We start from the raw sequence: 61856 nt of genomic DNA, 5'->3' as shown, positions 1-61856 counted from the left end.
AAAGAAAGAAAGAAAGAAAGAAAGAAAGAAAGAAAGAAAGAAAGAAAAGGAAAGAAAGAAACAAGAAAACCAGCAACAGCAGAGCCCTGGGGCCAAGTATGAGTCCTTTCAGAGCATGGGGCTCTGTGTGCCTGAAATGGTCACAAACCTGGCCCTGCATGCAAATAAGACTATCTTAGATCATCTAGTTACCTACATTGTTTATGACAGATGTGTGAGAGAGCTCAGCAGAGACAAGATGAGCAGTCTCAGACAACCCACAGAATCATGAGCTAAAATATTGGTTAGTTTCAGCCACTAGGTTTTGGGACAGTTGTAGCAGAAGCTACCTGACTTAAGCACCAGGGTCTAAAATATTATGAACTACAACATCAGAAGAAAACCTATAAATATATATTGAAATCTAATTAATAATATCCTCAATGAAGTATTTAAGGGGAAATGTACTGATTTCTTTTTTTTTTTAAGATTTATTTATCTGACAGAGAGATAGAGAGAGAGCACAAGTAGGCAGAGTAGCAGGCAGAGGGAGAGGGAGAAGCAGGGAGCCTGATGCGGGGCTCGATCCCAGGACCCCAGGATCATGACCTGAGCCAAAGGCAGCCACTTAACCGACTGAGCCACCCAGGCGCCCCAAAATGTACTGATTTCTATAAGTTACTTTGAAATTCACTAGAAAAATAGCAAGGATTCATGGATCAATACAGCATGGATAGATGGATACATGTGAAAAAACAAGTATACTGAAATGTTAATGGCTGAATCTAGGAGATGAGTATATCAATGTTCACTGTACAATTCTTCCAAACTGTCTTTATGTTTAAAAATTCTCAAAACAAAATCTTGAATAAGAAAGGATGCAAGAGCCAAACACTGATTGAAACACATATTAAATATATAAAACCCTGTGTAGTTACAATGATACTTAAAAAATGATTTAAGACTGGTCACCATTATTGATAACAAGGACACCAACTCCATGTTCTAAAAATTGGCCAGTAAAGGGAAGGAATTCCATATCTATCCTGCTTTTCCTATATGACTAATATTTATCCTCATTGATAAGGCAAAGTTTGTTTATTTACAGGATAATTCCAACTACTAAAAATGAGTGGGTGATAGAAACCCATCATTTTGCAAGTCCTAATGAACTAATTGATTCAGGCAAAGCTCCACTAATAAATGAAACCCTTAGATGAAAAGTTAATGGGGTACTTGACAGTGGAAGAATCAGACTGTTGCCACCAGAGCCCGCTGATCAGACTTCACATCACTGAGAGTGGGTCAAACACACATTAGGTGCCTTCTGATGTAATATCTCAAGGACACAGAACTACCTATGTATTAATTGTGCCAAATACAATTGAATCTGCATCCAATCAATCACTAAGGTTAACTTCCTGTTTACATGGAAGGGGACAGTGGAACAAGCTAAATAACATAAGGAAGTGAACATAAAAATTCAAAATGTGAAACATTCTGCATAACAATAAACCAAGGCATGACAAAGATGGGGGTGGGGACCACACTAGATGAGCAATATGTAAGAGAACTAATGATCAAATGTAGTGTGTGGGTTTGTTTGCTTCCTAACTCAAACAACCTACCTATAAAATGATATTTTTAATTAATTAATTTATTCTTTTTAAGCTGGATGTGGAGCCCAGCGTGGGGCTTGAACTCCTGACCCTGAGATCAAGACCAGAGCTGAAATCAAGACTTGGACACTTAACCAACTGAGCCACCCAGGCGCCCCTAAAACGGTATCTTTAAGCAGAGAAATTTTCATTTAGATTGAGTATTTGAGGATAACAAGGAATTGGTATATTTTGTTAAGTGTGATAACATTGTAACCATTAATAAAAATATCCATATTTGTAAGGGTAAAATGATAGAATGTCTGGGATTTGCTTGAAAGACTTTAAGAAAAAAGTTAATTCAAAAAAGGAAAAATGAAGTAAGTATAGCAAAATCTTGATACTTGTTGGCATATGGGGGAGTTGTTATAGTCCTTTTTTTAAATTTTATTTTATTATGTTAGTGTTATGTTCCTTTTGAAAAAAAATTTATTTATGTTTGAAAAACTTTTTCAAAATAAAAATAGTAGTCTTCTGAATATTCAGGTGAAAAACAGCATCACAAGAAATTTTTAAATATCCAAAATACAAGGAGAAAACTTCTGAAACTCAATCGTCACAGAAAGCTTTAACACATTACTCATAATTTGTGACAACAGATTAAAAACATAGTTAGATTTGACTCATTTTACTATCCTTTGGATGGATGGATATTTACAAAATAATGAAGGCAAAATTCGAATTGGACAAACAAAAGAGGGTTACTCTTATAAATGAGTAAAGTTGCTTCTTTCATTTTTAATCTTTTTTTTATTTTTTAAAGATTCTGTTTGTTTACCTGACAGAGAGACACAGTGAGAGAGGGAACACACGGGGGGGAGGAGGGAAGAGGGAGAAGCAGACTTCCTGCGGAGCATGGAGCCCGATGCGGGGCTCGATCCCAGGACCCTGGATCATGACCTGAGCGGAAGGCAGACGCTTAACAACTGAGCCACCCAGGTGCCCCAAGAAGTTGCTTCTTTTAAAGAAAATGTAATAAAATGTCTATAAAATATACTCAGGGTTGGTGATGTTAACAATGAGATGGTTTCACATATAAACCGGGGGAATTGTAAGTTAATCATTCATTTAACTACTATTGTCTTATGTATAAAATAGAGAAATGAGTACAAGATGTTTGGACCTCAACATTTTGACACTAAGTACATTTTGAAGATACTTGATAGAGGAGTGTTCAGAATAAACTCCATTAGTTCCACTTAATTCCTTGATCAGTTTCTATCCAGCAGTGCCGACCTATAGAACTTTCTAGATGATGGAAGTCTTCTATATCTGCACGACTTAATATGGTGGCCTCTAGCCACACAAAGCTACTGAGGACTTGGAATGTGGCTGTGGCAACTGAAAAAGTGAACTGTTCATCTAATTTTATTTGCAGGCATTATTTATTTAGGTGTAAATAGACACATGTGGCTCATTGCTACCAATTGGATAGCCGCTACCAACACAGTCAAATCATTGCCAGTTATTCAAATATTTATTTTTATTTTGCTAAAATAATTTTCACGGAGATGAACTATTTTCCATTAGTGTTTTAGAAAAAATGTTTGATTCATTAGGCTTTATTTGTTTGTTTCTACCAAATTTTACACATTATAGCTTCTACCACCGTGTGTGTTGTTTTCATTTTTGCATTCTTTCTCCCAAGTCCACTTTTCTCAAGTAAAAATGTTAAGATCTATATTTTACCAAGAAGATTTAATTCGTCAACTTTTATTCAAAAACAAAATTTACTTTTGTAGTTTTGTCTATTTTAGTGATAATTTTTAGACAGTCACTATGAATTGAATACAAGTTTACGAGTTTATAATTATTTCTTAGACACTAAGAAAATTGTGAAAATTTTTGTGATAGATATAAATAAGGAGATAAATAAAAAGACACAGAATCTGAGAAACAGATGCGCATAGGGTGAGGGGTGACAGAGAAAGACATGGTGACACAGAGTGACAGATACACAGAGGAAAAGCATGAGCTCTAGCATTCTAGGCCTCACATCTGCAAACAAGGTAGGAGAGGAAAGAGATCTCCTTGCAAGATATCCCAAAGAGCTGGCACTTCTTTCCAGAAGTCTTCTGGAAACCTATCCTTACTCCTCACTGGGTGACATGCAAAATCTCTGTAACCAGGAGATTGCCCTGATCTGACAGGCATTCCCTTTTTTTTTTTTTTTAAAGATATTTAATTTATCTGACAGAGAGAGAGAACACAAGAGAGGGAACACAAGCAGGGGGAGTGGGAGAGGGAGAAGCAGTCTTCCTGCCGAGCAGGGAGCCCGACGTGGGGCTCAATCCCAGGACCCTGGGATCATGACCTGAGCCGAAGGCAGACGCTTAATGGCTGAGCCACCCAGGCGCTCCCTGACAGGTATTCCTGAACCAATTTCGCCTGTAAGGATGAGGAGGTAATCTTCAGGCTCTTAAATTAATCAAAGCCCAGCCCTGGCATGGATGTGAATGCAATGGTTGCTCCATCTTGGGGTCATGAGTGCAACAGATGTTTGGAAGGTAAGGTGATAGGTAGGGTTGGCCTGGGACAGTCCCTGTGTATGCCCATTGCCCTAGTATAATGATTTATATATCCCTCCATTTCACTTTCAAAAGCAACTTGGTTTAGATGACAAATTATATGGCAATCCTATTAGGAAAAACCCACAAGGTCAATTGCACTTATTACTCTTTGTATAAACTGATACTAACTCTGAGAAAAGCAGTGTTACTTCCAGAAGTTACAATGAGAATGTGTGATTATCTCAATTTTCAATGAATCTTGGTATTTATATTGTTAAAGAATTAACATTTAAGGGAAGCCTGGGTGACTCAGTTGGTTAAGCGTCTGCCTTCGGCTCAGGTCATGATCCCAGGGTCCTGGCATCGAGGCCCGCATCGGGCTCATTGCTCGGTGGGGAGCCTGCTTCTCCCTCTCCCTCTGCCTGCCGCTCCCAGTGCTTGTGCTCTCTCTCTCTGACAAGTAAACAAATAAAATCTTAAACAAACAAACAAACAAACAAACATTTTAAAAAGTCAAGCATGGCTGGGATTATGGTCCAAGTAGATAGTCCTAGACCCACCTCTAATATTCACTAGCTTTGTGATCTTTGTTAGGTCTAGGGTTAAATTTCCTGAGCTCCAAAATGAAGCCACTGGACTACATCATTTTCTTTCAAGCTCTAACAACCTATTCTACTATAAATATCCATATGCCATCTGGGAGGCTGGCCAACATTTGTTCTATAGAATTAAAAAGTATAGCTTTTAGATTAGCACGTGCCAACACCAAGGAGGCAATGAGGCCCATGGGAGAGACCAGGCTGGCTTTAGCTACCAGCTCCCGTCCAGAAGCTCCAGGCTGGGGGCGAGTTTGTGTCAGGTTTGCCATCTATAAGTCCCAAGGCAGTCTACCATAGTGAGAAAGCCCCTAGGATTTAGGTTTTAGAATCAGTTTAATCTTAAACCTTAGCCTTTTGCTCGTCTGACAATGGCAAGGCTTTGCTTGCGTGCCTCAGTCTACCTCACAGCGTGGCTTAATTTCTATTGTGAGGCTCCAGTGCTCCTTCCAAGGGTAGAGTTTGACAGGGGTCTGGGTGGGATGGGCAGGGCACAGACTCCTGCCCACTGTCTCAGCCTCCTGCCCTCCTCTTCTCTGGCCTAGGGCTTTTTTATATGGTCCCTGGGGCAGGGCAGCCAACCTACTAAATAAATATGTGCCTTCCCCAATCATTTTCCCTGATTTAATTCTTTGCTCTCTCCCCCAAAGGCCAAGATTTTGAAAAAGCCTCTTTCCCTCTCTTTCTGCTTTTCCTTCCTTGAGAAAGTAAATAAAATGTTCTGGCTCCCCAAATCAGATAAAAACCAAAAGATACAGGAAGTATCACAGAAAAAAAAACATTAAATTTTTACAGCAATATATGCTATAAGATTTTAATTAGTAGTCTATATAAAACGTTCAACACTGTGCCTCGCGCATTGTACACACGCATCTGTAATTATGAGTATCTGCTCTACAACGTTATTTTAAAGGGTATTTAAAACATATGCAAAATGCTTGACATGTTCAATAAACATCACTCATATTGAAGAAAAATGATTTTGATCTTAATATAAAGACTAAAATTGTTTTTGAAGGAGGAAGTTAACTGGACATAATAATTCTTTAAAAGTTTTGAGAATTTGTCTCCTATTGCTCATTTTTATCTCCTATAAACCACATCCTATGCTAACCTCCAAAATGTACAATTAGATGTCCCCGGCCTTCATGTTCTGGAAGCTAGTATCAGCAAAAATAACCATTAAGCCTCCCAAATAATACCTGACTTATAACACCAGCCATTAAATCATCAATACACTGGACTGAATGGAATTATTTGCTTTACCTAAATCTAATGGCAGGAAAATGGGAAAAGCAAAAGCATAGATTAGGCTGTGGTGAGAACAGATTCAGAGACCTAGGCTTCTAGGCATATTCCAGAAAAGTATGAAAATGAACCAGGCTTCTCAGATTTCTTCCAGCTTCTGGGGCTACTTCAGTAAACAGAACATGTCTGAGGGAGGTGAAAGCCATTCTGGCTAACTCACAGGACACAATCTCTCTCCACTGCCAACGGTTTGAGTCAAGGGCACTGGGGTGGCCCTTGCAATGAATGTGTGGGACTAAGGGAGGAAAACCAAAGAACCTTCATGAAGGCTAGGAAATAAGATTGGAACACATAAAGAAAAATGCCATGTTGCTATGTAGAAAGACTATGCCGAATTCACTAAGTTTTACGGTTAACATCCCATGCAAAGTCTCAAAGAATACATAAGTAGACCTCTGTCTGTCTGTCCATCCATCATTTCATCACCAGTCTCCTCTTTTACTGTATAATGCCCATGAGCATAAACATGTTTGAGCTCTAGGTTTGCAGCACTCCTCTAGCTTTTACCTCATTTCTCTACTACCTTGCGGAGGAAAGCTTTTGGAAAGAACTCTCCAGGAACACTGCTTCCCTCCTCAGTCTACCTATTCTTCAGCCCATTTCAGTCTGGCTTCTGCCACCAACACTCAATGATACGGGTTTTGCCAGATCACAGAAGAGATTTGTCATGATCATGGGGCCTCTTCGATCCTCATTCCCCCCGCATTTGACAGAATGGGAACTCCCTCTTCTTGACATGCTTTCCTCTCTTGGGATCTGTGGCTGGACAACTTCCTGATTTCCTCTTCAGTTTAGGGTTCCCTCCTCTCTCTTGAGTACGTGCCCTGGGTAATCTCGTTCACTTCCATGCCTTAAATATATGGCTTTGGTAGAAACTGACGAATGTCTCCGGCCTTGCAGGACCTGGCGGGTTGTTATTTCTCTGAAGAGGCAATGCAGCTCACCTGCTGCCCCCTAGTGAGGCGGCTCGGGATGCCTGGTAAATTGTGGCGCTTGGCAGGGTTTGGTTTCCAGGCTGAAACTGTCAAGCTGATTCTGAGCTTCGGTAACAGGGTCCAGGAGACCAGATCACCTTGGCCTCCTAGCTTTCCTCCTGACCTGGCTCCAAACTGCATCCCTAACACTCCCTCGCAACTTCACGAACACGGAGAGGGGGAAGGCAAAGGGCGTCAACGGGTCAGGAGAGGAGTAGGGTGACACCAGGGCATGGCCCCTGCAGGATGTGTTTCCAAGCCGATATAAACAGCCCGGGGGCGCCAGAACATGCTCTCTGTTGCCCTCTGCTGTAGAGACGAGCGAAGCCAGCGGCTGGAAGAGACGACTCCCTTTAGAGAGGCAAGAGCTGAAACAGAATGCAATATAGGCCACAGGATGACACTGCTTCTCGCGGGCTGCAGTAAAGGCAGAACATCTATTTTTGTGTGTTTGCCAGGGAAAGAAGCACTCATCACAGACAGTAGAGTTCTTGAGCACAGATTTAGAAATTCTGACGGACTATCTTGTCCCTGAAACGTAACAACTGCATATCGGAGGGTGGGGGCTGGGACGGGAGAGTTCTGTAAAAGGAGTGTTAGTGATCCCCACACCGGGAATGTCTGAAAGTCCCCTATTTTTGTACTTCATAAAAGAAATCTTGAATTTACAAGTCATACCTCACAAATTATGAAAGAAAAAATGGTTCATATTTTTAATAGATTTATCACAATTTCTTTAAATGGGAGTCATCCATAGTACACCGAGGTATCAAAACTCAGTTTACCCACAAAAAATATATATATTACATAATGCAAAAGTCCTCACGTGGGTATCTGCCTGTTTCATCGGAGTTAAGGTTTTGAATAAAGGAATTTGAAGAGAGGAGAGCCAAGACTTGCCCTGTCTTGAAACGGTTCTGGCTGCTGTGTAGGGGACAGACCACAGGAGATCAAGGTGGCAGCAAGGACAGCAGTTAGTGGGAGACTTTGATATTCTAGACAAGATAATGGGGGCTCTGATGGGGGTGGAAGCAGTGCAGATAGTGGTGAGTGGTCAGATTCTAAGTATATTCTTAAATATAGAACCAGTGGGATTTGCAGATTTGCTCAGACTGAATGTGAGAGGGGAAGAGACAGAGAGATAGCAAAGCCGATGACTGAGGTGGGTTTTGGAACTGAGCCAACTAGGAGAATGGAGTTGCCATCAGCTGGAATGGAAAGTTCTAGGGAGTAGGGGAAGTAGAACTGGGAGAGAAGGAATTCGGAGTCCGGGATCCTGAGTTTAAGATATCTGCTAGACATTCGACTGGAGATGCCATGGAGCAACAGAGCACGAGTCTAGAGTTCAGGGAGAGGCCCATGCCAGAAACATTAGATTGGAAGGAGTCAACATACAGTGCTATTTAAGGCCATAAGTCTGGATGAGATCACCAAGGATGGAGCCTTGGGCACTCTAAAGGCTGGGGAGAAGAGGAGGAACAGTAAGGGAGTCCAGAGGACACTCAGGTAGGAGAAAGGCTGTGAAGCCAAGTGAAGGCGCTGGGAGGGGAGTGAAGCCTGCTGAGGTGGTGGTCAACAAACAGCTCCAGATGGTTGATTCCAAGTCTGAGAGATGGGGTGCGCACTGCCCTGTGGAGGGGGCAGGCACAAAGACTTGGACGGACTGTGAAGGCCCGAGAGGGTTTAATGAGGAGCCTGGTTTTGACCAGGGGAGTGGTACAATCACAAGTGTGCTTTAAACTACCTTGGGGCAGTGACACTTAGAAGCATATATACCAGGTAGTGTGATACAAGGTGTGGTGGCGGAGAAAGGATTTGTAACTTTCGTTTATATACTTTGCATTGTTTCATTAACTACAATCATGTATCACTTTTGTAATTTAAAAGCTATCCAAGAAAATTAATTAGAAATGTGGGAAGACTGGAAACTAATAATTGGAAAGTGCATAGTAACAACAATTCAGGAGAGAGATACGGGGTTAGAAGGAGGACGCCGGCAGGGAGATGGAATGAAGTCAGACACCAGATTTTCAGAACCTGGTGATCGGCTAGGACCTGGTTAAAGAGACAGGAAGATGGAGGGGAGTGCTATTATGCTGAGGTGACACGCACCTCACCAGTCTCTCACAACTACAACATAATGCGAACCCTCGTGGAGACTTACTCTCCAAAAGTGCCTGGTAAAATGTCTCCACATCTTGAGGGCAGGCGTCAGGCAGGGAGGGGGATCATTTCCAATGTTCAGAAAAATTAACAAATCAGTTACATGAGTCATTTAATTCAAACTCATGATGCTTTTTTTTTTCCTGATAGCAAAAACTGGTAGTATGAAGTAATAAAATGTATTCAAAGACGACTTTAAGGGGACAACCTCTTCAAAAAAAAAAAAGATACACTCTTTTAGGACACTGTTTCCTAGCAGAAACGAGACATCTGGTTTTGCTATCTAATTTGGGGATGTATTTTATGTAACATTTAGCTGTCCAAACAAGAAGTGACCCTGCCCACGTATGCTCCCTGGGTCTCCCTGCATGTAGAGCACGCTGCTAAATCAAAGGACAATGTATTAGCTAGGGACACACAATTCCAACACTCTGCTAAACAGGCAGCTGAGATGCTGAGTAGGCAGTGGACGATTCAGGGGTGGACGGAGATGGCTTCAGATTTCATGACTCACTGATTCTACCTGAAGTATATTTATCTTGAGTTTGACACACAGCACTTCTAAAGCTCGTCAAGAGTTTAACAAATAATTATCTGCAGAGGAGTGCCTTAGTGTGAATACCCAGATAACCAATTCCTCCAGAATCTCCATTTCATGCTTAGATAGGACCAAACCTTGAAGAATTATTTACTGGGATTCCAACACTTTGGAAGTTTTAAGGATTTGTTTTTACTGAATTGTACTTCAACACAGTATTGGTCTATACTGTACCTCATGAAATTGATTCATTTTCCTTCTAGGGATACTAACATGGATTACTCCATCACAGAATTGTCATTATGAAGTACCACAGAAGAGACGGCCCTCAGGTTTTAGTACCGAGATAGTTGTGTATTTCTGGAACATGTTTCTTACGTTGTGAAGATTTATCCATATAGGTTCTTTCAAGGGAAAGAAAACTTGAGTTGAATTCACTGTTTCCAATAAGTATTCAGGCTAATGTGGCATGCATTTTATTTAAATCTATCTCTAGGCTTTATATTATTTTACCTACTGATTTTCCATTTAACTGTAATTCCCTTAGCTCAGTGTGTGTGTTTTTTTTAAAAGATTTATTTATTTTAGAGAGAGAGTGGGTGTGCACAAGTGGGGGGAGGGGCAGAGGGAGAGACTCTTAGGCAGACTCCCCACTGAGCAGGGAGCCTGATGCAGGCTCCACCTCAGGACCCTGAGATCCTGACCTGCCCCGAAACCAAGAGTCGGACGCTCAACCGACTGTGCCACCCAGCTGCCCCTCTCAGTGTGTTTTAATAACTTATCTCACTTTTTTTTTTTTTTTGAATGAGGCAGGAAACACATAAAATAGTAAACTTCGGGTTCAGGATAGATACAAGAATGGGGCAGGGAGAGGGAAATTTGAAATGAATTACATTAAGTTAAAGAGACCATTTTTACAAAGAGATAAATATGATATAATGAAAAATAAAGGGATATATTAGAAAAAAATGCAGAAGACAACATTCTTAATACATGTTCTGTATACTAGTGAATCTACTCATAACTCCTTTTAAAAATCTCTCCCCAAACTATAAAATACAAATCTCATGAGCCGTCTAACGAATTCTGAATGTCATTTTGATTTAGTGTAAAATATGAACAACTATTTCGAAGGAAATTAACATCATACATCCCATATAAAGCGAATTCCACCAAAGGCAATTTTAATTTGCTAAAACAAAACAAAACTGAACAGAACAAACCTCCTCTTGCTGCCACAACCACCATCTTAAAAAATACCCAAAATTCAAATAACCCATTTCCAGGTGTTACTTAAATGAAAGTATCTGTGTATTTTTGTGTAAGAAAAACCACTGGCTGGCAAACAAACAAAATCAGAATCAAAACACGTAATTCTTGCTATGAATTTTAAATCATTTATTTTTCTGTACTGCAAATTTTATGTTTACTTAAAACCTTACAGTATAACAGAAAACAGACATATTAACACATTGTGCCTCTGTATAAACAAATATTTTCAGAGTTTACTCCTGGTATTTTCTTCAAATTACCCCACAAAACTCACTGCTTTGAGAGAACATTTTACACTAGATTGATGATTTAAAAACAAGCTCAAAACCAACATGAAAACAAAGAATTTTCCTCTCTTTCAGGACAAATGTTTTTTATGAAGGTATCCTCTTCAAACACCTTTGGTCTTAATTCTGGGTGAACCAGGATGGTCGCTTCCTGTCTCGTTCAATGATTCTCTTACCGCGATCTTGTTCAGACGGTGCCTCTCCTGTGTACAGCACCACAGTCTCCACGGACGGAGCCTTAAAAGGGCCCCCTTCTTGTTTCCCTATCTGTCTTCTGATTTCTGCAGTCTCCTTGCACACTTTCTCATAGCAATAGCCACAAAGGACGTGTTTCAGTTTCAGGTGACCACATTCAGGACAAACGTCAATATTGTTCTTTAAAAAAAACAACAGAAACATATTTTAACAAGAGGCGTAACAATGCACACGTAATCATGGACAGGAATAATGCTTGCATTTGAACTTTCTTGGACTGTTCATGTTGCATAAGGTCATATACCATCTAGTTCAACCTCACTTTACTTTTTTTTTTTAAAGTAGGCTCCATGCCCATTGCAGAGCCCAACTTGGGGCTTGAACTCACGGCCTGAGATGAGATCAAGAATTGGACACGCAACCGACTGAGCCACCCAGGCGCCCCTCAACGTCACTTTAAAAGGGAAACTGAGGACAAACAAGTTTGAGTTAACAGAAAAAGTGGGACTAGAACTCAGGTCTACCAACTGTGAACCTGGTACATTTTTACTTAAACACAGCAGCCATGTTAGATAAAATGATACTCTATTCCCCCACCTTCAAAGACTAAATATCTAATAAGGAGTCCTTCAACACAATGGGAGGATCCATACAGCCAGCATCTTAATAATGAGACCAAGGGAAAGGGAACTCACTTTTTTTTTTTTCGGTCTACCCCTGGGGAAAACAAGGTGACAAACTTTACAGTTGGCTCCCCTGATTTATCAGTGTAACTTAAATTCCTGTATGAAGCCTCTGGTGTACTAGAGCATATGGTGTAATAGCTGGTATATGGTATAACTTTTTCTTTTTTACGAATGAACACTGATTATTCCTTAATGTAAAACTCCCTTGTTACGCTACAATTTGAGAATGAGTTTTTACACACATCTACCCAACTTTCATAAGACAATTACAACCTCTGAAGAAATCCTTTCAATGTGCTCTAAAGGTAGATTTGAGGTGGAAAAGAACAATTTTAAGTAGGAGCAGCAAAGAAATTCCAAACACTTCATAAGATTAACATATAAACGTTTGTGAGGCAATGACAAAAAAGAATTGCATTTTCTGAAAGGAGTAAAGAACCTTGTAAATGACTTGCCTCACCAACTTCTCATCTTCCTTGCTACACTGGACATCGGATTGCATGTCTAACTGAAGGTGTGGGAACGATACAACTGGTGCTCTCTTCCTGATCAAAGCACCAGCATATTATACTATGTGTAGCTGGAAGCAGTTCAGTGAAGAAAATGAATCCACAGGGTGCTATTCTTTTCCCTCAGAATAAACGCAGTGAGGGAATTCATGGAACAGCTTACCCTCATTCTTCAAATTTTAAATTCTCTCAACCAGATTGTATATATTATTGTTTTAATGACATACTTTTCAGTTTCAGACTTTAAGTCCAGTTCCAAATGTGACTCAGTAATACTTTTTGGCTTGAGTTCTAAGGGCCTGGTTTAATACTGAATGTTGGAAGTTTATGAAGTCAATTCTTTGTTCTTGAGTTTCATCTGCAGGGGAATGTCATGGAGCAAACAGTAACTCAGATCATGGCTGTTAAAACCATAAGTTAACAAATCAAAGGTAATAAACACTGTAATTTTTGTTTACTAGATCGATGAAGAGTATTTCCATGGGGGCAGAGAGAAGGGGTGGAATGGGAGTGGAGATCTGGAATTGTCTGAGGACAGGAACACACCAGAAAGTTTCAAGAGAAGAGTTCAAGGATCAGACTGCCTAGGCTCACATCCTCCCTCTATCACTTAATATTTGTTTGTGACTACAGGCAAATTCTTTTTGCCTCATTTTTTTCAATCCTAAAAATGAGCAAAGCTGTATTTACTTTGAAGGGCTATTGTGAGGATTTGGTGAGATAATTCACATAAAGCACTTAGACACACCAGGGGCACTTAACAGATGTTAGCTATTTTTATTACCTACCTAAGGATTTTTTTTTCACAGTATTTTATTTGTCACAGTGAAGGATAGAATAAATATGTATGGGTTAGTACAACTTGAGATCTAATATACCTACTGCTTCTGACTTTAATTTTAGACTTTGCTATGATTAAGTTTACCCACATATGACTCCAAATCACCAGCTCCTAACAAAAGTCACATAGGTTATTCACAAACTAGTCCCCCGTCCAGACTCCAGACTCTCTCCTTGATTGTGGTCCTAATATTTAGGCTACAGGACAGTAGACACATAAACATACACAATGAGAATGCTATTATTTTATTTAGGCCAGAGGGAAGTACATGTATAAGCTCTAAGAATGATTTACCCATAGGCTACGTAAGTACCAAGAGGAGATGCAGTGGTGGATTTGAGAGAAAGCACACCCACAAAAATCAACATATTACCTTAACTTTAATAAGCTTCTGAGGGTTTCTTCTCCTACAGCGGTTAACTTCAATGCTGCGTCTGTTCTTAGGAGCTGCCATCCAAAAGATACTATCGGAAAGGCTGAAAACCTCCTTACTTCCATTGGTATCATTTGATGGTTTTGTAAATATAGCTGGACCTTGGACTGCTAATGCTGGTCCTACAAAAACAAAAGGTGGAAATACACCATGGATTTCTAGTTTCTAAATGACTCCTTACATATCATCCTCCTTAACAATCAACAGTGATTATGTCAAAAGACATATAAAATCTAGAATATTATACTCAAGAGACATTAAACAGAAGCTTTAGCTATTGAAATACACTAAAACTTATACATAAAGCAATTTTAAACAACATGAATAGAATTTTTTCTTAGAGGGACCTGCTGAAATGAATCAGTAAAATTCTACCAAGAGTTTCTCACCTTCTGAAATACACAACTCAGGGGTTTAGTAGTAAACATGAATAAATCACTCAAACTGTCCACATTCTGCTTGGTAGGTAGTTCCTATTTACTTTACCAGTAAATCTAAGCTTGAGATTCCCAAAATATATTTCCAACCTGCACTCAGATAACTGCCTCTTGGCACCTTTTTACTATATACCAACGGAGTTAGTTCCTTTGTCATACAGCCTGGTAGGCCCTTTAAGTCACTTAGTTCTTCATAATACTTGATTACTGTCCGTTCTCTAGAGAAAAGCACTAGCTCACCACTCATGATATTTACTTATATGACTACCAACGTTTCAGTTTTGCTTTATCCTTTCCCTGCTCTTCCTCAGACCTAGAATATGTCTTTTGGTTTTAGGAACTCTTAAAAAAACATACAAAGCTGTCTAACATTTAGCAACTGGTATTTCTTTTCAATATATCCGTTAAGAACTGCGAAGCACAGCTCAATGGTGACCAGCACAAGCTCTGGCCGGCCTGTGTGACCTTGGGACCTCCGTGAGCCTACTTCCTCGGCTGAAAAGCGGTGATACCTAACGGGATGGTGTGGAGATTTCCCAGGAAGCACACGCAGGCTTTGGCTTATCATGGGCTCTCCGTTCAGACTCCCTGGGTATTATGTTCGGTATACCTTAGAAATAAACGTGGACTGTAAATGACAAAATAATGACAATTTTAACATCCAAGATCCTTCTAACTAAAATCAGTTTCCGGGGAAAACAGAGGGATCAGCAGGATTCAACTGCAGAGCTCAAACACCACAAAGGAGGACACGCTGCTTCGGGGGGTGGGAGGACTAATACGGAAACAAGATCTAGATAGTGTCGACCCTGATCTAAGCTAAAAAGCTTGGTTACATTCTGTGTATGAATGGGACAATCAGTGGACTTTCTCTGTCTTTTGGGGTTGGGGAAGGCAAAACCAACCGCTTCCAGTTTCTAAGTAAGGCATTACCCCGGACAACGTCCCCTACGCGCCGCGGAGGATCAAAACGCGGGAGGAGCGCGAAATATAAGCTGTTGTCTACCAAGCTGCCCGGAGTCCCCTCATCCGATCTCTTTTCCACGGCGGCCTTCCTTACGTACCCCACGGAGGACTGGGAAAACCTGGTCCGCTCTGCCGAAGTTTCCGCTGTAGTAGTTCCCAACAGCTCCGGAGGAGTCCCCGGGCTGCCGGCCACGGTGGGACGACAAGCACCAGCATGGCCGACGCCATCTTCCTCGCCCGAAGACCACGCCCACCTCGCTGCTGCGTCCCGCCCCCACCTCGAGCATGCGCACAGACGCAGAGTCTGGCAAACCTGGCTGCTGGAACTACAACGCCCAGCATGTCCCTGGAGCGTCTCTGACTCTCCTCCAATCAGAGAGAGAGAAAGGAAATCGAGGTGAGGGGAAATGGAAAGAAACCGGCTCCAGTGCGCATGTGTGCGGATGTGCTTTGGCACTCCAGGTAAAGATGGCGGAGCGCGGTTACAGCTTTTCGCTGACTACATTCAGGTATGGAAGGGGCTCCCAAAGTCCTCCGCGGAGCGGAGGTTCTAGGAGTTCCCTCTGCCCCGTTTTTTCCGTCCTGGTCTCTGGCTTGATGTTTCCGGGGGGCCCAGTAGGAAGTAGAGATGGAAATGCGACTTTGCAAAGTCATTTTCTTGGCCCGCCCGCGGCCTGGGAGCAGCGGTGCTGGGAAGCAGCGGGAACTCGGGTTTGGGGATCCAGGGCGACCTTGGGGCTGCGGGAGGGTAAGGTCCTCAACTAGCGATTTCCTTTCGCTTTGGGGACTGGAGAATAAGGCAGTTTTGGATTAGGTGCCTCCGGGTGTCCCGTTCGGAACTCAGGATTTCCTTCCTGACCTGTAGGCCTGATTGGGGAGCTTCTGGACCTTGGAATCTTGGTCAGATCTTTGGGGTCCTTTTTTTTCTCTTCGGAAAACCGCATCGTTACAGTTTGGTCTGAGTCTTACAGTCTCCATTTGGTACTTCGAAATCTCTTCCCACTTTCGGTTTCTTCCATGCCCCTGTTAGAACTTTAAGGACTAAAAATGAAAGCGCTAATCTTCCTGTCAGCTAGTGTTTGTGGGCCCCAGACTACGAGGTTACATTTCCGTTTTGGCCATTTTTTGGAGGGTGAGGAGGATATGTTTACTTTACAAAAGATTGTAGGCTTTTCTATTTTAGAACAAGGGATTAATAATAGTACATTTTTCAAAATACGGTTGAGATAAAACTATTGTTCCAAATGTAAGAAAACCATCAGCGAAGGGTTTAATAAATCGACCCGGTAATGATTTAGTTTGACCATTTTCTTACGGATCAGTAATCTCCCATTTAGTTGAAATGCAGTTCTCTCTGACAGCTGAAGGCAAGCGGGATCCAACTTGTTGAGTACTTTCTTGTGTGGGTGCACTTAACCTACTCTATTTCTTTCTACTACCATGTGTGATACATGTTATTTCAACATCTTACAGATGAATTAACCACAGGCTGAACAAATTAAAACTTGTCCAAGGTCATAGATGAGTAGCTGAGTTCACATTCGAACTGGGTTCTTTCTGATGATAAAATTAATACACTTTCTATTACTGTATGGTGTCTTTTTAAAATACTAAAATACTTTCTTTACACTTGGCAGTTTTCAATAATAAATGAGGATTTTTTTAACTTTTGTATGTAACAACATACAATGATAGAGAACAGTGTTTGCTAAATAATCACTCTTCATGTTTGTGAACAAAGCAAACTTGATTCTTTAAGAAGGTGTAATCCTTTCTTTAGGATAAGTGGAGCTGAAACATAAAACATCATCAGGGACTGAATACATCTGTAATAATTTATTAAAATAAACTTGTTTTTTAACATAATGGTTCAACTCTTTTGATTTAAAAATTTTGTTTCTAGCCTATTGTAATCAGAATTAAACTATAGTGGTGGAAGTTATGAGGCTATATGATAGGATGAAAAAGTATTCTTGTGGATTACATTCAGTTGAGGATATGAGTAAACAAATTGGTGTCTACTAATCCATTCTGAAAAAAAGTTTTTCTCTTAGAAATTTTTATTAAAAAAGAGTAAAAGAAGAAACATAACTGTAGATTGGATCGTCAGGAAAAGCCAGTGCTTGGGGGTAAATTGTGAGACCAGAAGGTGAAAAAAGCCAACTATTTGAAGATTTAGGGGTAGAGAGACTGGTGGACAGAGGAAAGAGGATATGTGAAAGTCGTGAAGTTGGGAAAGAGCTTGAACTACAGGAATTGATAATAAGGCCAGTGTGCTAGAGGGTAGTGAGCAACCAGTTAGCGTGGGTAAGGCCACTCTCACAGAGCCCTGTAGACCAGAATAAGAAGTTTGTATTTTAGGTGAACCAGGGAGTTATTATAGGATTTAAGTGAGAGGTGATGTGGTACAATGGTAACTCTGGCTAGGGGGATTGAAGTAAGAGTGGAAAAGAGGAAAACTGGTTAGAAGGCTGTATCAGTTATCCGAGGTAGAGATGCTGGTTACTTTGGAATGGGCTAGTGGCATGACTGACTACAAAGATTGTTGATTGCTCAGTGAGCTCAAGACTGGTGAGCTTTCATATAGGAAGATGCAATGGTAGATGTGTGTGCAGGTGATTGTGGGAACAGAGAGAAGATATATTTAAGTTTACCTGAGCCTTTAAAATGTTCCCCAGGAGTATTTGAGTTAGATTTTGAACAATAATTGAAAGCTGGATGGACCCAGTGAGTCATGATAGGATTATTGAAATAGTGACTAATAAAGTAAAATATGTGCAGTCTAATTTTAAAAATTTAAATACCTTTGATGTTATTTCACTCAAGTTAACTAATTTTGTCATTTAAGAGTCTTTAAACTGCCACACCTAGGCTTATTCCATATATAGGTCTGGTTGTGTCTCTGTCAGCCAAGTGATTGTGATTCCTGGAATAGGTTATATGTTAGAATACTGACCGAACAGAGCTTCCTCACACTTTGTTGAGGAGGACAGACGTTGTAAGACTAATTTAAGCATGATGAATCTTAGCCAGAGAGGAAGTATGGGACATCATAGGCATGAACATATGGGATTCAACCTAGTCTGGATGGTCAGGACAGCTTCTCTAAGAACATGACATTTCTACTAAAGATTGAAGGATGACCAGGAGAGAGTTCACCAGAGGAAGGTGAGATGCATTCCAGACAGAGATGTTAGTTTATCAAAGGGGTTTTTGAATTCTAAGAGTGGTCTGTGTGTCTGGAACAAAGTTGAGGATTGAGTGACAGAGTATCCATAATCTTATGAAGATGAAAGAAATGACCTTCTGAAATTCAAGGTTATATTTTCATTAGTAGACTGGAGATATAGACCAAGCTGTGTCATTCTAGACAAATTACTTTCACTCAAAAACTTTTCCTTTAGGGCGCCTGAGTGGCTCAGTTGGTTAAGCGACTGCCTTCGGCTCAGGTCATGATCCTGGAGTCCTGGGATTGAGTCCCACATCGGGCTTCCTGCTCAGCGGGGAGTCTGCTTCTCCCTCTGACCCTCTTCTCTCTTGTGCTATCTCCCATTCTCTCTCTCTCTGAAATAAATAAATAAAATCTTTAAAAAAAGAAACCTTTTTCTTTATCTGTAAAATTAGGTTAGTCTGTGAATTTGTAATGTTTTAACTTAACAACTGGATTGAAATAAAGTATGATCTTAAAAGCCAGTTCAGGGCTAGTAATTGGCTACAAAACCCATGGAATCAGATATGTTAAGTATCACCAGCTCATAGCTTCTAGAAGTAGCCTTACATAGAAAATATTTTGTCATGGGTGATAACAAAGTCTTACATCTTAGGCCATGCCTACTTTCTAAAATGTGTAACTCCCCTCATACGAAATATATGCTGTTGTTTAACAGACACATACATGTTCTTAATAACGTAACTGTTTGGTATTTACTTACTGCTAATTTTGTGCCAGGAACAAAAGGCATCTCTTTATTTAATCTTCACAACAATCTTTTGAAATAGGTACAGTACTGTTATCCCCACTGTGAAAACTGAGACACAGTGGGGTTAAGTAACTAGCCCAAAGTCAGAAGGTTGGGAAGTGGTAAAAGGCAAAAACTAATGATGTAATATATGGTGATTAACATAACAATAAAAATTAAAAAACTAATGATGTAATGTATGGTGATTAATATAACAATAAAAAATTTTAAAAAAAGGCAACAGTAATGATGATGTTGCTTTTAAGAAACAGACAAGAAGCGGGGGGTGGAAAGGAAAAATAAGGGCTTCACTATGAATATGTTCAAATTGCCTGGTAAACTCAATTTCTGTACAGCTTTATAATGTGAAAGCTCAGCTGTTCCTTGATATTTGGTTAATGGATTTGACCTATATATCTGCCCTCTCTCTGAGATATTTCTATTATACATATTTGAAGATATGTGAATTTAGCAAATACCTTTGTTTCTTTTTAAGCCCATCTGGTAAACTTGTCCAGATTGAATATGCTTTGGCTGCTGTAGCTGGAGGAGCCCCTTCAGTGGGAATTAAAGGTAATTAAATGTTTCATTCATTTCAGATGCCTGTTAATAGTTCTAAAGTTCTTTTGGAATTAATTAGTAATTAATACAAATAAATAGCTAGGGCAGCATAATTTTTAACAGTTCTTTCTGTTGATTTACAGTATTTTGAAGTTTAAAAAAAGTAATAAGCCAGTAAGTCTAAGAAGATGGTTAAAATTTTTTTTCAAAATAAATGTAGCTCCTTTATCTCTTAGTTGTAATAACAGTTAGGCTTTCCCATTGAGAAAACTGAATATTCTTTTGTTTTTCTGCTAATTATATATAGTTTTTATCCTTTCTATAATTTAGAAAGTTAATGATAAAACTTAATCTAAAGATATACCCCCTTTTTTTTTTTAAAAGCCCGTATCATTGATTAAATTTCAAATTATAAAAACAGTAGCCAAGTAGGCAGGAGTCTGTTATTTTAAAATGTATGGACCCTTAGGTGTCCTGGAATAACTTGAAGAGATGTTGGGTAATGCATTTAGCTATAGGGATTCCTTAGCACAATATAGATGACCAGTGAGGGAAAAATGGATTTACTGTTTCTTAGGTGATTTTAATATAGAAAAGGTTTTATAAGGAAGAGGAAATAAAGGAGTTTGGATGAATTGCATCCATAATTAGAAAACTGTTGAAGCAGAGTCTTTAAGTGATTAAACATTTAGCACTTTTTTTTTTAAAGCTGCAAATGGTGTGGTATTAGCAACTGAGAAGAAACAGAAATCCATTCTGTATGACGAGCGAAGTGTACACAAAGTGGAACCAATTACCAAGCATATAGGCCTGGTGTATAGTGGCATGGGCCCAGATTACAGGTACTTTTACACTATTTGTTGTTTTTTCACCATTGTACGAACTGTTTGTAATTGTACCTTGAGGAGAAAAATCAAGGGATGTTTTTCCTTTAATCTCCCAACCCTTTATTTTTGTACTTTGTTTAGCAACCGCAGCATCATTGGCAGCAGAATTTAGCTTGCCTGCATGGACTACACAAAGGGTCGCTTTAAGGATAACTCAGTGCCGCTCCGTTGTAAAAGAGGAGATCCAGTACTTCTCTTAACCTCTGTTTAGTGATCTTTCCCTTCTGATCACAACCCCTCTACTATCCAAGGACGAGGCTGTTCTCTAATGCATTTTAAAAACAAAAGCAATAGAACTTATAATAAACTATATTTAAAAAAAGGTATCAGGCAGCAAAAGAAAGCAAGCATTACCATTCAGAGTTAACCCCAGTATTTTTATTTGTGTTCTTAGCAAAGGGACAGAATTCTCAAAGGCCACTGGAGTGAAACATCAGGGCCTTTGTTATATAAGGGTACTAGCAAGTTGAAAGAGATTGGCAGCTTTCTGTGTTTGTCATTTAACAAGTAAAAAGGGTATTTTAATTACTTCATTCCTGATTTTTGGGAAACAACACAGGTAGAACCGAAGTTTCACTCAGAAAAAGCAACAGTGTTGCTGGAATGTGGTCAGGCTTCACTACAGTAGATCCTATTACCCTTGTATGGAAGGGATGCCACAGTGTACTCACGGAATACACTGATAGGACAGGAGCACTGAGGATAAACTGAGTCTTATACCGAGGGGAAATGTGCATAGTTCAGATCCGCAGTACAGGAGCAGGTAAAGGTACATTCTGTTTGTCTTGCTAATGTTTTTCATTATCATATACAATATTCTTGATATTTTTTAATAATTAAAAAAATTTTTTAAGTTATGGATAGTTTCTTGCTGTTCCTTAATCCCTGAAGGGTACTCTTTGAAGTGAAATCTGTGGAAAGGATGGAAGCAGAGTGAAAAAAATGTGTGTGTACGTTGTGTGTGTGTGTGTGTACGTACGTACATACGTGTACTATCATGTGGGCTTTTGTGTGTTTTGGCTTGACTGAGATATAAAGACAAGATGACTGCCCTCAGGAAAGGGGGCACAATCTTGAAGAAGCCTTGGAGGGAGGTAGAGCTCCCATTGTGTACGCTAAATCTATTACTGCCGAGCTGACTGGTACCCCTTGTCGCTAATTTTCTTCCGTTTGTCTTATCCTTGACACATCTCCTATGGCTCAGCTCCTCTGTGTTGCTCTGGTGTCTTCTTGTAAGTTAACTGGAATCAGATATCAGAGCAAGACTAGCTTTGAGCTGATTGCTACTATTACACAGATACATATAAGTCTTGTGCTGTACGTATATATCTATAGGAGGAGAAGAGTCGTTAAATAGCAGAGTGTTGAGATTTTAATTAAATCTTACTTCCTTGTTTGTTAGAGTGCTCGTGCACAGAGCTCGAAAACTAGCTCAGCAATACTATCTCGTTTACCAAGAACCCATTCCCACAGCTCAGCTGGTACAGAGAGTAGCTTCAGTGATGCAAGAATACACTCAGTCAGGGTAAGTTGATTTTATTATTTGAAATGTGTCATGAATTAGAAAAAAGAAACCATTTTAGAAGAGTGGATATATTTAAAAAGGGGACTTACTATTCCTGTATTTATTTAATAGGTAGAGAAGATCACTATGATGGATATTTCTGATCTTAATTGGATCTAGAACATTTTCTTAAGGAAAAAATTAGAGTGATTTCTTGATATAATTGCAGAAAGCAGCTTCTAGATAATTTTCTTTTGCCAGTGATTAAAACACTTCTTTATGGGCAGACAGTGATTGCTGCTTCCAAACTTATCTTTCCAACCAGAAATGATTATAAGCACATGATGAAAGCAATAACTCTTTGATACATCCATATTCTTTTAATTCTCGAATCTGGGTGTGCATGTGGATGAGGTAGTATAAAGGTAGTTGCTGATACATAAAGCTAGTGGAAAAGCTGCATTTTTTGAAAGTTGTCATTTTGCTAAGACACAAGATGTTACTCCAGATTTATTAACCCCGATATTTGTGTCTCTCCATTTACCAAAATGATTTGAATAGTGTTCCTTAGTACCATAAAGAGAATTTGTTTTGAATTGATTTGTTCAGAAGGGTATGAAATCCTTCTTAAGGAATTTACAAGACTAATTCATTTTACCTGATGATATGCTTCATTAATACTTAAGAGTATTAATAAATCCTTACCTTAGGTTGACTTTAACACCATGAAGATGCCAAGTAATTTCATTTTTCTTTTTTTCAGTGGTGTTCGTCCATTTGGAGTTTCCCTACTAATTTGTGGTTGGAATGAGGGGCGACCATATTTATTTCAGTCAGATCCATCTGTAAGTATCATCAGACATATTGGAGGGATTTGTTCAAGTACTCTTTGAACATCTAATAAAAACAATAACCACGAAAAGTTTAAAATTTAGCAGTATGTCCTTTTTTCTTGTCCACTGGGGCTTTAGAATGTATGGAGTAGTGCATATTCATTTGCACATTTAAAATGTTGGTAATACAGTCTCGTGATGAAGAGGGTACATTAGTTCTGCCCTGTTTTTCTGCCTTTTCTTATTCATTAACCTCACATACTTGAAAGATTTGTTGGAATAGTTGTTATCAAATCTCTTCAAGTTGGTGGAATTTTGTTACTTTGACAAATGTGATGAAAAACTTGTGTCTAGAGGACAGTGCTGTGCTCCTTGCTATCTATTTAATCCTGGGGCTGGCTTGAGTGGGACTCTTCCTGCACAAATACAGATGTAACTTGTGAAGCCAGTGCTCTGCAAAGTGGGTAAGCTTGTCTCCTTGAAAGCAGAAGATTGAAAGCAGTATCTGAGTTAGAAGGTGTTTGTAGATGCTGCTACTGCTTCACAACCATCTCATTTGCTGTGAGGAAAACCAGAGGAAAAAAAAATCATGATTAGGAACGGATCTTTCCAAGTGTGTGGATCATTAAATAATTACAAGTTCATCCAGTGTCAATCTTAAACTCTAACCTTGTAATCTGAGAAAGCAAAAGAAAAATATTTTGGTTGGCTGTTACTTAAATGAGAAAACTTAAGTATTTTGAGAGGTAACCGTGTCTGTGACCCCATCTCTGAGCTGCTGAAGCTAAATGACAAGCCCTCTTCCCTTCCTTCCATTGGGGTAGCAGAAGCCACCGTCACTGGCATCCAGGTTTCATTTTTTGCCCTTTTCTTCCCTGTTCTATCTAAAAGGCAGCTGTTTTAAAGTATGTTTCTTTAAGTGTTTTTCTTGTGTGTGTGCATATGTATTTTTTTCAACAGATGAGGCCATGTTATACACAATTTATTGCTGCTTTCATTTAATGTTAGGTTACGAAATATCAAAACTGAAATAATTTTAACGAAATGCTGTCTCTTTTTAATTTATTCAGCAGTAATAAAGACTTGCTCATCATTTTTCATACATATATGATAGATTTTTAGAGCCCTTCAATCCTAGTAAGCTGAAATAATACTTTTGCTTATTTGCCTTAAGTTAACCTGTTTCCTTTAACTGACTTTCTCACATAAATTGTATACCATGAATTACACATATTCAAAATGTACAATTTAATGAGTTTTGATGGGTGTAAATACCTGAGAAAGATGTCACTACAATCCAAATACTGAACCTCTCCATAACCTCCTGAAGTGTCTTCATGCCTTTTTGTTACTTACCTTTTCTAAAAATAGTCTATTTTGTGACATATTCCATTGCATTCCAATATTCTGTGAACTTAGAAGTCAGAGACAAATCTATAGAACTAAAGAAGAAATGGCAGGGTGCTCTAGTAAGATTAATGATCTAAAATATGGCTTATCCTCTTCTCTTCCTGATTAGGGAGCTTACTTTGCCTGGAAAGCTACAGCAATGGGAAAGAACTATGTGAATGGGAAGACTTTCCTCGAGAAAAGGTAGGCTAACTGTAACTAGATTTAGCCAGTTTACTTTGTGGTGTTCAGCTCTTCTTAAATCATTAATATGAATCTAAACACATTTGTTTTATTACTTTGTATTCAAATACTCACTTGTGTAGCCTACTTAGAAATAAAATAAACAAAAACTTCTCTCCACCCTGGCTTCCTAGTCTTCAGTATATTAAGTGGTAATACTAGATATTTAAGAACTTTTCTTTCTACATTCTTACAGTTGTTTCCTAAACGTTGTTTCTAATTTTTACTTTGTTTCTTCTCCTACAATCTAAAAAAAAAATGAAAAATCGTTGGATTTGGAGTAAGAAATTTGCGAGGAAAGTTTAAGTGAGTTAAGTGATAATAGTTTACATTATGACAATTATAGAAAAAAATTGTGAAGCCAAATACCTGGTATTAATGGTAGATTAAATATATGCTATATATGCTTGATGAAAAGTGGAGTACTATGTAAAAATCTGTCACTACCATAGCACAACAACCTGCTCTTATTTCCACCTGTATTCTGGACTCAGCATTAGTCCACCATTTTGAATGGCAGAAGTTTGTAATTGACTAGAACCAACAGATGAACCTTCTCAGTACATTTTTCACATAATGTTAAGGTTACTAAAAATCTTAAACCTGGGATTAATTGGTACACTTAAATAATTTCAAGATCTTTCTTAAAGCACTTTCCTTTTACATATTAATAGTGAGTCTTCAAACATTTCACGGGTTACAAGCTTCATGATTTTAGGAATGCACGCCAAATAATTCTTATTTGGGGACAGCTATTGCAGTGAGTGGACTAAAAGAATTAATCTGTAGCTTAGTGTTTTTAGGAGTGTTTTAGATTTTTAAAAATTCTTAATGCTGCTGTCAGGTTTAAATAATCATAAATAATGTAAATTGTGCCATAAATCATTGTTTTTTCAAAAAATTCTTTAGATATAATGAAGACCTGGAACTTGAAGATGCCATTCATACAGCCATATTAACCCTAAAGGTTAGCACAATTTCTAACAATGGGATTTATAATGAGTTTTATAAGTAAATGCTTGGAAAATTGACCTTTTGCCCTCCCTCTTCAATAGGAAAGCTTTGAAGGGCAAATGACAGAAGACAACATAGAGGTTGGAATCTGCAATGAAGCCGGATTCAGGAGGCTCACTCCGACTGAAGTTAAGGATTACTTGGCGGCCATAGCATAATAACTAAGTGACTGAAAAATCCGGAATTTCAGATAATCCCTCTACTTAAACATGTTTAAAGTATGTTTTGTTTTGCAGACTTTTTGCATACTTATTTCTACATGGTTTAATGGACTGATGTTTTTAAAATGACACTTATAAATCATAATAAACTGTTAAATCCAACTTCCAGCTTTTTAGGAGTTAGTAAAATTTTGAAATAGTCATTTCCTGCTTTTTATCACAGTTGACTTCTGGAAACTGCATTGCAGAGCAGAATGGTGAAATCACCTGTTAGTCTTCATGCAATTTTGGTTCAGTCAAATCTTGCTACACTCTTTACTGTCAGATGTTGTCTCTGTGTCAGTAAAGCAAAATGCTGATTTTGGTAAACATCACTGCGTTTAGAGCTGGGAGAATCTAATGCTTTCATGGTTTCATGAGACGATAGGAAGCATAGGTGTTTTGTAGGTGCCGTTAGGTGTGCATCAGTGAAACCCAAGGACACAGGTTGCACTCGAGCTGTGAAGGGTGCTAGGCCCAAGAGTCTCCTATAGGAAATCCGTGATGCAAGTAAATAAAAAGTGGTGGACTGGTTTCTGTTGGTTTCTCCATCACAAGTAGGTAAACGTATTTAAAAGGAGTCCCTTAGATTCTACTAGACTTTTTAAACTTAAGGATGAACATAAGTGCTGGAAATAAAATCCTAATATTTAAACATCAAAGCTATGGCTTAAGGCTCTCCCTCATTCATGTAAGCTCAGTGTAATCAGAACCTTTGCTGCAAATTAAGGCTTGTACAAGTAGGCAAATAATGTGAACTCTATTTTTATTATATGTGAAGACATACAGCTTAATTTTTTTTTTAAGATTTTATTTATTTATTTTGACAGAGACAGCGAGAGAGGGAACACAAGCAGGGGGAGCGGGAGAGGGAGAAGCAGGCTTCCCGCTGAGCAGAGAACCCGACACGGGGCTCGATCCCAGGACCCTGGGATCATGACCTGAGCTGAGGGCAGACACTTAACGACTGAGCCACCCAGGCGCCCCAAATTTTGTTTGTTTTTAAGGCATTTTAGGATAAGAGAAACCATCATTAGTCTGGCCCGCAGAACAGAGTTTATGAATATCGTCATTTCTTACTAACAGACCTATAGTAGGCAGTTCCATGATTCAAATGTGGCTCAAAAGGTTTTAAGATTTACCTGACTGTAGGAGAAAAGAGCCTTACCTTGAAGTGTTTTGGTCAGGTTTCCCAGTTCTCCCCACCATCACGATAGCTCTGTATCTTAGTATAGGAGGCAGCAACTTTATTATGGGAGATGGGAGATGGCAGCTTGACCTCTGACATCAAGGTGTTTGTCTTGAAGGCCTTATCCATTCATCTCTCCTGTGGGCTCTTGGTCTGTTGAGACTCCAGCACACTAGAACAAGAACATAGTAGTAGAAAGGAATGGTTTTTGGGTCAGGTCTTAACTCTCCCACTTACCGGCTCAGAGGGTTTTCTAAGGACAAAATTTGATGATGCAAATGAAAGGTCTGCAGGGTTCATGGTCAAGTATTCTGTATGGTTTAGCTGCCTTTGGATTTGTTTAATAAGCCCTCTCTAATGTCTGATATTCAAAACCAGAAGAATACCAAAATTCTATAAGTCAAAGAAGGGAAAAGTAAAGGCAGGCATATTAAGGAGAAAAGTGTGTAGATTCCTACTAAGGGCTAACAGAAGAAGCCCACAGAATAAAGGGAGGAAAAATTCACAGAAGCAGCTCTATGTCCATATTCTGTTCTCGGGCTCTTGCTCGTTCATGCAAAGCCTCGTTCAGTTGAAGCTGCCTAGAACACTTTTACCTTTGTTCTCAGTTGAGTCTTTTCATTGACCTTAAAATTAAGCCATTCCTTTTTGTCCCAGTTCTTGGGGAACTCAGTTCTTTGGTCTTGCGACCCACTGCATCCCTGAATGTCTCACAACTCTTCTCTCATTCTAGCTTGTGGAGTTGAGCTTCTTTCAACCTCCTTAAGCATCACAGTGCTCCTGATGTTCATGGCCCCTCTCTGATATTGGTTCACATTTTATCTTCCCACTCTTAAGAACTTTGCCTCCACTGGTTCTGTCCTTTCTCTTTTCTAGTTCCTCAATGAGCCATGAATTTAAGTTTCCAAAATAATTATTAGTTATGAAACAGGGAAATCTTTAAAATTCACGTGGGGGCAGGAAGGAGTGGCAAAGGGGAATAAGGAAAAGGAGTAATACTGATCTTTATAATTATCAAGTGCTGGTTCACTGGGCTGTGGGTGATAAGGAGGATCAAAGGAGTTTTCATCTGTTCAGTGATGTTCATGGACAAAAACCGCCAACTCAATCCTTAATCTCACCTCTTTATCAGATATCCAGGTGAGTAATAGCTTTCCAAGCATGAGCATATTTTACAAATTAGATAATTTTGGGGTACCTCGGTGGTTCAGTCATTAAGTGTCTGCCTTTCGCTCAGGTCATGATCCCAGGGTCCTGGGATCGAGACCCGCATCAAGCTCCCTGCTCGGCGGGAAACCTGCTTCTCCCTCTCCCACTCCCCCTGCTTGTGTTCCTGTTCTCACTGTGTCTCTCTCTTTCAAATAAATAAAATCTTTAAAAAAAAAAATTAGATAATTTTAACACTTCATTTGAGGCCATGCCCCTGAGTTTCATTACTTTTTAACCTTTTTAGGTATTCCAGCAGGTACTCTCCATATTTTAAGTAGTAGGCTTATACAGTTATCTCTGGATTCCTGAAGGTTCGCCACTATATAAACTTTATATTCTGCAAGATGAGAATTTAGAACTCTTATACCATCCTCACTTTGTCTCAGTTTAATTAGATCACAGGGTTCAGTTTAAAAGTTTTTATTATGGCTTTGTAAGTATACTGTTATATTTCCTAAATAATTTTCCTGGAGATGATAATTGCTTCGCTTTTCTGTATTCTGTGTAGCTGTCACCAGTTCTTCCCAGATTCCCCCAACAGGATTGTAAAACCTTTTGCATACTGTTTTCCTCAGTATATCGTGTCAAGTGAGTTTCACGGTTCTCTCCCTAATCCTCCAGTACCCCTTCCTCCCCTCCAAACACCTCCAGAAGTTTCTCTCTTGGAACCCTCTTTCTGCTCTGCTCCAGGCTAGTTGCAGGTTTGAAACTATATTCTCAGTTGGCTGGGTTTAAAAATTCTAGGTTAGAAACGGTCTCCACATTTTGTAGGCATTACTCCTAGATTCCCGTGTTGCTGATGAGAAACCTAATGCTGTTGTGTATGTGTGCCAAATCCTTCCTTTAAACCTTTTTTCCCCCTCTGCAGTTAGGACCTTTTATTTGCAACATTCTGAAATTTCACAGTGATGTGTCCTTTTCTGTGGGTTTCTTAACATTGTGCTGAGCATTCAGTAGGCCCTTTCACTATAGAAACTAAAATCTTTCAGTTTTTGGCAAATTTCCTAGTGTTTGAGAAATTTCCTTTTTGTTTCTGCTGTATTTTTTACTTGTCTTTATTGTACATTCTAGTACAGTTTTACCCACCTTTTCCTACTCTTACTGATATTTTAAAATTGGGGATATCATTTTTAATTTTGAAAAACTTGTGTATACTCTCACCTCCCCTTAAAGAAGTCCTAAAATCCCCATGTTTCATGAAAGAAATACATTTTATCTGAGGATGCTAGTTATAGAATACTTTTAAAAGCCATTCTGTTCTGCTTTCTGGTTTACTTCAATTCCAAACAGAAAATTGTTTGGAAGTGCTATGTTTGTGAGTCCCAAATCTATTTACTGGGGGATGTTGCTGTAAACCATTGCTCTGTGGTCTTTCATTTGCTCCGTTTCTCCAGAGAAAAATAGGGCTTGGGGAGAGGAGTGTCAGCATTCTGGGAGGGGCAGAGAAGGAACTAATAATAGTATTTCACATTCCACAGAAAACTGTTACTCTTCATAATGTGTCTGGAACCCCTCTGACTCCCTGCCTTCAGCACGGTAAACTCTAGTTTTTTGCCAGGGGACGCATGGCTAACTGCCTAGCTGCATTGGACCTGAGAGAGGACTTGGATGTTTGTTCTTACAGGCTTGTAAGCAGTGCCCATTTTCATTCCTGCCTCACTGCTCCCCTCCCTTCTACCTTCTAGGTTAACCTGCAGTTCCAAAGCCTTTCTGGGGTTCTGCTTTGTGAGTCACTTGCTGCAGACACTTTTCTCCACCACGCAAACCCCTCCGTTTACAGAGAGGCTGCCTGATTTAAATAACCTCTCTGTGGTGGATTTAGCTTTAAAATATATCTACCTTTTGCTTTGTGAAGAGGATTAAATGAGTTAATATGTGAAAAGCACTTAGAATAATGCCTGCCATAAAATAAGCATTGAATAAGTGTTACTGCTCTTTGTCTTCCAAAAATGTGTTGACATCTCATGCAGTCATTTCTTGTTCTTGTTGCTTTTGTGGGTTTATTCCTTTTCCTTTCCCAAGGCTGTCAAGTAAGGTTTGGGAGTAGACGTACATAGGATTGTTAATTTGAAGTCCTTTTTTAATTTTTTAAAAATTAGCTTTACTTTATCAAAAGTCCTATTCTTTTCGTTGACTTTGGACACTCTTACTAGGCTAATATAAGTTTCTCCCTCAGAAGCCATTCGATCATTTGTCCTCCAGAAAGGGAGCACATCTCTGGTATTACACTTTCTATGGAGAGCCCAGAATCGCGCAGTAGAAAGTGCTTTGGCTTGGAATCAGGAGTCCCAGCTCTAGCACTTAACACCTGTGAAACCTTTGACAAGCTTTCTGCCTGTTTCCTCTTCTATTAAAATGAGCTGAAAGTTTTTCCAAGACAACCAGTGCCAGCCACTTGGTTAGGGGTTTGAGCTTGACGGCAGAAATAAGGTAGTTGGGCGCAACCGGGAGATACTCTCCACCAAAATGCACGACTTCCGCCCTAGGAAAAGTCCAAACCGAGCCTAAGGGCTAGGGCGCGGGGTCAGCCTGCCCGGGACCGAGTGGCCGGCGCCCTACTGGGAGTGATGCCTGGCCCCGAGAGCTCCACCTCTGCTTCCCCCGGGCGAGGTGGCCACGAATTCGCGGTCTCTTACAGCCGCGAGAGTGGGAGGAGCCGGGTGCCCTCAACAAACATGGCGGCCGCGTTAGCGTCAGCCACGCTCGGGAGGCCACGCTGCCGCCTGGGACTCGCGGACTCGGCGTCACCCGGCGCGGGGCCACGTGACGCAGGAGGCTCCCGAGGCGGCGGCGCTCGCGCCGGCTGAGCGGCGGCTAGAGTGGGGTGGGGTCTGCCCGGCGAGGTTTCCCGGCGGGTCCCGGCCTCGCGCGCGCACGTGCCTGTCTGCTCGCGCTCGCGGTCCTGGAGCTGCCGGTGAGGAGCCGGGGAGGCGGAGGGAGGGAGCGGGACGCCACTTCCGAGGCCGGGAGGGGGCTGGGCCGGCCTCCCCGGCCGGGAGGCGGCCGGCTGCGGGCCGCCGCGCGCCCCCGGTCCTGGCCTCCACGCCCAGCGCTGGTCTCGGGGACTGTTTGAGCCTGAGTCTGCGTAGCCGGGCCCAGCTGTGCGGGCGGACCCGGTACGGCTGCAGGGCCCGCTGCCCGCCCGGAAGGCCCCGCCGACCTCCGGGTAGCCGCGGGCTGCCCTCGCGGGGTCTAGTTTATCCTCGGGCTTTTCCTTCCTGCGAGCCGGAGCCGAGTTGGTGGGCCCCTTCGGTCTTTTAAAATGTACTGGGTTGACGTCAAATGCAGGAACGAGGCGGTCTTGATGCCTTGGCGGGTGTACCGGGTGCCCGTGGGACAGCACGAGGCAGTCGGGTAAAGGAGACCCACTCACGAAGGAGGAAAAGGTTAGAAAGGCTTAGAGTGGTCATTTGAGGAGACATTTTTGGTTTGGACAATTTGCTGACCAGCTAGTCTGTGTGGATATTTTTAATTTAATCACGTTCTCTTCACTTTCCGAGCCTTTTATTAAAATTGTTCTACAACCAAACAGTAAAGCTGCTGATGAGGGGATTCCTTAGGTAGTAGGTTGCCGAACTCCTGCATTTATCCTCACCCGGGACATGTTGAACATGACCTTCAAACTTTAGAGATAAAGGTCTAAAAAGTGTGTCGGAATCCAACATACCAAAAGAAGAGTTCAGAAACGTAGGTATCATCCTTTCCTTAGTTGTCACAGGAGGGAGTCACTCCAAAATCAGCCATACAGAAGTCCAGGTTCATAGATTCAGCCCCCGTAAGCTTTGTTGCTAGATTGAAGTTTAATAATCCTCAGTGAAGAATTGATTGCCATGATTTTTGAGGACTGTTTCGATTTGCCTTCTTTTTTTTTTTTTTTCCATAGGAAAGGAATAATGCTGTCAGCATGTCTGCACACTCCATGCTCTGTGAACGAATCGCCATAGCCAAGGAACTGATCAAGAGAGCAGAATCACTTTCTAGATCAAGAAAAGGTGGCATAGAAGGTGGTGCAAAGCTGTGCAGCAAATTGAAGGCAGAATTAAAATTCCTACAGAAAGTAGAAGCTGGGAAAGTAGCTATTAAGGAATCCCATTTACAGAGCACTAATCTAACACACCTAAGAGCCATTGTGGAATCAGCAGAAAACTTGGAGGAAGTTGTTAGTGTTCTTCATGTCTTTGGTTACACAGATACCTTGGGAGAAAAGCAGACCCTTGTGGTGGATGTAGTTGCAAATGGTGGTCATACTTGGGTGAAAGCCATTGGCCGAAAGGCTGAAGCCCTCCATAACATTTGGCTGGGCAGGGGCCAGTATGGTGACAAAAGTATCATTGAACAGGCTGAAGACTTCCTCCAGGCCAGTCACCAGCAGCCAGTGCAGTATAGCAACCCTCACATCATCTTTGCATTTTACAACAGTGTCTCCAGCCCCATGGCAGAGAAGCTTAAAGAAATGGGCATTTCTGTGAGAGGAGACATAGTGGCAGTTAACTCTCTGTTAGATCACCCTGAAGAGCTCCAGCCGAGTGAGAGTGAGTCAGATGACGAGGGCCCTGAACTTTTGCAGGTGACCAGAGTGGACCGAGAAAATATTCTAGCAAGTGTTGCGTTTCCAACGGAAATTAAGGTTGATGTGTGCAGAAGAGTAAATCTGGACATTACTACTTTAATCACATATGTATCTGCCCTCAGCTATGGAGGCTGCCACTTTATCTTCAAAGAGAAAGTGCTTACGGAACAAGCAGAGCAAGAGAGGAAAGAGCAGGTTTTACCACAGCTGGAAGCATTTATGAAGGACAAGGAGTTGTTTGCTTGTGAATCTGCTGTCAAGGACTTTCAGTCTATTCTAGATACCTTAGGAGGACCTGGGGAAAGAGAGAGGGCCACTATGCTAATTAAACAAATTAATGTGGTGCCAGACCAGCCTTCTGAGCGTGCCTTGAGACTAGTGGCCAGTTCAAAAATCAATAGCCGCTCATTAACAATTTTTGGGACAGGAGACACTCTAAAAGCCATCACAATGACTGCCAATAGTGGTTTTGTCAGAGCTGCCAACAACCAGGGTGTTAAGTTTAGTGTGTTTATCCATCAGCCCAGAGCACTTACTGAGAGCAAAGAGGCTCTAGCCACCCCCTTACCAAAAGACTACACAGCTGACAGTGAACACTAATGATATCCTTTAAATATTGTCATGGAAAACCAAAGGCTGGGTCTTCCCATCTTAAATGGGGAGGAGGAAAAGGTCTATAGTAAAAATAATACTCTTAAAACCAGTAGAACTCTTAAACCAGTAGAGTTGATTGTGTGTGTCATCTATAAAATATATAACCTAAAGTAGAAAAAGCACAAGAGACAAGCTCATTTATCAAACTGCCTACATTACAGCAATTAAGAACAGAACTACATCCATATGAAGCTTTTAGCTGTGTTGCAGTAGTTTTATTTGATTCAGTAGGGCAACAACCGCCTAGTGGTAATCAGCATTTCATGGGGTATGGCTACACTGCGTCTCGCATTAAATATCTGGAGAAAACTGAAGCTTGTTTTTCGTTATATTGGTTCATCCGTTCATGTGGGTTGAGGCTGGGAAGTTTATAATTAGTTTTTGGTTATAAAGTTATGGCCATTGTTAATGAAAAGAAACTTCCTTGATTGCTATATGTCAGGCATACTCTGGTGGGTGTGTTTACGAAGAGTACGTTAATATAGAAGAAAATAAAGTGAATACTGGTCACGTGAGTCCCATGAACCTATGTATGCACCTTTGTGAAAAGAAAGAGCAGTCCCGCTACTGTACACCGGGGACATTTAATGTAAAATATTAATATGAATAAATTGTAAAAGAATTAGAGAAAACATTTTAAAGGAATTCAAATTTTAAGTACAAATAGTTCCCATATTGGAGGTATTTGACTTATAAATACTGCCTTTACTCTTTCTTTTGCAAGTGGCAAGTGACAACTGCATTACTTCACTCTTGTGAAATGGTGGTAGGAGATTCCATGCCTGTTGCATGACACAAGTTGTAATGAAAAATAAATTTTTATGTCCATGTTGCCCTAGGTGCTTTATTTGCAACAAAGCAAAATAGATTAGCAAAGGGGATATGTATTGACCGTATTTTAAAAATTGGGACATTAGAGCTTAAGTATTAATGCAAGCTAAGTGTAGGAGCCGGTATTAGGACACATTGCCACAGCCTGACCTCGTTATCTTGTGCCAACTTTACTGTTTTATGAGAAGGGAACTCCGTTTCCGGCTACAGTGTTTGTTGGTGGGGGGAGGGGTGGAATTTGATTATAGGATGTCAGTGAACACTGCAGTGAAATGGAAAAGTAAACTTGGGGTTGTTTCTCTTGGGAGAGATTGCATTATTAACTTGAACACATTTCCTAGGGGAAAAGGCTCTGACTGGGATTCCAATTTAGTAAAGAGAGGTGGATTTAATTTGTATTGCACCTGAAATTGTATAGTGTTAAAAATTGGGCTTAGGCCTTTTTGAGCACCTATTAAGATACTAAGGTGCTTGGTACTGAGCATTTAATAATTTGGTTTAAAAAAATGAGTAATTGGTCTTTGCTCTAAGGAATTCTTAGTCTGATACGGAGTTGAACAACAACTGAAGTGTAATTTATTGAGTGTTGTCATGTGCCAGGCGCAGTGTGAAAGGCTGAGCTTTTAAGGAGTAGCAGGAAAAAGGTAGATTTCTATCCCTTTCCACGATGAATTAATACCGAAGAACTTGAATCTTTGCCAACCAGAATGTATACAGCCATGGCACTCTTGGAAGAGACTGATTTCTGAAGTGGCCATGATCTCATGATCATTTTCCTTTCCTAGACATTCAGTGATTACAGTTGCTAACAATATAATCAATGCAAGCAGTAGATATGGACATGTGGTGGGGCACTGGATCCTGGAATATAAAGTAAGGAGTAGTGCCTTCTCTAGAAACACACACGACCTGCGTGTATCCTAGACCCACCACAGCTGACCAAAATTATATATATATATCGTGCATATACACAAAGGTAAAATATAAATAATAAAAGAATTAGCAAAGTTAAGAGAATGTTGTTAAATACCAGTTAAAAACTGTCAAGTCCAAGGAATCATGGTTTTAAAGCAAAGCAAATGTCCAAAAGATTATGAACGTGAAGATGTATAATGTAAAAGCTATGATTAAGACGAAGAATTGGAAGTGGTGGGTGAAAGAAAAAGCATGTTAAAAATCCTCATCTTACTTAGAAGGGAGTCAACAGCAACTTTGTGATTTTTGCCATTGGAAAATAGTGCAATATAATTTGAGGTGTCAAACAGGAAATGTGACTGATGGTACAAGTTAAACCAAGCTGACTCGCTTTCAAATGAAGGGTGAGTTTGGAGAATAAATGCAGTTCATATAGGGAAAGACAAGTCAAAGGAGTTCTCAAGGAAGCATAAAAACCAGAAAGCATAAAATAAGAGACATATAAGACCAAAAAGGTTATAAAATAGCTGGGGAGAAGATAAATTATTACAGGGAAATATACTGTATCTGCATACTGTTTGGGTAAATTTGGAAACCTCAATGAAATAGGGATTAGAATTAAATGGAAAACCTAAATAACCAATGACCATTGAAAAAAATTGTTGAAGTTATTCAATAATGACCTCCAAAAAGATGTCCAGGCCCAGTTAGCTTCATTAGATAAGTTTTTGCTTACTTCTAAATATCAATTAATGCTCTTGCTCTAAAAAGTAATATGGAGCACAACACCATAAGCAAGGTGGACAGTATTCAACATGGTAGCTGGGGTGTTCTCTTTACCTCCCCACCCCTGTCCTACGAGGAGAACTCTGGGTGCTCCTGCTTGAGGACAGAGCCTTGGTGGAGGACTGGAGCCCATTTGTGTAATAGTAGCCTGGTCACCTCAGATCATTACTGTATCGGGAATGTTTTCAAATTCATTTTATGGAATATAAACATAATTCTGATACTAAAACCTGACATAGTGTCCTAAAAAGAAAGCTGCCACAAAATTTCAGGTGAATATATGCACGAACATCCCAGTTCAAATAGAGCCCAGGCAGAGAATACCTCACCCTGTGGGGATTTTGTTTCCCAGAGGATGAAAGGCAGAGATGAGTCCCCAACCTTAATCCTGGGGACTTGGGAATTAGACTCCATGCTGGGATAGAATCGGAGTCATAAAGCTTGCTTGAAGCGAGGTAATCCCAAGACCCCTGCACGAAGCCAGAACCTTTGAAACTCTGCGGCTCCCATGAAAGAAGATCTTGCAAACATCGCCCAGGGAGACAGCAAGGAAATTAGACTCTAGTGACTCTGAGTGGAAGAAAAAGAGAAATGAAGCCCAGCCCGTGCTTTGTGTGGGTATAGAGTCAAATTCTATTAGCTTTTGAGGGAAGACCCAGTTATGTGAAATTAGTATAAAAATTGTCCCAGGCAAGTACTGTCCTGCAGACACCTGACAGAAACACACAGGGCATCATTCTGGATTTGGGGACACTTCAGTTTCCCAAGCCTCACAGAGCCCAGTGGGAAAATGAAACTGCTTGGCAGAGCTTTTCAGTGAGACATGGTAAAAACATATGAAGAAACCTGCCATGAGTGAGCTCCTCAGTATTTGAGTCTTCGATGTGTTCCACATGTATGTTCTGAAAAAAAAGTACTGAAAAAAATATATATATGTTCTAATATATGTATGTTCTGAAAAAAAAAGGAATAATTCAGAGTGGCAGATGGAGGCTAAAATACCACTTGCAACAAAATATTGCATATAGCTAAGTTGGAGAATGTGGTTTCTATCTGCGGAAAGAGCAGAACCCCAGGGTTCCGTAGGTGCTACCGACCTAGTCCCAGGTAGTGCTGGCCATGTGACGGGAGCTTGTCCCCTGCAGAGCACACCTCACCCATGGGAAGCTTGTTCCCAAGAGGAAAAAGGACCAAGATGAGCCATCCATCCCAGGCTGTCCTCTCAAATTTGGTGATCACACAAATGACTCTTTATTCCCATAGCAGAAAAGGGACAGAAGTGTACTGGTGTGGGAGGGAGAGAGCCCCCACTCCCCCCCCATCATGGAAATCACAGTAGGAAAAAGGCATTTCTGTCTCCACGTAAATAAAAAATGTTTACAGAACATAAACTAAAGAGAGCAGTAGGCAAACAGGGCTTCTAGAAATAGGAAAACTATCAGTAAAAAAAAAAAAACAAAAAAACAAAAAAGCTGAGAAATAAACTTTTAAAGAGTTGATTAGACAAAACTAAGCAAAGATTCTGAACTGAAATATAGATCTTAATAAATTTCCCAGAATTCAGCGAAAAAGTGAAATGATGGAAAACATGAGAGGATGACACTTGAGGACACCTAGAAAGGTCCAGCAAGGGGCACAGCAGATATGGCTGGTGCTCTGAGCCGGGTCCCCGTTCTCTCCTCCTCTACCTGCCTGTCCTGTAGAGAGTGAAAACCCTCATTCCCCCGTTCATGCCTTTATCCAGAAGTGCCCGAATTCCTTGCTAAGGAGACAGAAGTGGACCCCTGTTCATCCGCCTTCTCCTCATGCCTTCTTCCTGGTCAATGTGGGTGATGGCAAGGCTCACTTGCAGGAAAATTATAGCTAATAAGCGTAAAGGAGATGGTAGAATTGGGGAAATCACCATGTTTCCATTCTAAATTAAATAACTTTATGAGACGAGAGAAAAGCCAAGGGAATCTTTTAGACTTTGGTGCCGACTGGCATATGCTTTCTTCAAGATTTGTTGCTGTGTGAAAAAAATAAAACCCCCATGTGTTGAAGCCACTTTGGCTTTTTCAGTTACCTGTAGTAATATTTCTAACTGAAGTTAAGGTCAGGCAGGATTTCCTTCTTTTTTTTTTTAAGATTTTATTTATTCATTTGAGACACAGAGATACAGAGAGAGAGAGAGAGCATGAGCAGGGGGAGAAGCAGAGGGAGAGGGAGAAGCAGGCTCCTGCTGAGCCAGGAGCCCGATGTGGGACTTGATCCCAGGACTCTGGGATCATGACCTGAGCTGAAGGCAGACGCTTAACCATCTGAGCCACCCAGGCGCCCTGATTTCCTTCTTTTTTATGACTAAATAATCTTCCATCGTATGTCAGTGTGCCACATTTTCTTGATTCATTTATCCATAGATGGACACTCAGGTTGTTTCTGTGTCTTGGCTCTTGTAAAAAATGCTGCTCTTGCTATGAGCATGGGGGTGCAGATATATTTGCAAGCTGATTTCTTTCTGATGAATACCCAGAGGTGAAATTGCTGGAGCACATGGAAGTTCTATTTTTATTTTTATTTCTTGAGGAAGCTCCATATTGTTTTCCACAGTGGCTGCACCAGGTGTGCACTCCCACCAACAGTGCACTATGGGTCCCTTTTCTCCTCATCCTCGCCAGCACGTGTTATCTCTTGTCTTCTTGTTGGTTGCCATTCTGACAGGTGTGAGGTGATGGCTCACTGTTCTGATTCCTGAGCTTAGAGGAAAAGTCTGTAGTTTTTCACCTTTAAGTAGGATGTTGCCTGTGGGCTTGACATATAGGACCTGTATTATGTTGAGGTACAGTCCCTCCAAACTCAGTTTTCTGAGAGTTTTTAATCATGAATGAATGATGAAATTTGTCAGGTGCTTGTTCTGCGTCTATTGAGGTAATCATGTGATTTTCATTCTTCATTTTGTTAATGGGGCATATCACATTGATTGATTTGTGGATGTTAGACTATCCTTGCATCCCTGGAATAAATCCCACTTAATCATGGTGTGTAATCCTTTTAAGGTATTGTTGAATTTGGTTTGCTATATTTTGTTGAAGATTTTTAGATTTTGGCTTGTAATTTTCTTTCCTTGCAATGTTTTGGTATCAGGATAACACTGGCTTCATAAGATGTGTTTGGAAGTGCTCCCCCCTCTTTAGTTTTTTGGAAGAGTATGGGGATTGGTATTAATTCTTCTTTGAATATTTGCTAGTAGTCACCGATGAAGCCATCTGGTCCTGGATATTTCTCTGTCAGGAGGTTTTTGATTACTTATTCAATCACCTTATTAGTAATTGATCTGTTCAGATTTTCTATTTCTTCATGAATCAGTCTTGGTAGGTTATATGTTTCTAGGAATTTTCCCCATTTTTTCTAGACTGATCAATTTGTTGGTGTATAATTGTTAGTCTTTATGATCGTATGTGTTTCTGTAGTATCAGTTGTAATGTCTCTTCTTTCATTTCTAATTTATTTATTTGAGTTCTGTCTCTTTTTTTCATGGCAAGTCTAGCTAAAGGCATGTATATTTTGTTTAACTTTTCAAAAACCCACCTTAGTCTCATTATTCTTTTCTATTGTCTTTTTAGGGTCTATTGATTCTGCTCTGATCTTCCTTACTTCCTTCTTTCTACTAACTTTGGACTTAGTTGGTTCTTCTTTTTAGGTTGTTTATTTCTGGTTTCACAATTCAAGGGTTACCTCTTCTGGTGTCGAATAGGTAGATGCAGTTTCTTTAATACATTGTGCCACGTTGTGTCTGTGGGAAGGCGGTGTGTATGTGTGTGTATGTGTGTATGTTTGTTATGGATCCCTCTAATTCTTCAGGGTTAGCACATTTTAGTAGGGCCATTACCAACAGCTTCTCCCTTCCTTCCTTCATCATCAGATTCCCTCTCCAAGCGATTCCACAGCCTTGCTCTCTTCCCAAACTCAGTGCCTGCTCAGTACTGCCACTTCAAGTAAGGAGGACTTTCCAAGTCTTTTCTTTTTTGATTCTGCTATTCGCAGCCCTCAGACCCTCCTGGTCTCAGATTGGCTCTCCATAGTTCCCACTTCTAGTGCTGCCCTCTGCTTTTGGGAATGGAACCTTTTTGTCTTCCTCTTGGGTCTCTTTCCCCCAGGACCCTCTCACCTCTCTGCTTTTCCATGAAGTTTCTGCCAAATCTGCTGGTCTTAGATGTGTATTTCCCCCCATTCATTTCTAAAATGATATTTATGTTCTTCTCTGTATTATATAATTATGCTATAGGAAGAGGTTGTGAGTGTTTTATTTGCTCTCCTTTCTGTTCCATATGGTTTAGAGGAGAACATGTAGTGAAAATGACAGCAAAGCTGTCACTAATTGCTTAATAGCCCTCCATTGAACAGATATATCATAATTTTTATGAACTTCTTTACAATCTATTGATGAACTTTTAGGAAGTTTGTAGTACTTGGCTTCATAAACAGTTCTGAAAAAAATATGTCCAACACTAGGGCTATTGTTGTGTAATTCTAAACCAAGAAATTTGAAAATAAGTTGCTAAGACAACAGGACTATCTTGTTGAACCTGGCTGTCCTGGGAAAATTGGACTCTCTACCTTGCACAGCATATAAATTCCTAATAATAGAAGTAAAGTATTGAATGTTATGTGCCTATACATTTTACAATTTACTGCCAAATTGCCCTCCAATAAATGTCACCAATTTACAATTGCAGAAATTATTTACAAAAGTGTCTTTAACCTACATTCTCACCAATGCTGAGTATCATACAAGCTTTAGAAAATTTTAATAAATACGATAAGATTTCATTATCTAAAAGAATGTATTTAATTGTGAGTCAGGTTGCTGATAGGTTTATTTGCCGTTTACACTTCCCTTGCTCTGAATTGCTTAATATGTTTGAGCATTCCTTTCTCTTTCTTTATTGATTTATAGGTGCTTTTTGTATAAGAAGGAAATTAGTTTTTTGTGTGTTATGTATTGCTAAATCTTCTGGTTTGCCATTTTGTTGTTGTTGTTGTTGTTGTTACTGAGAAAATGCTGTTATGTTTATCAAACACCATTGCCTTTTTGCTCCTGAGCACACAGTTGAACCGCATTTTTTCAGCCTCCTCTGAAGTTAGATGGGGCCATAGAATATGGGTAGAAGTGAAATACGCCACTTCCATGCTCGGCTTTCAACCTTCTTGCCTAATTCTTCGCATTCTTTTTCTCATCTCTGGCCAGATACAAAAGAAACTAGTGGAGGATTCTGAGTCTGTGGGTTGGTGAAGTTACCAAATAAAACAAACTGGGTTCATGATGTCCACGGTGTTGAAAAAGAAATAATAGGCCCCAAATGGAGTCACTAGTGCCAAGCCTCATATTAGTAAACCAAGATTTAATACCCCCTAACCTAATTGCAGCTTCAACCTCTTTCAGGATGTAACCTGTAACCAGTGAGCCTGGAATTACCCATTCAGCACTAGTGAGATCATCTACCCAGTAGACCCTTTCTATTCCCCCTAGGAGGGTGACCTTGCCTGAAACAATGCATTCTTTGCTAATAACTTCCTTTTTCTGCCCCTTTCCACCTTTTTTTTTAGAAGATTTTATTTATTTGTTTGAGAGAGAGAGCACGAATGGGGCGAGGGATAGAGGGAGAGTGAGAAGCAAACTCCCCTGCTGAGCAGGGAGCCTGACACAGGGCTCTATCCCAGGACCCGGGGTCATGATTAACCAGCTGAGCCAGCCAGGTGCCTCTCTCTGCCCCTTTCCACCTTTAAAAATCTTTCCTACAGCTCAGCAGAGCTCCTTCCTATTACTAGATGGGATGCTTCACAATTCATGAATCATTGGATAAAGCCAATTTGATCTTTAAATTTACTCAGGTGGATTTTTGTTTTTTAACAATGGTGAGCAGCATCTACCTGCTTACCTCCACTGTATGGTGATTTGAGCAAGCAATAAAAAACTGATAATCCACTAATGAACTATAGAGCAAACACAACACACACCCACAACACAGACATACGTGGTTATGCACATACACACCTCTATGTATATATTTTGCATAGTTTTCTCCCTTTAAATAAAGAAAGCAAAATGAAATTTTTTTCTACAAAAGTTTCTTCAAAGAATCTCTGCTAAAGAAAATAATTGTCCATAGCTTCTGAATTAAGGGTGGAATTCTTTTGGAGTGGTGTGTGTGTGGAGGGAGCGGTCAAGGTGGGCAGAGGGTTGTGGTTCCTAAATCTCTTGCTCAGAAGAAAGAGCGAAGAGCTTTGGATAATTTTTTTCCTGGGATATTTCGCAGTGGATGAAAAAAGAATTCTCAGCCAGTAGGGCTTCCTTAGAAGATGAAGATGGTGGGAATAGCTACAATATTACTAACAATAGCAATATCAATGACAACAAAAATGTCCTCTCCTCTCCGAGGCTAACTCAGTCACAGAGTGAACTAAATAAATTATTTTAAAGATTTTTTTTTAATTATTCATTTGAGACACAGAGACACACACAGAGAGAGAGCATGAGCAGGGGGAGAGGGAGAAGCAGGCTTCCCACTGAGCAGGGAGCCCGATGCTGGGCTCCATCCCAGGACCCTGGGATCATCACCTGAGCCGAAGGCAGATGCTTAACGACTGAGCCACCCAGGCACCCCTAAATAAATTATTTTAAATTTCAATTCTAGCTCCATTGTTTTCAGTTTTTCTTTTTCTAAAAAAAAGGGGGGGGAGCACAGAGGTGGTTTAAGATTTAATGATCTTACATTAATCTCTGAGGATGCACTAGTCATTCGGGAGCCCCCCTGGTGTGAAAGACACTGTTCTCCGTGCCAGGAATGCACAGGTGAATGAGATTGTCTTGGTTCTGGTCCTCATGGAGCTTTATGTATATCCCGATAATTATAGTCTCAGGACTAACATGCAAGACACACTGATTAGCCTTAATATGGAATTTATAAATCCAGGCTGAATGAATTGCCATCAGTTTGGTCAGAAAGTCAGGATACTTAAGAATCAGTTTGCTACGTGAATGTTTTCCTATCTCTGGTGCAAGTAAGAATGCTGGAAATAAAAAGGACTTTGCGAATCATGTTTGCCCAACCCACCTCTGAGGTGAAAATAAGGTTCTAGAGAAATGAGTAAGAGAGCCGCAATTCCGATTTGCTAATTACCAGCTCCTCCCACTGGGGGGCAGCACCATGCAATGGTCAGACCTTGGGAGCCTCACAGGCCCGGATTTCATTTCTCAGTGGGCACCTTGTGTGAGCCCTGGGCAAAGGACTTAACCTCACCAAGCTTTAGTTTCCTTATCTGTAAAGTAAGAAGAGTACTTATTTTGTAGGATTGTTATGAGGATTTGAATTAAATAAGATACTGTATGCACAGCATTTAAAACAGTAACCATCAGTTCTCACGATCATACTTCCTATACCTTTTATATATAATTGCCCTTAATTTTTGTGCTACTTACAGGTGGTCGGCGCCCCTAACCCCCGCGATGTTCAAGGGTTAACTGTACTCCCCTTTCCTTAACTCCTGGTAGTGATTCTGGCAATAATTCAGACATGGCCAGTGGAAGGTTTTGTGAGGCTTGAGATTGGCACTTCATGACCACACAGCTCCCCAAACAAGGTCCTAACGAGTTTTAATGAGGGCTATTGTCCTTTTCTGTGATGAAGAGCACATTGGCCTGGGATCTTTCCTGTATGTCTCTGTGTATTTGGGGGTAGAAGGGTATGGAGTGGAGGGGAGCATGGGACCTTTGTGGGCAGGTAAACTGTATGTGGGGGGCAGTTTCAAAGCTGGTGGCAAACAGTTCGATGGTGTTCCCCAGATTCAAGACCATTCATTTACACGTGTGCTGCTTGCTAGCTGTTCAATGAGTTCTGGGATTTTCCTTTACCCACCAGCACACATGAAACCTCTGGTAGGCGTGGTGGGAAAGAGGAGGCAGCCCCTTCTCAGCTGTGCACACTAACGCCACCCAGAGGAAGCATGCAGAGCTACCGTGGCATCTAGTTAAGATGAGCTTAAAGTTCCTATCATTCGTCCTTCTAAACTTATAAACTGCCTGAAATCCTTTTTTGAATCAAAGTGGTGATACAAGTAAAATAAGATCCTACTAAATATTCTGTGATTTTAATACCCATCAATTTATTATTCAAAGGCACGTATGACAAAAAGAGTGAATCACACAGTGTCGTCAGCGAGCATTTTTAGATGTGATGTGTGATTCCATGTTCCATATTTTACCACGAACAGTACAAAGGAATTGAAAATATTTGGCTAATAGACTAATTTGGGACGGAGGGAGCCACCCCACAATATTTATATTCTTTGTGTCATTTTCTGACTTTGTCATCGGTTCTATTTGCTCCATTACTAATACCACCATCTGGTAAGATTCTAGCCCTCTTGGCCTTTCTTCTGTTGAAGATTCTTGTGATCTTAATCTATAAAAGCAAAACAAATGGGTAACGTGTGAGTTGGGATCAGAAACTAAATTTAGTTCTGCCTGCTTAAGAGGGTACCTGTGCATTCTCTGCTGTGCCTCTTTCTCTTTCAATTTTGCACAATGCATATGGAGCTAAGGGAACTTACTCTTCCTGCATAATTCTTAGAATAAAGAACATTGGTTCAAAAGAAAAAAAAATGTGACAGTAAGACAAGGTTACATTCCTGAAGAAAATCCTGCTGGAAGAAAATCAAATGGGAGATGCTAATAGATCCTATTCCTTTTTGAATTTCTGAGATCTGAGGCAGGCTATGGCTTGACTACCACAGACAGGTTGTTCTTATTTCCACATTTATCAGGGTGATAGGATGGGAGCCAAGCAGAGTGGTGGCTTGTAAATGGTGCACAAGTGAAGAGGGAAAACCAACAAAAATAGGCTAATCGAAACAAAAGCAAAATTCGAACTGGAAAGTCAACCAAGTGTCTCTGTGTCCAGTCAGGGAGCAGAATGTGGTTACAGGCAATGGAATCCTCAAGTGGGTCTTTGGTTGGTGCTTCACCCAACTCAGTAACACTGCTGGCTTGGTGCCTGGGTTGGCACTCGACTGGTTTCCTCAGTAGAGAAGGCAGATGGCCCCTCTGTGGTTGCTTTGTTTTCCACTGGCGCTGTAACCACAGCCTAGTCATTCATGGAGCCTTGGCTAGCTGGAGTAGTCATTTCTTCTGTAAGCAGTGGACTTAGGGTCTTAGGTGGCAAAGTTCAAGATAACTGAAAAATAACAACGATAACAACTATAAGGACAACGAATGAAATGTGGCTCTGTGTTTGATTGTTTTCTCCATTCTGCTGAGGTTATCCTATTTTTTTGAAAGATTTTATTTATTTATTTGACAGAGAGAGACACAGCGAGAGAGGGAACACAAGCAGGGGGAGTGGGAGAGGGAGAAGCAGGCTTCTCGCTGAGCAGGGAGCCCGATGCGGGGCTCGATCCCGGGACCCTGGGATCGTGACCTGAGCCCAAGGCAGACTCTTAATGACTGAGCCACCCAGGCGCCCCAAGTTTATCCTATTTTTAAATCAAGGAAATTAAATAATAGAAAGGGGATAATGACAGAGTATTTCAGGAAAATTTTGCTTTCACTTCAAAATCATGCCTGCGTCACAATGGTCCAGTTAATGTAAGCCCTCCTCCACTCTTGTTCATAAGGATTGTTTTTGGCCTCTAACTGTTGGTACAAGTGATCAGATCACCAGGTATGGAAAATAATGAATTTACCAAATTTGTACCTTGTGAGGCATTTTATATGATAAATCAAGGCATTGTCTGTCCATAAAATCGGCACTTGTATTTGAACGTGTCCTAGGAAGGAAAATAATCTTTCCTAACCCAGCATAGTTAATTCCCAAAATAATTTCCCCTACCACCCTTGCTTTTCCTGGTTCAAATCTATTCAGACAGTGGTTTAGGTGGCTGGAGTGTTCTGTGCTTAGCCATCAACAGGGCTGTTGCAAACTAGCAACACGGAGAATAGACTTTTCATTCAGGAAGAAACAAAGTCCTACTGAGCATATTTTCTTATTAATGAACTCCTAAACTGAAAACTATAGAACAGGAAGTTTTCAACTTCAGGATTGATATAGCAAAATACAAGCCAGTAAAGAGAAATAAAGGTTATACCTACCTCGCCCCTTTTACTGATTCCATTCAAATCAGAACCCGAAAAGCTCAAAGATGCTTCAGCATTTGGGCCAGTTTTTGAAAGTGTGAGTAGTAGGAGGAACCTGAGGTCCGTAGCAACTAGTTGAGTCAAATTGGTCATCTTGAGTGAGCCCAGGCTTGAGGTGGGAAGGTGTAAGAGAGGAGCACAGGCATGATCTGCAGTTACAGAAGAGGCCAGGAGGTGGGGCTGGCCAGTGGGCAGGGCATCCTCCCTGGTCCTGCTGTCAAAGGCTGAGCGCCAGTCCCACGCTGGATGAGGGAGGCCGAGCTTCCGGAAAGTCAGCACCGCCTGCTGAGAAATGGACCTGCCTCGGCATTTCAGCTCTGCCTCTGGGAGCTGGGTGGCCTCCGCCTGGTTGTTGAGTGTCTCCTTCTTGGACCCCATCCCCTCATGTAGAACCTGACTGATGACAGGTGGGGCATAATTCAAAGATAGCAGGACCTAGTTTCCAAGTACCTATTTGTTCCTGTAACACATGGAATCTACACAACGTTGAAAACTGGGCGTATACCCTTCAGCTTTTAATCTTTGGTCATAGCCATAGTACCAAGGTTCTGATTTCAGCTAACACTTTGTAACGTAAAGAAAAATTACTTGTAAATGATACTGACAGAAATAACTTCATTCAACATGAAAACCAATGTTCTAATCCCATAGGCTTCCTTTCTAAAGACTTTCCTGGGGGTGGCTACTCGACAGCAAGAGTTATCATGTCCACTTAGCTCTAGCACCTTCAGACTTCGGCTTTTTTGCTTGTGCACATTTTAAACTTGAGAAAGAGGTGTGGCCATATGACAAGTCTGCTAGCTCATCTCAGGAAGGTGTGGTCTACGTACACGGTCCAAAGGCAGGTATGGGATCAGGGTGGAAGATCACATGTTATGCTATTACAGGTCTAGAACAGACAATTGGTGAAATTATGGTCACACCAGGGACTGAGAGCAGGTTGTTGAATAGAAGCATCTGATTTTACATGTGAGCATTGAAAAGGAGATAGTAATTGTTATCATGCAATTTAATATTGATTGCAATAAGTGGTTATAATAACTAAGTCTAATTAATACATACCCTAACAATTTAAAACTACCTGTAATTCTAAAATGCGCATATGCAGTTTATCGCCCTGCTGATGGGGGATAGGTTTCCAAAGCAAACTAGTAATGCGAAACGGGAGAAAGTGAACAGGATGTTCTGGGCACCGTGCCAGACACTCTTCTGTCTCATTTACTCCTGACAAAAACTCTGTGAATTGTTACACTTACCCATTTTTTACAGATGGCAAAACTGATGCTCAGAGAGGCAACTCACTTGCCCAGTGGAGCCTGAAGCCCAGGCCAAGGACAAAGCCCAAATCTAATATTTTAAGAATTAAGGGCAGCCATCTGTTTTTAGTCACTCTAACGGTGGTCTCTACTTGATAACGCAGGAGGTGCTCATTGCAATATTTTAAAATATGGTCAAAAGAAAGCGAAGATGTCTGGCAGCCCAAAGTCAACTAGAGGGTAGAAGCACTACATTTTTTAAAGGACTCCAACATAAATTCATTTGTTCTGAAAATAGGAGCCTCATTAAAGGGTTCCCTAAAGGAAATTAAAAATTCAAGTTCAAATTTGGGAGGATGCAAACTCAGGTGCCGGGCTGGAGGCATTAAAGCCACCAAATGTAGGCAAGAGGGATGACCTTGCCCAGCAGCTGATAATTATTAGCCCTGCATTTGGATCACAATGTCTGTGACTTCTGTCAGCCCAGGCCCTAATTAGTCATCCACCTTTCTCTCCGTGTTTCCTTGGTGGGGCATGGAGGAACCACCTCCAAATGTATCCTGGGAGGATGTGTCCAGAAGGCAGAGGTTTGAGGGAGATAAGTGAGGGGTATCGTCTGAGCTCACCCTCCATTCCCACTGCTTCTCTACATTGGATATTTCTTCTCAGATCTAGTTAATAATTTCTCCTGCCTTAGGACCATTCCTGAGGCCACCCGGGGTCTGGGCCCTCTCCAGGACCTGGGCTCACTCTCCTGTGGGGCACAGGGGAGAAGAGACTGACAAGCACATGACTCTCTGAGGCAGGTAAGAGTTGGGCAGACTGTGAACGCCCCCCCGGGGCTAATGAATTCATTAACAAAGGCCTGTTGGCAAAGCCATTGTGCTCCTTTCCTAGCTTGGCACTGACCTCACCCTGTGGCTGTCCTGCCGGGTGAACTATGGTCAGGGCAGGGCTGGGGAGCAGAGGTATGGAGTGCGTCATCTTGGCCCCTCTGTACCTCCACACAGGGCCAAGCCTTTTCTAGCATAAACGGTTATTGGGCAGCTTTTCTCTGCTAGTTTCATTTGTATGGGCAAATCTGTACTTTGAAATGAGATTATCAAAATAACCCACTTCCAATACCCATAGGATAGAGCACCTCAAAGTAAAGCCAACTTTTTGTTCTGATTACAAAAGCTTAAAAATGAAAGCTTCACAGAAATATGTAACATAAGAGCTTGAAAGGTCTTTGTCAACCATTTAGTTATACACCCACCCCGATATGTTCATGTCATGTGCTATGTCATCGTCATAAATGAGGGGAATACTACAGATATCGCTGAGGAATCTCAACCCAACCTCCAATTAAAATGCATATATCTTGGGCATTAATTATGTCAATTCCAAAAACCTGTCTTCAGCCACCCCAGGGCAAAGGGCCAATTTTTTCACACACACACAAAAATGTTTTGCTTTGTTTTGTTTCTGTAGAAATGTACCTTTTCTCTTTCTAGGTCAGGTTTTTGCATTGTGTAAATAGAATAGTTTTTGGAGGAAATCACCATTGTGTGGTGCTAACTGAAGACCCTGTGTATCTCTCTTTTATCTCCAAGATAAAGAGGCTCGAACAAGGATAAAGCAAGAGCCTTTCTAAGGACAGAGCCTACCACCTCCCCTAGAACTAGTGCTGCACATTTCTGAAAGTTTTTTTAGTTTTCGTTCCTTGAAATTTCAGGATGCCATTAAGGATTTAGAAATAATTTGGTCCAGTCTTTAAGTAGCAATACATTTTCATAAAATATACAATATTAATAAATAAACATTAGACAAGGAGCTCAAATCCTAGACTCTCTGCTTTGTCACAAACATGAAAAGAAATTCATGAGAATTCTAAATTGAGAAAAGAATCATTGTCCTACCAAAATAATTTCTGGTCTCTTTGCTGACACTTTTGTTATCTATTCCGTTCAATGTTTCTGTCACAGCCCGTGAGATTGTTACTGATCATGTAGTTTCTGTCAGAGAAACCTCCTCCTCATGGAGATTATTCAAGACGTTTTTAAATAAACAAAAGGGAAGTCAAAAGGGCCTGAAGACAGGGGATGTGAAATGGCTCACCAATTAGCCATCTGGGTTAGATGTTCAGGAAATGTGAGTGAGGGGATTTGGTTTATGAGCACTTTATTTTTCTTTTGAAGGATTATTGTTGACTTCAACAAGCCCTAATGTGCATCTGATCCCTCTACAAGGTCTCAACTGTTGGGGGGTTTGTGTTGCTCCGTAGACATAATAGTAACCTCTTATTGGATTGGAGATGTCGCTGCTCTGACCAGCCCACTGGCTCCATCAAAAGGTTTCACATTTCTCTTTCTTCTAGGCCCATCTTGCACCTGGGAAAATACACATAACCTACATCCCGGAGCGTCCTACCAACAGCTTTCTTATCACAATATTTTAGTAAGGTGTCTGAGGAACCAGACATAGCAGCCCCAGACGCTCACCTGCTAGTGAACCCTGGCCCCTCAGGCTCCCTCCCGTCTGAGTTACGGACAGGAGCCGGGCCAGACCTCTGAGCAACCTCTGTAAGAACCTAACCAGGGAGCCTGCTGGCCACTGTCGGTCCTTGTTGTCCCAAACACCATGGCCCTGCTCTAGCACGTCACTGGTCTTAACGGGGACTGCTTTGGGAAAGGAGAAACAAATATTCCTCCGATGCATCTTTCATTTCTCTGTTCTCTTGTCTGCATCCATCAGGTCTCTAGGGCTCTTCCTTTTAGGGGCTCTGAAGCGTCTTCCCAAAGCTCCTTGAGAATACTGTCTGCTCCCCGGGGGCTGTGTGCCTTCCCCTGGACTTGGTTCACTTCCGAGCGAGCAGGACAGAGAAGGACAGCCACACCAGACGTTAGGGACGGTGCTGTTAGCAGGCGTGGGGCCCACAAGGCCATGCGCCGAGGTGCTCTGTGCTGTGGAACTCAGTCTTGGTGAGGAAGTGGAGTCTCTGGGCTGACGAGTGACAAACCCACAGCGACGGGGTCCTTATCACGCTGCTGGGACAGGGGACCAGCTCTCCTAATTCCTGCCCACTTCCGTTCCCACCCTCTACAAAGACAGCTCTGCTGGAAACAGATACAACCAGGCAGGATAGGAACATGAGTGGTACAGAGAATTTTGAGTTAAAAACACATTTATGCTTCAGAAATGATGAATATATACATGTGTCTTTAGATCAGGAAATCCACCAAGAATGTAACACTTCACCAACTGAGGTAACTTTCTATGACTTGAGATATATATCTACACAAGGGTTTGTTTTTCTAAGAATGAGCTAGAGTTTGTTTCTACCATAGATAATCCCTGGGAAGATAACTTTTCTATAGTCTCTTAATTATAGACTTCTACCACTCTGACAATTTCTAAATTCCTGTCATATTTTAAAGCATTGTAATAGATATTCCTGTTTTTGAAAATCCAAATTTGGAGCTTTGGCTCTAAAAGTGCCCTTGTTTTACTTGTTTTAGCCAGCTTTCACAGATAACAGGCATTAACATATATTTTAATATAGAATTACACTTATTTTTATTTTTCCAATTATAAAAGTAATATGTGTTATAAGAAGAAATCTGGGAGCCCATAGAAAGTAGAAAGGATTTTAAAATATCCCGTAATTCTAGTCCCATAGTTAGCATTTTAATACTTCCAGTCTTTTTGTCTTTTCTGATGATACTTAATATTATACATGTGTAAAATCTATACTGTATGTAATATGTTATATGCAATTTCTTATATGTAAATTTCATATATGTGAGCATCACTGTATATATAAATATATATGGTAATTTGTGCATTTGTAATAGCAACACTAATAAAGATTATTCAAATGGTATTATAAAAATATAGATAGTAAAGACTGTTTTTAAAATAAGGAATATGGTTAAAATGATGGAGCTTGTCTTCAGATTCAATAGTTACACTGAAAGACTACAACAGCTATATTTAACATATGCTAAAAACCAGTTTTGCTTAGTATGAAGTATCAGTATATGCATACCAGAACTTATGGTGAAATTTATAGTATCTGTTTACAAAACACTGTGTTCCAAAAGGTCGTTTGTAGATTGTGCTAGGGGATGGGAATTGGGAGGCAGAGAACACAGCCCCTGCAGAAGGGCAGGTCCTCCCATGTCCACCCTCTGGCTGAGGGTCCTGCGCTGGGCTGGGGAGGCTCTCAGGTGGAAGCAAGGAGCAGGCAGAGGGGAGGAATAGAATGGGGCTCCACGGAGGGTTTTCTCTGTGGCTGCTTCTCTCTTTCCTTTTGCCTTCCTCCTCCCTTCCCCCATCTCCTCCAGGCCACCTCAGAGGGCAGCCCTGAAGTGAAAGGGGGTCAGGGAAGGGAGATAGCGGGGGGGGGGTTCCCTTCCCTTTCTTTCATTGTCTTCTCTCTTCTTCTTCACTTTTTCTACCAGATCTGCCTCCAGGAGACTAGGAGGGCTGGGCGTCAAGACCCAGGGTAATGGGCAAAGAGGAGTAAGCACGGTGAGGGTGGGCTTGAGTTTGTACAAGGATAGCGGGGTGGAGCACACAGAGAAGACCCTCTTAGCTTCTGAGAGAGAAGAGATATATGCAGGTCAGCAAACAGCCACTGCTATGTAAGGGTCATATGTGATTTGTGGCAGACAATCCAACTGGATCACTTTGATTAAAATTCTGATCACATCAGTCAGTAGAAATATACCCAGCTCTCGGCGGTGAAAAGAAAAAAAAGCTAAGTTCTGTGAAGTGCAGGGAAATGAGATGTTCTTTCTTTTGTTAAATTGAAAAGTTAACATACAGTGTTAGATTAGTTTCAGGTGTACAATATAATGATTCAACAATTCTACACATTACTCGGTGCTCATCCTGATGAGTGTACTCTCAATCTCCTTCACCTGTTTCACCCAACCCCCCAGTCACCTCCCTTCTGGTAACCACCAGTTTGTTCTCTGTATCTAAGAGTCTGTTTTTGCATTTCTTTCTTTTTTTCTTTGCTCATTTGTTTAGTTTCTTAACTTCCACATATGAGTGAAATCATATGGTATTTGTCCTTTTATGACTGACTTATTTCACTGAGCATTAAACCTTCTAGATCCATCCATGTTGTTACAAAAGGGCCACTCTCATTCTTTTTTATGGCTAAGTGATATTCCATTGTGTATATGTGCCATATCTTCTTCATCCATTCATCTATTATTGAGTTGCTTCCATATCTTGGCTATTGTAAATAATTCTTCAGTAAATATAGGGGTGCATATATCTTTTCAAATTAGTGTTTTCATTTTCTTTGGGTAAATACCCAGTAGTGGAATTACTGGATCATAGGGTAGTTCTATTTTTAACTTTTTGAGGAAACTCTATAGTGTTTTCCAGAGAGGCTGCCCCAGTTTGCATTCCCACCAACAGTGTAAGAGGGTTCTCCTTTCTCCACCTCCTCACCAGCACCTGTTATTTTTTTGTCTTTTTGAGTCTAGCCATACTGACAGGTGTAAAGTGATACCTCGTCGTGGTTTTGATTTGTATTTCCCTGATGATGAGTGATGTTGAGAATCTTTTCATGTGTCTATTGGTCATCTCTATGTCTTCTTTGGAGAAACGGCTATTTAGGTCCTCTGCCCATTTTAAAAGGATTATTTGTTTTTTTGGTGTTGAGATTTAAAGTTTTTTATATATTTTGGACACTAAGTCCTTACCAATATGATATTTGCAGATATCTTCTCCCATTCAGTAGGTTGCATTTTTGTTTCATTAATGGTTTCCTTCACTGTGCAAAAGATTTTATTTTGCTGCAGTCCCAACACTTTGTTTTTATTTTGCTTTCCCTTAACCTAAGGAGACATATCTAGAAAAATGTTGTAACAGCTGATGTCAAAGAAATTTTTGCTTGTTTTCTTCTAGGAGTTTTATGGTTTCATGTCTCACATTTATGTCTTTAATCCACTTTTTAGTTTATTTTGTGTATGGTGTGAGAAAGTGGTCTAGTTCCATTCTTTTTTTTTTTAAGATTTATTTATTTATTTATTTGAGAGAGAGAGAGAGAGAAAGTGAGACTGGGGGCGGGGGGGCGGGCAGAGGGAAAGAGAGAGAATCTCAAGCAGACTCCCCACTGATGAGGGAGCCCAACACTGGGCTCAATTTCACGACCCTGAGATCATGACCTGAGCTGAAACCAAGAGTTGGATGCTTAACTGAGTGAGCCACCCAGGCACCCCCTAGTTCCATTCTTTTGCATGTAGCTGTCCAGTTTTACCAGCATGATTTGCTGAGGAGACTGTCTTTTCCCCGTTGTATATTCTTGCCTCCTTTGTCATAGATTAGTTGACCATAGAGATATGGATTAATTCCTGATCTCTCTGTTCTGTTCTATTGGTCTATGTGTTTATTTTTGTGCCAGTACCATACTGTTTTGATTATTATATTTTTGTATTAATATCTTGAAATCTGGGATTGTGAGACCTCCAGCTTTATTCCTTTTTTTTTTTTTCAAGATTGCTTTGGCTATTTGGGGTCTATTGTGGTTCCATATAAACTTTAGTATTATTCCCTTTCTGTGAAAAATGCTGTTGGGGGAACTGAGATATTCAAACAGTTGAGAGCAAATTGGAATGTTCACCAATGTAGAAGAAAGTGACTCAGACCATACACATTGACTTGGGAAATTTTAACATTGGTTCTTCCTCAGTGGTTCGTAGACTTCCAACCTGAATGCCATTTTCTTTTAAGAGATTCTGGTGTGTCATCTCCTTATTCATTGGTGCTTCCTATCATGTTTGGCCAGGTGACAACAGGTCATTAAATGTATCCAGATTAACTCTCCAACACCACTGAGGGCTTAGGTGGTCAACCCTTCAGTTGTGTCACCAAGCATTAGAAAACAAATTATAGTGGTATAGTTGGGGGAAGAAAAGTTATATGAGACATTATATTATTTCCAGATTATCCTGAGGGCAGGAGGAAGGCAGAGAACAAGTGATGATGTGGCTGAGCAGTGAAAATTACAGAACTTTTGGGGAAGAGTTTCACTTGCAAAGTTGAATTGGGACCGACACAGAAAATGTGAAAATAATCAAAATCAGGCATAAACAGTCAATAACTCTTATTGTCTACAGGATGTTTAATATGGTTCCAAAGATATGACATAAAGTGTGAAGCAACTGCCCTAACTAAATCTTTATAACATGATTTGGTTGGTTTCACAGTGTTAGGAAGAAAAAAAGGCCTGGCGTCTATACCAACTCTCAATTCTGACGCAAGCCCATTTTGTTCTTGGCTAGAAAACGGGAGTGAGTAAGTCAAGTCTAAAACAGTGAGACCTTGAGAAAGCCCTGGCAACTGCCTGAAAAGATGGGCTGTCCCTGATGGGAGTGGAGGGACAGCCTGGCCCCAGGGAACAGTTGCCACAGCAAACCACTGGGTTTGGGTCTCCACTTCTTACGTCTGGAAATTTGGTCTCAGGGGCCAGAGCAAGGGCAGAATTGCCCAAACAAAACTCACAGGAAAATGATGACAGGCAGACATGCTCATGTGTTAGTCAGTCTTTATGGAAGACTGACTCTCACGCCACCAGAATGCTCTTGTCAGCTGGTCATATGGTATCAGGGAGGTGGCGACACCCACAAGGCCCATGCTCCCCTACAAGTGGCCCAGGAGCAAGGGTACCCTGGTTAACCCAAGGGATGCAGGAGGCAATGCTGGTGCCCTGACTTGCTTTTCTACCTTTCATCCCTTTAGTTCATACTGCCTTTCTTCAGAGTAGCAAGAATCTGATTTCTCTTCTGTTTGGTCATTTCTTTCATGTCTTAGCCTGGCTTCTTTGGATTCTGCTTGGGAGGTGTTGTACTTTTTAAAAAGTGCAGATGACACTTTTGAACAGATCGGCATTGTTTTACTAGTGAACTCTCAGATCAAGGGGCTTGGCATGCTGAGTCACAAACACTGGGTACTGACAATAGGGAGCATAATCACAGAGAATGTATCCTCTGTTCTTTGTTGGCTATGGAGAAAGAACTTTCTGCTGAGGAAAGTTGCGAGTCTCTGGGAAAATGTAGGGCAAGCTCTAGTACACTAGTTTCTTGTTGGAGACTCAGCAGGAAAAAGTGAACAAGCAGGGATCACTGACTGGCGTGCAAAACAAATTTGGGGAATCCACATACCACGAGGTAGCTGGGCTGCAGGGTCTCCTCAAGGCACAGCTGCAGGTGGATGTTTCCATAGATGGGGGCCCCAGAGATTAGTAGAGCTGTAAAAAAGAAGAGTTGATGGTTCTATATACTATATGAAGAAATCATATAGTAATATACTCTATTATCTTGCTAGAATAGTCCACACAATCCCAAACCTCAAATCTGTGCAGTCAGATGTATTTTGGTTTTCAGAATATTTTGGGTTTTAGGAAAAGGCGTTATAGCATGTATTATGTACCCCCTAGTAGCATCTGGGACAGCACTTGGTTAAAAAACCATATTACTATTTTAGCAGTGAAATATATAGTCACATTAAATGGGATATGTAAAGAATATAAATCATTTCTCCTCAGTCCAGTCCAGGTTTTGTGGCCACTTGAGATCGTTTTTATGCAGCCTTAAGGGCTTTGTGGGTCTCAGAATTTCAGATAAGGGCCTGTGGACCAGAGTTACTGTTTATGTACCATTTGAATCCTGGACATATTTCTTAACAATAATGAGCTACAAAATTAATATCTTCACACATTTACCTGAACAAAATCCCAAAGTGTTTAATTCCAGTGTGTTTCTCTTTTTCTCATCCTATAACATTGGTTCCCAAAGTACATAGTACATGAAAGTTATCTCAAGAGTTCGCTAACCGTGTTTATTCCTTGGCTTCACACCCAGGAATCTGCATTTAAAAAATATGTCAGATGACACTGATGCAGGTTGAATTGGACCCTATCAAAGAGGCATCTCTTCCATTTGTTGCTTTGAGGTGCAATCTGGAAGCCTGGAGCAAAGGGCCATGCTGCAGAGGCCACTCCATTTCAGTGACAGTAGACGTCATCCGTACATATTGAATCCCACCCACTTCTGGGTCCTAGACCATACCTGCTGGAGCTCATCCCTAGTCTTCCTGGGTAGGTTAGCCAGGAAGGAACCAGGAGCCAGGAGCATGAGGTGGGGACTTGATCTCAGAAGAGGAGACCAAAGGAACTAGCCCTGGACCCCTACCATGTGCCAGACACTTTTCAGAGGCTGAGTCCCTGAACACCCACAACAGTGATGCTCAGGGGCATGTCTCCACTTTTGCTGGAGAGACAAGATCAGAGAGCTTGAGTGAAATGCCATCACATAGAGGTGGGATTCAAGCATTTTGGTGTCTAATCCCCCTATCCTTGCTTCCCTCCTCCCTTTCTTCCCTTCCTTCCAACTGCACATACAGAGTCCTGTGTTAACCATACTCCTCAATTCATTTCCATCCTTGGTCCATGTGGGGCACTTTTCTGGTTTTATTTCAATTAATTAATTAATATCTTTATTTTTCTTCATCCTGCATTTTCCCCATCAGCTCTCTGGGTAATTTTGATGTACTAGATAGTTTGAGAACCAATGTTACAGGGTGTGATAGAGAGAAACAGACTAGAATCATAAGCTTTGTTTTTTTTTTAATGCAAATGTTTAAAAATATTAATGTTGCAGACGAACCATGAGAGATGATGGACTCTGAGAAACAAACTGAGGGTTCTAGAGGGGAGGGGGGTGGGGGGATGGGTTAGCCTGGTGATGGGTATTAAAGAGGGCACGTTCTGCGTGGAGCACTGGGTGTTATGCACAAACAATGAATCACGGAACACTACATCAAGAACTAATGATGTAATGTATGGTGATTAACATAACAATAAAAAATTAAAAAAATATTGTTGCAGCTCCTTATTGATAACAAATATATCCTTCCTGTGTAACTACTCTAATGGTCTCATGTGTCCTTGTGAACTTTATTGTGCTCTGGTGTGGGTATGAATTTCTGGGAAATATGAATAGAACTGTGCTATAAAGCTCTCATTTTGGTTCCTAATGTTTCCACTCAGTACTCTTTTGATCAACTATTCATGTTGCTTTATTCACATTTAGGTTATTGGTTCTAATCGCATCTGTCATATGTCGTATTTATTTATCGGTTCTCCTACAGTGGACTTCTCTGCTGCTTCCAACTTCTCACGACTACAGAGAACTCTGGGATGAGAATCCTGGTGTGTGTGAGAGTTCCTTGAGGTACACCCCAGAGAGTGGGATTTCTGGGTCCTGGGAAAGGAGCATACTTAAACTCCAGAGTGGTTGTTACCCTTTACACTCCCTAGTTACACTTACCTATGTTCTCAACAAACGTATATTCTCTTCACCGTATCCTGCGATCTTCTGGAATAATGTGGAAACCCCCTTTCTAGAATGGAGCTTAAGTTGTCTTTTGGCTGGCAGTGTGGAAATGCCAGTTTAATCCCTTCAGATCAGGGTCAGGACTAAACCCTGGAGTCAGCTGAGTCTGTAGGTGGGGCCTCAGCTGAAGGAAGCCATGTACTTGGGTCAGTTTTCTAAGTGCTGTCCAGGGACCACTGTATCACCCAGGGCTGTCCTAGAGCCACTAAAAGACACTCTACACCCACCCACCTTCACCTGCTCTGCATCAGAGCTTGGGAACCACTAAGCTGAGTCAACGTTTGAAAGAACAGAAATAGCTAATCTAATGGGTGGGACATTAAGCCATTAACTTTCATTCATCATCATCATCATCATCATCCCATCATCATCACTGTCAACATCAACACCATGGTAATAGTATAAGAAAAAAAATGTTATCGAGCTGTCTGTACTATAGTCCTATTTAATTCTTATGAGAGGCTTATCCCCAAGGATCCCCCCACATTGGAGATGCAGACCCCTCCCCAAGGAGATAAAGGTCTCAAACATACAACTAATACACCAGGCTCCTGGGATCCCAGAACCTGACTCTTATTCCCTTGGTGCTGTCTTTAATGAGCTCCTTCTGAGATTGGGGTATATCCTTGACCCCAGATTATGACTCCCCCACTGTGAGGAGTAAAGGAGTTAAGATTGGGCAAAGGGACTAGTTAAAAATTGATAAGCCACAAAGGAGGCACAGGGAGCCCAGGAGCAGGGGCAGCCCCGTATTTGGGGCAGCAGGCCCTGGTCTCTCTACCCCTCCTTGAATCATTGGGTGTGAGTTGCTCCCAAGTAAGGGGTATCCCTCTGGGCAAGGAGGCTCCCCTGGCCCAGAGCAATTTGAGGAAGGGGCTCATATCAAAGAAAAGCCAGAGTTGGACAGTAGTTAAAGTAGTAAAAACAAATTTTATTCGGGACTGTAGCAATAGAGGAAAAGAGAACTCAGTTTGAAACCATGCTCGATTCTGAATATTGCATGGGTGGGGGTCAGTGGATAGAAAACTACTAAGAGGAAACATCAGAGGTAGGGGGAGGTTCTGGCTAAATGATCGTAGCAGGGTCTTCGCTGAGGGTAGGCTGGGTTGAGCCATGTCTGGGGAATGGTGGAGGGTGAGGACTGATCAGATGTTAAGGGTGGGGGGCAGTTCTTGCTAAAGTGCAAAGGTGGGCCTACGAGAAAGCTCAGGAGCCTGACTAAAGTTTGGTCAAGCAAAGAATCTTGGACTCTACAAGCATTAGAGAAATGATAAGGGCTTAGCTTTTGAACAGGATGACCATCTAGCCCAGTGCCCTCAAATTTGCAGGAAAGAAGTGGACGCTGAGGGCAGCCACGACCTCCCTGAGGCCTCATGGAGAAAGGGAACTCCTGAGGGGATCGTGCTAGGGGAAGAGCGCGCCTGGGGTGAGGAAGGCCTGGCCTTGGGGGTCCGCTCTGCTGTGTGTTCCTGGGCGGGTCAGGCCCTCTGCATCCTGGAGTCGGAAACATGGTCCCTCTAGAGCTGCCCTGAGGACGGAGTCCAGAGCGGTCACTTCCTCTTTCCTGTTCTAATTCCCAGGGAATTATAGGAAGTCAGCGCTGTCAGAGAAAGCCAGATTTTTCACATGGTTCACTTTTTAGGATTGTTCTTTCTCCATTTGGACACATTAATAATTTGCTATGAAGCAGAACAAAGTGTCTACACCCTCTTACATGCCAGACTTCAGTGGAAATCTCCTAAAACATTTGCACAAACTGACACAGAAGACCATAAACACATATAAAATATCAAACCCTTTTAGGACTATTATTATTGAAGAGTTTTTGATTGTTGTCCTCTGACAAAGGAAACTTATTTCTTTAGAAAATTTGTTTTATTACTATTAGGATGGGAGAGCTGGATTAACATTCAGGAGTGTTACCAGGCCCGGCAAAGCGAAGCCTCTGAGGACATCTCTGGCTTGTTTTAACCCAAACTAGCCACACAGGGGAGCTCTCGGCCTTTTCTGCACAGCACTGCCGTCCTAATGTGATCGGGTGGGCACCGTAGCCATGACCACGTTTAGACCAAATGGATAATCCCTCTTCTGGCAGGACCACCAAATTTGGTCATCCGAGGTGGCCTTGTCACCAAAAATTAGTGTCAATTTAAAGTTATGTAGGAAGACAATGCAGACATTGCAAAATTCCCTTGTGGAAATTTTGGCTTGTGTGTAACACGTCATCTTTGTAGCCAAGGACAGATTTAAATTTGCAAGTGAGCCCCAGACTGCATATGTTCTATTTTACAGGATCAATACATATAATTTGTTCCCAAGTTTGGGTGAGGGAAAAGATTTGTGGGGGTCGGTTGAGCTCTTGTAAAGCTTTTTTATTATTGAAAATTTCAAATACATGTATTTGAAATATATATTTCCAAAAAAATATATTTATTTCAAAATATATAATATACATAAGTATAAATATTTATATATATATAAAATAGTATAGTGAACCTTATATATCATTGCTTATTTATACATATTTATACATATCATACACAAATATAATTATTAATGCCTGGGTAAGCTTGTTGGAACTACACTCCCTTCAGTGTTATTTTGAACTAAAACCCAGACCAAATCTTCTAATTTTGTCTGAATATTTCATTATGCACCTCTCAAAATAAAATAATCAAAATACTATGATCCCACCCAAGTAATTAACATTCATTCCTTAATATTGCCAAATATCCAGTTCGTGTTCACAGTTTCCTGATTGTCTTGTTAATTTTTTAATAGTTTGTTTAATACAACCAAAATCTAGTCCATACATTGTGATATATCAATATTTCCCTTGTGTCTCTTATGATCTATTATGTTCTTTTTGCTGTTGAATAAACGGGGTCTTTTGTCCTGGAGGATTTCCCACAGTTTTGATTTTGCTATTGACTTTTGGTGGTGGTGTTTCACATACTGTCCTATCCCCTGTAATTCCTATAAATTGGAAGTTTAGAGTTACAGGCTTGGTTACAAGCAGATTTTCCAATCGATCGCCGCTTGAATTCATTAATACTGAGAAGTTGCAAAAGAGAGATGCTCTCTTTCTTTTTCTGTTTATTAGCTGGAATAACAAGACTTTCCCCCTCATCAACTACATGGAGAGCTTAGATTCCAATTATATAAAAAAGACAAGATGAATGGTTGAGGCTCTCTTTTTATTTACCAATTTTCTCAACAGTGTGTTGATTCCCTAACATCCACTAAAGGTGACCAATAAGGTTTTTGTTATTGTATCATTATGAATTCACGGATTTGAACACATTTGATGTGTTTCAACCCACTGCAGTTATTGTGTGATCTTTGCCAGGTGGGGGTTTATTCGTGTTGACTTCTGAGCCCCTTTGTCATCATCCTAGTGGTCACCAAGAGCTTTGTTGCTGTTTGGTGAGGCCAGATATCCAGGCTCATCTTAGACTCCTGGTTCCTTTGGTGAGATGGTATTTGTAGACCATAAGCTGGGTGTGCCACACGTTTTTTGAAGAGAAGCTACTTTTCGTCTCCTGACCATCATAAGGAGAAGGGGACCAGGCATCATCAACCACTCGTAGACTTCCTAGTAAGGTCAAGTGGCAGTGTGCCTTGTGCTGTCGTTCCATTTCTTTCTTTGTGTAGCCAGCCAATGCCACTAAGATGGTGCAGTCAGCAGGGGCTGAGGGCTGCTGCTGGTCAGCTCTGCCTAAGACATTGGGTGCACTTGTTTCTTCCTGGAAGCTAAGGGGAAACCAAGTCAACTGTAGATGGTAGCTTGACATGGTGGGAAGAGGGAGGAGCACTGGGCTCACTAACACATAAATCCAGACCATGGCCAGCCACTAGCTAGCTCTGTGCTTGTGGCCAAGTTATGTAAGCTCTCTGGGCCTCAGTCTCTTAATCTATAAAATGGAATTGATAGCA

The 61856-nt window shown here is 40.9% G+C and overlaps 3 protein-coding genes across 5 annotated transcripts; 2 read left to right on the top strand and 1 right to left on the bottom strand.

Moving 5' to 3' along the window:
• Window positions 1-10975: 10975 nt before the first annotated feature.
• MRPL32 (mitochondrial ribosomal protein L32) lies at window positions 10976-15617 on the bottom strand. Its single transcript, XM_025853173.2, has 3 exons — window positions 15451-15617; window positions 13890-14071; window positions 10976-11660 (listed from the first exon to the last, which is right to left on the bottom strand). The coding sequence occupies exons 1-3, from the start codon at window positions 15578-15580 to the stop codon at window positions 11406-11408; spliced, it is 567 nt and encodes a 188-aa protein (XP_025708958.1). The 5' UTR covers window positions 15581-15617; the 3' UTR covers window positions 10976-11405.
• Window positions 15618-15722: 105 nt separating this feature from the next.
• PSMA2 (proteasome 20S subunit alpha 2) lies at window positions 15723-26065 on the top strand. Its single transcript, XM_025853145.2, has 8 exons — window positions 15723-15861; window positions 19808-19884; window positions 20582-20714; window positions 22162-22284; window positions 23027-23108; window positions 24616-24689; window positions 25638-25695; window positions 25784-26065. Exons 1-8 carry the CDS (start codon window positions 15821-15823, stop codon window positions 25898-25900), a joined length of 705 nt encoding a protein of 234 aa, XP_025708930.1. The 5' UTR covers window positions 15723-15820; the 3' UTR covers window positions 25901-26065.
• Window positions 26066-31101: 5036 nt separating this feature from the next.
• Window positions 31102-34396, top strand: CUNH7orf25 (chromosome unknown C7orf25 homolog). Of its 3 annotated transcripts, none has more exons than XM_025853159.2 (2): window positions 31102-31254; window positions 32224-34396. In XM_025853159.2, the coding sequence occupies exon 2, from the start codon at window positions 32245-32247 to the stop codon at window positions 33508-33510; it is 1266 nt and encodes a 421-aa protein (XP_025708944.1). In that variant the 5' UTR covers window positions 31102-31254; window positions 32224-32244; the 3' UTR covers window positions 33511-34396. The 3 variants fall into 3 exon arrangements, with proteins under 3 accessions (XP_025708944.1, XP_073742991.1, XP_025708945.1); XM_073886890.1 differs by lacking the exon at window positions 31102-31254 and adding an exon at window positions 31322-31456; XM_025853160.2 differs by lacking the exon at window positions 31102-31254 and adding an exon at window positions 31535-31726.
• Window positions 34397-61856: the final 27460 nt, after the last annotated feature.

This window comes from Callorhinus ursinus, unplaced genomic scaffold (assembly GCF_003265705.2).
Source record: "Callorhinus ursinus isolate GAN/ISIS: 27379988/994484 unplaced genomic scaffold, GSC_fseal_2.0 scaffold73, whole genome shotgun sequence".
In the NCBI taxonomy this organism is placed as follows: domain Eukaryota; kingdom Metazoa; phylum Chordata; class Mammalia; order Carnivora; family Otariidae; genus Callorhinus; species Callorhinus ursinus.
This window is presented reverse-complemented; position numbering and strand designations above follow the sequence as displayed.

Bases quoted from the DNA above. Each gene is read 5' to 3' on its own strand.
- MRPL32 (XM_025853173.2), bottom strand. From the start codon at position 15,580: ATGGCGTCGGCCATGCTGGTGCTTGTCGTCCCACCGTGGCCGGCAGCC. The intron at 14,072-15,450 runs GTACGTAAGGAA...TTGTTTTTGTAG, and splicing joins TTTTCCCAGTCCTCCGTGGG to GACCAGCATTAGCAGTCCAA. The intron at 11,661-13,889 runs GTAATATGTTGA...TTTTTTTTAAAG, and splicing joins AGAAGCTTATTAAAGTTAAG to AACAATATTGACGTTTGTCC.
- PSMA2 (XM_025853145.2), top strand. From the start codon at position 15,821: ATGGCGGAGCGCGGTTACAGCTTTTCGCTGACTACATTCAG. The intron at 15,862-19,807 runs GTATGGAAGGGG...TTTCTTTTTAAG, and splicing joins TTTTCGCTGACTACATTCAG to CCCATCTGGTAAACTTGTCC. The intron at 22,285-23,026 runs GTAAGTTGATTT...TCTTTTTTTCAG, and splicing joins CAAGAATACACTCAGTCAGG to TGGTGTTCGTCCATTTGGAG.
- CUNH7orf25 (XM_025853159.2), top strand. From the start codon at position 32,245: ATGTCTGCACACTCCATGCTCTGTGAACGAATCGCCATAGCCAAGGAA.